Source organism: Helicoverpa armigera, chromosome 12, assembly GCF_030705265.1.
Source record: "Helicoverpa armigera isolate CAAS_96S chromosome 12, ASM3070526v1, whole genome shotgun sequence".
NCBI classification, from domain to species: domain Eukaryota; kingdom Metazoa; phylum Arthropoda; class Insecta; order Lepidoptera; family Noctuidae; genus Helicoverpa; species Helicoverpa armigera.
Window position 1 is genome coordinate 11,057,489 of NC_087131.1, and position 55,821 is coordinate 11,113,309.

At 34.1% G+C, this 55,821-nt stretch overlaps 1 protein-coding gene across 1 annotated transcript; it reads left to right on the forward strand.

Moving 5' to 3' along the window:
• The first annotated feature begins 638 nt into the window (after positions 1 to 638).
• LOC110374334 (alkylglycerol monooxygenase) lies at positions 639 to 28,082 on the forward strand. The gene is made up of 10 exons (XM_021332005.3): positions 639 to 866; positions 10,022 to 10,197; positions 14,785 to 14,912; positions 16,022 to 16,173; positions 17,826 to 17,929; positions 19,762 to 19,924; positions 20,253 to 20,404; positions 21,981 to 22,115; positions 23,914 to 24,027; positions 26,666 to 28,082. Exons 2-10 carry the CDS (start codon positions 10,042 to 10,044, stop codon positions 26,930 to 26,932), a joined length of 1,371 nt encoding a protein of 456 aa, XP_021187680.2. The 5' UTR covers positions 639 to 866; positions 10,022 to 10,041; the 3' UTR covers positions 26,933 to 28,082.
• The last annotated feature ends 27,739 nt before the right edge of the window (positions 28,083 to 55,821 follow it).

The following is a 55,821-nucleotide window of genomic DNA, read 5'->3' on the forward strand; positions in this document are numbered from 1 at the left end:
ATCGGAAAGTAAACACGACGTGTGACATACCTACCGTCGATGTTATTAATACTTTACGCTTAACACTTCAATGGTGATGCCGGTACAAAATCCCCGGGGGGCGTGCTCGGTTATTTTTACCCAGTATTTGGGGTAAAATTTTAGTGGAGATATTTTTAACATGGCATTTTATTTAGTAATCGTTTATGAATTTGGTATTCGCAAACACATTTTATAAAATGATGATGATGTCCTGCCAGTCGATTATCGGCAACGGGTGCTGGTTTCATATAAGGAGATTAGCTAGCTGCGCAGGATAAAAAGAAAAGGTTATTAAGTATAAATAATATAACCTACTTTCAGTTGTAATTGTATTGCACAGCATTATAATAACTATTTTAAAATTTTCTTTTAAAACATTCATCAAACTTGATGTATCAAAAAATGATAAGCATTCCTATTATAGTTTTATAGTATTTTTTCAAGACATACCTTAATAAATATACACAAACAAATTAAATTGTTTCCATCTACATGTATAAGTAACAGAAAAAAACATCACTATAAATTAACGCAATAAAACACACAGGCTAAAAATACCAAAACACTGTCGCAGTGTTAAGTACTTAGCGTCGCGGTGGCTATTAATACAAATGCGACCTACTCAGTCCGACTGTTTGCATTCGATTCTTACCGCGAGTGCACGCTTGATCGATATAGATCGCAACACGTAACTCGTATTCGTTTTCGTTCTCGATATTTTTGATCCGGGGCCCGTATCGGACAGTGGCGTTTTAGGGTTGGAACTTAAAAGTAGTGTGGGACTGAGTGCCTCGTTTTATTGTGGTTTTATAATTTATTCAGTGAGGACGTCTTTTTATTTTTTTGTAAGTTCTTTTTTAATTTTTTTTACTTTTATTTGTTTCGAATTACTTTTTTGTTAGGTGTGTTATATGTAAAGAATGTTCCAATATTTTGTATTATTTTTATGTTAATTAATTATTTTTTTTACTAATCTACCTTCCATGTCGTATAAAATTGTGATTGGGGCTTAGATTGAAACAGCTATCCAATTCTAAAATTGGAAAAAAGAACTGTATGCAAATCTTTTTAAATGGAGTCGATGACTTTTAATTTGTTGTTTGCGTGACACAAATTGTTGATTGATATATACTAAATGTAATTTAAAATATAAAACGTAAGTTATTTTAGTTTCTGTAGGCACCTACTTATATTTTCGAACTATCATCAGTATACTACAAATAGCATTACCAATGGTGGTATTAATGATTGCTAAAAAAAACGTAACCGATAATTTTTCAAAATAACAGCTGTTCAAAAAGTCATCCCAGTCGCCCATTCACTCAATGTGGCAGATAAACGCCTAACCAATGAGGGACAAGCGTAGTGCCGGTAGAACTAACTAATTACTTAACACAAATAATTATAAACTTGTGACACATTCAAAACTTTATGTGCATATATTTTTCACTACAATGATAGTATTTATTTGTGCTACTATGCCATCAAATATGCAGATAGTGGAACCTATTTATGACTTCATAATTATTTGTCCTAGTATCATAATTTTTCGTAGTGAGGGTAGATTAAAAATAATAGTGATCGTTTTATGAACCAGTAACCACAAATCTTACCAGGGAGTACTGGGTTAACCGGCTAACTGGATTGAGGAGAATAGATAGGCAGTCGCTGCTTGTAAAACACTGGTACTCAGCTACATCCAGACTGGAAGCCGACCCCAACATTGTTGGGAAAACGATAGGCAGATGATGATGTTTTATAACGTAGTAAACTAGCGATTGAAAATTGATCAAATAATGCAAAGTGTGACTGTTTTTTCTTGAATCTAGATCAGTCCTAAAAATGCAACATATTGCTTGCTTATCATAAATGCACTGCATAAGCATTTATGATATTTTATATAGGTATCTACACAGTCGCCTATAAAAATTAATATTTTTTCTATTTTTATTAACTTATCTAAGAATTCTCTTCCTGTTTCCTCTTCTTTTTGGATTCAGTATATTTAGGTACCTACCTACATCTTGTTGCGTAATTTTGATTCGAAAGTCAAAATGAAATGTCAATACATTCACTTTTTGAAAGGAAAACACTTTCAGATTTTCGGTTTTGAGTCCGTAATGTTACCGGTTATTTCAAAAACCGACAAATATTTTGTTATTTTGACTTTAGAATAATACGAGAAAGACGAGATAAACCGGTCAGATAAGATAATAATCTTGTTTTGATACACGTGTTATACTTATTATACACACGTTTTATTGGAACTAATTCTTTGCGACGTTATTTTTATAATTACATTGCATTCTAAACTATATCCTATTCTGTTGTCATCAGACACACACATATTATTTATACTTAATATTAAAATATTGAACGCTGTCATCTCAGAAAATAATGGGCCTGGACTATAAAGTCTCAAATCACCAACCCGCATTGATCAAGCGTAGTGATTTAACGCTCAATCAGAAGGACCGTGTGAGAGGAGGCCTGTGCCCAGCAGTGGGACGATAAAACACTGATGACGATTAGGCCTATTTGAAAAACTATTTCAGTGTCAGATAGATTTTTAACAAAAACTAAATAAAAGTGTTAATCTTCTTGGTTATAGAGAATGGAAAGATCGAATCAATCTTTTGAAGAATAAAATAGAGTTCAATGACCTCTTACAGAACAGTGATAGTGATTGATAGATTGAGCATTTGTTTCATAATTATTTCGCCACAATTTCGTCAGAGTTCACTTATTTTGTGACACTCAAGTTATCTGACCACAAAATAATAATTAGTAGGATCTTTTTTATCACTAATATTTTTATTTTGTTAATTAGAATGATAATTGTATTTTGGATATTGAATTACAATTCACGTAGTTCATGAGCATAATTATGAATTAATAGGAAGAAATGTTTTGTTTGTACATTTCAAGTATTCTAAAATTCTAGCCGACTTTGGTGGCAACGCTTGACATGAACTGTACATTTAAGAATTGTGCTATTAAAGAGCTCTTAACTCAGAAACTAAGTAAATACTTACTTATGAAAGCTTTTCAAACATCAAAGATTAGATAAACAAATAAACAGTGCTATAACAATATAATTTTATTATACCTTACACAATCGTATCTAGAATCTGTACATAATTGAAATGATAATGAAAACAAGTAAAGTATATTGCGTTATGTCACAATGGATCACTATGTTGACATTATTATTATGAAGAAGGGAATTATGAACTACATAATTATTAATCAAATAGGTCTTATACCTTGTATGTCTCTACCAGACCTCGGGACTATAGAGTCCCGGATTTTTGGGAGGCGAACGTGGGGCCGAAGCCAACACGCTGAAGCCCTTTTGAGACAACTTTAATGAAATGGTGACACAAAACCGACGATTATCCCTGTATACACTATAGAAATGTACCAAGGACAATCCCCGGTTCTGTGCTAAACTATTGCTAACTATGGATGAAAACTACTTGGGCTATTGTGATGGGATGCTAATGGACTAGGAATGGGGAAGCTACGGGAACTATGGCACCTGCCGATAACAATGTAATAAATACACGTAAAAATGGCAGGTGGAGACTCGCCAGCTCACTTACTGGGCCCCCGGGAATCAGTCACTGAAAAGCAACAAGAGGGCAACAGGTACATGAGCGGCTGAGAAGGGTGAGGATACCTCGGCGGACTTTAAACGCAGATCACGCGCTCCCTGTGGGTCCAGCATCACCGGCCCACTCGCCACTTACCACGAGGCACCTACCCTCCGAGCATTGCTCTAGCGACTCCACTCTGACCGGCCGGTGAAGGCAAGCCAAGAGGCGGGAGACCTATCCCCCGTCATGCTTCACTCCGGCAAGCCGGAGATGGGGGACAGTATACTCTCCCTGGAGCACTCGGATATATAGCCCCGCGGGGTCGCTACTCCCCGTCATCCGCCTCAGATGCCCTGCGGGGCTCTTATACCTATTATTATGAAATCTGAAATTACCAATATTCCTTGAACAACTTAAATTGCTTCTCTGTTTCCTTGAGAAGGATTAATGTTAAGCCATGCAAAGGAACCTTAAAAAAGCTTAATTTAAAAGATCACTTAACCATACTTGTCAAGCACAGTGTTAAATGTACATATATGAACTTTCTCAGTGTATAAATAGCCTAACCCCAGAAGTGGCATGATAAAATATGTACCTCTATAGTAGAGAGATTCATTTTCGCCTTACCTTGGGTCTTGCATGCCTAAGTATTCGGGATGGTCAAAGGCATTATGCTTGTAACAGGTGTTCTCAAACGACATTGACCACATACTGTCAAATAGGCAATATTCATGTTGCCATCCGATTTGCCTGCATAAAGGTATCTTACAAAATTGTCTACCAAGACAAATACTAGATATACGAAACGTGTTCACCTATCATACAAGATTTTTTACTGAATCATATTTTTTAACCTTACCCAACGTCAGCGAAATTATTTTTATTTGCCCTACTTATAACATTTTGTTTAGTTTTCATTTATTCTATATTCAAATTCAGCATTTGTTTTATAAATCTTTTTTTGTCTGTACTTAAAGCAGTTTTTATTCAGGTCACAATATTGTCTATACTCTAGGAAGAGTATTATGTATTATGGTATTCTTTAATCAAAATCAATTGTTTCGTTCTATTTATGTCGGCTGTATCAAGAGCAGTGAACTTTTACTGTCTGTACCACAGAGGATACAAAGATGCAGAGATGCCGTACGGCAGGTAGGTCAGGTACCTTTTTTTAGGTCAAGTAACGTACCGATTCCTTGTCAATCGAGATCGATCCAATCTGCCAAAGATTAGTGTCGATTGTTTTTTTTTTTTTTATTGCTACCAACCTAAGAATGTGTATGAGTAGTACTCGTATCCCGAACACCCTTATTCTTGCTGGCTACTTTCTCAAGAGATTTTGCGTTATGTCATATTCGCTAGTAATTTTGTTCTCCGTGGTAGGTACTGCTACGCATAAATATACTGTATGTACTTAAGTACTACGATGTTTGTATGAAACCTTAGTAAGTGTGAAAGGTTTATTAATACCATTTAATTAATTAATATTATGTTGTGCAATCATTTGATAACAGTCAATGATATTATGCGAACAATTATTGTTATTAATTTGCCTTGATTATATGTCTGTAGGTATATTTTTAACCGACTTTCCATAAATTATCCGGTATATTGTATGTTTTTAACTACTTTTCTATGATGCGTAGGAATATTATACTTCAACTGATAAAGGCTAGCAAATATAAAGACTTTCAACAATTGGTTTCATAAAACCAAACCGTTATCTCACCTTCACTTCTCCTATCATTCCTTTGGCAATTGATAACTTTCTTTTTGTTTACATTTCCTTGTGTATTGAAGTAAATAAATTCAGTTTATCTTTGAAGTACCTTCACGTATGTATAGTCGACAGCAAGTCGACCTACAGGAATCTGTCAAATTATACCAAGCGAACATTAACCGTGCACTGTTGTGATTAGGTTGAAAATCTATTGAAGAAATCTGTACGTTTGTGTATTGACAGCTCACTTCATAGTATTTGCGAATGTTTGATGTTTATGTTGCTGAAAAGTATTTATTTTTGGGTGTTTGGCGTTATTTCTGTGTTTATAGTTTAGTGTATAAAGTACTCTTAAGTCCACGAATTTTAAGTTTTGCGACCACGCACTGAATGAATACAATTTACTTCCGGCCCATGGTTAAGCCCATATAATGTTATTCTGACATACATATAAGTGTAATGTTCTTTCTCTGAAGTAATAAATAAAATTCAATATTATGAATGAATGAATGCTTCTAGACTAATTTTAAACAATAACTATGTTAACCTTTAAAACATTAGCCATAAAATAAATAATGGATACTAGCCCTTTTTAGTACACTATTTAGGCTTCCTACTGTCTGCAACATGTGTGTTTGTGTACTAAATATAAACCACTGAACACGACTTGGCATAGGATCAATGGAATTACATATGGCCGTGCGTTGTACTGACGAATATGTTCTGACGAAAATTCCGTATATAGGAATACAATGTAGTATGTTGCTTGTATGTGCTTTGCATAGAATACAAATGAGAATTCGATTCTTTGGCGTATTTTCTTATTTATCAGACTTCAGTTATTTATCGTCCCTCTGCTTGGTATACCTAGGCCTCCTATCACATAAAAGGATTGAGCGTGAATCACCAATGCAGGTTGGTGATTTTAGACTTTAGAGTCCAGGGTTTTCTCGAGATGTTTTCCTTAACCTTTTAATCAGCCAATGTCACCATTGATACCAATAGATACTTAGAAAGTACATACGAACTTAGAAAAGTTGTATGGGTACTTGCCTGACCTAAAATCAAGCCCATACTTGAGACGTTGTTGGTGCTTTTACACACTAGGCCACCACAACGGTTACTTAGGTACAATACTTTGTGCAGAGGTCTCATTGATGAATGTTACACTTAAAAACAAATGAAATGGTACCTTTTTAAATATTATTGAGCTTGAATTGAAAACCCCTAAAAGTTTTTTGTAAATCAGCAGCTGCTTATAACACTCTCGCGCCCAAACACACAAAATGTAATCAGCCCGGACAACAACGAAGATAAAATAATTTTGAAACAACTGATAAATCATTGAATATTGAGGGTCATTGTTTGTTTATCACGTCACAAAACCGTGTTACGTACCCAGGAACACTCTGAGCATATGTTTGTTTATACAAACTCGAAGATAATATAACTTTTTTAATGCTTCTTCGACAAATAACCTTTGTGACCTACTTCATGTAAGATAAACAATATTTGATAAAAAGCATTTTTTAACAAGACGGCTTTACAATATAAATAAATCTTAGTATTTGTGATAGATCAATTCAGTACAGTTGGACTATTGGAAGTGGGAAAGTAGGGGTAATTATTAGCATAGGTACTAATTTTAATAACCTAAAAATACTAATGAAACTACGGTTACCAGTTATAGTGCATAAGAGAAATAAAAATACAAATATATAACGCCATAACAGAAATAACAGAAAATTGTTATGTACTCTTAAACATCTACTTTCTGGTGAAATTTCATTCGTTAATAATTTTTAAATATTTGCGGGTAGGTAGGTAAATATTGTTATTGTTTTTAACCACGTTCAATTTACGAAATATCATAGAAGTACCCGTATCCATTTTGATTCATTACTAGTACAAAGCATTACGTATTCTACATGGTATTATGTTCGATTCACACACATGAAGGCTAGATAAATCAAAAGTTGAACCTCTTTTATATTTCTGTGCAATAGATTAAAAAGTGTTTTCAAGATAAAAGGTACTCGACCAAAACAATAGGTGAGTCCATCATAGGTATTTAAAATCATCCCGACTTGATAATGATGGTCTGGTTCAATTCCTTCTCATTTTTTGGGAAGATGGTTAAATTGTAAAATTGAAGGTTAATATTATTTTTAATGAGCAACAAACTATTTTAAGTAATATCTACGTGTCCTTTTATCTATGTAGAAAGATCTAGAGAATATATTTTCCTAAAATAGAAGTCGGAACTACTAGAATGTTTTCTCACAGGCTGTCAGGTCATTAGATATCCTTGAACCAGTTGAATAGCATCGTAAATAAGAATAATATATCGAACATAAAAAACATGTTTATACTAATAAGCATCGAAAACTAAAATCAAGGCTGTTTTAATATAAATTAGAGAAATATCTGGATTTTTCTGACCAATTCTACATTTGTTGTAAAGAGTTCATTGACAAAATAAGGCTATGATTTTGCATGTTTATTACCTACGCATTATATTAATTTTAGATACAGCCGTTACCTATTTTAGAATTTGAAAGATTTTGAGGTAGGTATCAAAAATAATATCAATATGTGACTCCCAGCAAGATACTTAATTTACTAGTTACAAAGATTATACCGCACATAAAATATAATTATACTTTCATTTGACAAAAGTGAGCCTATGTTTTCGTTCAGCTTCCTTTTGTATAGGAAATACTGGACCTATTTGAAAATTCTTACAGTGTTAGATAGCCCAATTAATTTCATCGTGGAAGGCTATAGGCTACTTTTTTATCCAGATACGCGATGTTATTTCCACAAGTTGCTATTCAGAAGCTAGTGCTCATATACATCTACGTCAAATATATTTCTAGGCTTATAGTCTATCCTCAAAGAGATGTCAGCAACCCCAGAGGGGCCCAGCAGGGCCAATGCCTGCCGGGGCTGCGGGTTGTTCGAAAGAGGTACCGCGGCCCTAGCACATAAGGCCTACGACGGAACACGACGGCTTTTAGTCAGTAAGAGTCTGACACTCCCTCACCGCTGCTAACCCACAGCGGGAGGGGTCATTTGATGATTTTTTACGTCGTTAAAAAAAAAAAGGCTTATAGTCTATATTGTTTACACCTTCATATGCGGATATAGAGCTAATAATATCTTCATTGTCATCCGAACTTCCGTATTAGCAATAAATATGTTTACTGAAGCAAAAGTATGGCGTAGCGTATCCTTTTTCATATAGGTAATAATGGAATATGTGTATCGCCTGATCTGAGCTATATTCTGTTAGGAAGCAATGGAGGTAAAAATGTTTGTGAAAACTTGATACGAGAAAGGAATGCAGGACCAAATACTACTCAAAAATGGCGTTTATGTAGTAATTAATGTATGCTGTGATAATGAAGCCAAAGTCAATGCAAAAAGTATTTATTATTTGTAAAACATAGGTAAAAGTAAAATGAAGCGTAAGAGTGCATTCCTATATTTCATTTTAAATGATTAAGTAAGCTAAGATATCGTGGATAAGTTGGAAACAGATTCATATTAAAATAGTATTTTAGTAAACGGTCATGAAAAAAAGTAGCATCATCATCTGCCTTTCCCAACTACGACATATTTTCACAAAACATACAGCGAAGTTTTTCCAATAATTGTACGAGGTCACTGAACTCTGAAAATAAACCTTTTACTATTATCGTTTATAGTCAAAACATTATAGTATCGAAGAAAACTTGGAAAAGGTTGTTATCGGTCATAAAACGCAGGTTAAAGAACCCGTGGAAAGTTTCTATGTGTCGGCTGAAATCTAATAAAATACTACTAAACTACTTATTTGGTAAGTTTTTTAGTACCGAATCCGTTGTAACCCGATTTATTGGTAGTAGACTTAGCTTAGAAATATGGTATGGTAGAATCAATAGGTTGGTTCGCTAATCTTAGGGACCTATCGATCCGATTTGACATATTATATCAGTGTTAGATAGACAATTCATTACGTATAGGTAAAGGAAAAGAGTGCTGCATATGCCTTCTGAAATATATGGGAAAGTACTCTGGTCATCTGATTTATTTTCTACTACAAAAAAGACAGGAACCAGTCCACTCACTTTTATAAAGGCAGATAAAATACAATTATCGATTTTAATACAATTTCCTGAAGGAAGTAGTCAATCAAAAAATGATTAAAACAATTCATTCAATTATAACTAATCAGCTCGGTTCACAGTTCAGCGTCTATCAAAGCCGTGGAATTTTTCGTCTTGAAGTGTATCTAACTGTTTGATAATGTATAAATAAACAATGTTATTTAATTTCATAACTTTAGGCCGTTTTGCGTTTATATGTCACTTAGGTACATTGAGTAACTTGTACCTACAAAGTGTTACATGTGGTTGTTATAAAATAATTGTAATTTGAACTTGAATTAAAAGTGTAAGTTGACTCGTTGAAATCCAAAAACAGTAAAGGCTGTAATATATGTAATGTGTATATTCAATCGCAAAATAGGCCTCATATTTTTTACCCCTACCGTTTAAGGCAATTTATGTAAAACGAATAAAAACTGTATTATTTTGCAAACTGCAATTAAGTTTAGCATAATAAATACTTGCAAAATTATCAAAACTATTCTACACATTACAAGAAAAAAATCTAACGCGCATTTCTTTATTTCCAGATCCCTAGTTTAAGAGCAAAATGGCGGACTTTTCCTTCGCCAACGCGACGGAGGAGAATGGCTTCTCGGAGCTGGTGAGCGACCACCTGAAGGGCATCGGCAGGATGTTCTACCTCCACTCACCCAAAGAAACCATGTTCGAAAGAAAGGAGGATGTACCTAATTTTTTTAGACAGGTAATTTGATTTTTATATGACCATACAAGGCGCTTTTATCTGCGTCCTGAAGACTTGAGAAGTTTTTTCTGGCATCAAGTTAAAAAAGTTAAAAATTGGTCCAGCGGTTTGCATGTGAAGAAGTAAGAACCATTATGTATTCACAAACTTCCGTCATCATAAAGAGTGAACAGGGTATATTAGCACTATTCAATTGCTTATGATATTTAAGTAGGTACATTTTAAAGCAGGAATAAGTGTTAAGAAGGTTTATTAGCCAAGCTCACGGATGACCGCCAATTTTTTTCTCTAGTTAGGCAGACACGAAAAAAATAAAAAAAAGCTCATGAATAACTGATAAGTCCCAGGTTATTGACCAATACATTTTAATAATAGCCTAAAACACCTTGACTTCTTTATCGCCATACAAAAATAACCTTTAAATCAATGCACGTATGGTCCACAAAATCTAATTAGGATTGCAACATTTTCTTCCCAAGTATTTTCTTTCGCAATGTCATCAAGGCAGTATTTGTTAATATTTGAATTGTTAGTTTAGTTGATTTTATTATCAATTTTGTTCTTGACATGTTAACACTAATTTGTCGACTTTACTTTCGCTTGCGAGGTTATATCTGTACTTCTAAACAGACCTTCGTACGTACATGCGTCTGTACTTTTATGTCTATTTCTTATATTTTATGAGCTAGGCTCGTAATAAATTTTGCTTGGTCTAGCTATTTTTATATTCGTAAAGTAGCACATTTCCTTTTAATAAATAAAATACAGGCAACATTATTTTCGTTTACTAGGTCGTATATTTTTTTAAAGAAGTAACTAAAAATAAATAATCATAGTTATTGTCAAAAAGTAACTTTAATATGTGCTAACATTAACGTTGAGCCACTAAATAAGCATATTAGTCTTATTAATTTACAAGATCTTTGGATTGTAATTACATAAGCTAAAGATGTAAAATTCATTCTTTTATATCACTAACCGTCCACTATCATACCATATCTTACAAATACATGTGAGGTTTTCTCACTTTTTTATTAAAACACATTGCTTGCCATATTTACGACTTAGACGTGATATAACTGAATACAATTTCTTTTTATCTCCTTTTAAAATCGAAATCCTTGCCTTTTATTGAGGAACAATTACTGAGACGCGATCAGAATATATTTAATCTCATTATAATGTGTTTCTGGTTCATCAATCAGTATTTCGTTGCAAGATTTCCTTAAAAAGTTTTTAAAGGAAGACGCTTGCTGCATATAAATTGCGATTATTTATTTGACAGAATATGACAATAATTAACAATACCTTACATACAGGAAAATAACAATGCAACGTTATATGACAAGGATTCAAATAAAGATACATTTGAACGAAAAGAAGTAATAAATGTCAAAACACTAAGTAATCATAAATCTGCAATCATAGCTAATGCATCTAAAGAAACTAATATTACATATACCAGCACTAAGGGCCGCCGTACACGGACTGCTCGAGCAGTTAGCGGCTGAGTGAAATACACGGACCGCTCGAGCGGTCGGCGTCGAGTGCTTGAGCTGTCGGTTGTTGACTGCTCGAGCTACGACCCAACTGCTCGAGCAGTTGATTTTCAAAAAACAGTCGGCAAATGAGAAAACAGACGCCGCGAGGCCGCAAAGGGCGGGGGGGAGAGGGAAGTCGGAGAGCTGTCGACTACTCTAGCGCAGTCAACGGCTCGAGCAGTCGGTGTATGCCTCGCAACCGCTCGCGAGCGGTCGACGGCACGATGGAATTTCATCATGCAGTTGACGGCTTGAAGCGGTCGCGACTGCTCGAGCAGTCGTGTGTACGGCAGCGAATGAATGACTATAGTTCACTGCGCGGTCGCGGCTTTAAGCAGTCGGTCTCAACTGCTTGAAGCAGTCCGTGTACGGCGGCTCTAAAGTATCATTAAAGCCAGCTACAAACCAAGTAAATACTAAAGCTATAATAGAAAAAGATAATTTCAATACTCAAACATTGCCTAATACAGTTGTTGCAATAAGACCAACGGAACTCGATACATCAACATTCACTCCATGTCAGACTATTCTTGAGTATGAAATAGGTAAAGTGATACATGGGCAAACACAGGTGTGTTTTACGATATTGTGTTACCTACCTATTGATTTTTGTGCGGTTATTACCTAAGCTTAGTATAGAAAGGTATACACCTACTCCTATGTGTAGTACAACCTTCTAAGTTTGGTTCAATCAATGCTTAATGGTTTTCGTCTGATCGTTTCTGCACTTTGCTTAACGTTGAACATTATCTGTTAAAGAAATTGCTTCGTATGTTTTGCATTTTATAGTATTGTGATCAGCATGTCGATTCTATAAAATATCACAACTCACTTCGACATCACTCTCACTTCGACTTCGATCTAAAGGTAGAATTCCGTGGACGCGACAATAGTCAACCTATGAAAATGTATGGCACCGTTGCCGAGGCCCGTGACAGTCGCGCGCGGCCGACGAATTTCGTAAGCTGCTCGCGGCATTGTCAAAAATTTAATTCTGGTTTTACTAAAATTCTATAGATGTTATTAAGCGCTAGACCATGTTGAGAAGCGTACGGCCGCGAGCGGCTCACGAAATTCGTCGTCCGCGCGCGACTGTCGCGGCCCTCGGCAGCGGTGCCATACATTTTCATAGGTTGACTTTTGTCGCGCGCGGCTGCGACAATCGCGACCCACGGAATTCTACCTTAAAGTTTCGTGATTGACATTGTCAAACTACACTAGCGCTACACAATCGAGCGTGTTGACAAGTTGAACTAAATCAAAGTCGAGATTTTGACAGATCTGCCAAAATCTGTCTATCTATAGGGGAGGTAGGGGAGAGATGGGCAGTTGGGAGACATGATCAAATCAGAATAAAAGGGATGTCCTTTTATTCTGATTTCTGATCATAGTTTTGTTTTTTTTTTATTGGGTAGTTTACGTTACCGACTGGTAACGGTGTTCATCCATAGACTATGTGTCATTTCTGTGAGTTGTCAAGAACAAACACTCGTAAAAGTACTTAAATATTTTGTTGCGGTTTCGGATCGTTATAAAGAGAAAACTAATGAAAGGTGTGTGTATTTTCTATTATTAATTATTGATTGTCAAAATCTCCAGTTACGATTATAGTAAGTCGATGCAATCCACACCTATTATACCTTTAGAAGAGAGTACTACAGCAACAGTTTTATAATTTTTTATATTATTGGCCCCACGTTTTTATTTTAGTCTAATATGACCGGGACCACCTACGTAGGTTGACAGGTAAGTAACTATTTTTTATTTTCTAGTTTTCAGTGCACGTAAGATAAAACCGTTTAACTTAAAAGTTTTTTTACCGATTTTTTCATAAACTAAGTCAAAAGTGTCCAATGCTCCCTATGGTAGGGAGGCTTGGACATACCATGTAATGTATAATTTGTAAATTTTTGCTCTTCTTCGTCAGTGAAAATTTGTGAGGTTATAAATCTGCGCGAAAAATCCTTTATAGAATCTTGTTTCAGGTACCGTTGCCAACTTGATCTAGAGACTATTATATTTAAAATAGTGTTTAAATAAAGTTCTAAGTGTTTTAAAGTGTTTTTCTGTTTATTTTATACTTAAAAGCTGCCTCAAATTCCTTACAATAACAAATTATAACTAAAACATCATATTTAGCTAAAATTCTGTGTCAAAACTGATAAAATTAAAAACTGATTAATCTCGGTTGACATTTTGTCGAGTGGGGAAGTCACTAGCACAGCATTGGTCGATGTCGAGCTCACTTCACTTCGCAAGTGATTAGGTGATGTTTACAGAATGCAAAATCAAGGTCGTTCTGAATCGAATGCGAAGTGAGAGTGAATAGCGAAGTGAAATGCGAGTTGTTGTTCGAATTTTATAGAATCGACGTGCAGGCAGGCCTTGGCCCTGTTGCGCCCCGCTGGGGTTGCTGACAGTATTCTACTTGTGTAGCCCTTTCATTTGATACCCATATTTAGGGGGCTGTGCCATTTTGTGCCGGCGGCCATATTGGATTTAATTAAAGGTGTATACAAAATTTCAGACCAATCGGTTGACAGGAAGAGGGTGAAATTTGAATTACTAAATTTGATCCAAGAATAAATAATAAAACAAACTGGGTGAGCTAAATAAAACCGTTTAAATATCTCGTAATGTTGAAACTGATTGTAATTTTTAGGAAAGCTCTTTCATTATATCTAGCCGAATATAAGAAATGGCAATAAAAGTTGATAATGATCTGTAAAATCTGATTTTTTATGCAATAAATTGTGAAAAAGTGCCCATCCCTCCCCTACCTCCCCTAAAGTATGAAATGACATTTCGAATCGAAGTGAAATGCGAGTTGTTGATCGAGTTTTATAGAATCCCAGTACAGAACAAAAGATGTTTGCATATTTAGAAGTCTGAGTATGATTAAAATTTGAATCTTCTTCATAATATTTGGTAGTGATATCTACTGCAGTTTTGAATCCAATCTTATCAAGTTGAATAATTTTAGGTTGTTCATTTTATAAATGATCATTATCTTTCTTTATCTAACCCTAAATTCTTTTGTTTCCAGTCATGGCCATACTTCTTCCTCTTCATGATCCTGGAACACATAGTCCTGAGGCTAAAGGGCATGCCAGGCATCAGATTAAACGATGGTATCACCAGTATATCACATGGAATTCTCCAGGAATGTGGAAGGTAAAACAATTTTCAGATCAATAATAACTTTTTGTATTTTTTTTTTATGTGACTAGGACTCAATGTCATGTGTAATTTAGAACCAAAACTAGAAGGGTTATTTAAAGAAATAAATAAGTATAAATAAAAATGCAGACTTTGAGTTACCACAGATCTAATTTGGATGACAAGATCATAAAGCAAAGGTCAAAAATCCAAAGTCCACACAACGATATGACTTTATCTCCTAAAAAAATAACATTGGTAAAAAATTTCGTTGATATTTCTTAAAAAAATATTCTACAAGATCTAACCAATATGTCTGAACATAGTAAATCTGCAAATCCTTTTGGATTTAGGTGAAACCGCAAGTTAGCATCTTTGGCTGGCAGTCTGCCATAGTATTGTTGCACGCTTCGATATTTTCTTTATTGTTCAAATTAGACTTATATGCAAAGTATCAGTGTTCTAAGAAATACTATATCTGTATTACCACGCAAAAAGATACATTCATTTCTTTAGATGTATTATTTTTATCTTCAATAGCACTATCATCAATTTCTGCAGTATCATCCTTTGTTGTGTCTGATAGTAAAAGTCTGTATAAAAGATAGAAAAAAATCAAGATAAAGTTGGGTTAGTTAATAATTTATCTTCTTCATCAAGGTCGTTTCATTATCAACCGCTTTTAGCGCGACAAGTTATATTTATCAAAGCTAATAAATGAAACCTGTAATTTCCCCAGAGGTCTACCTATTACATTTTATTTTCTTTAATCTGAATCTCATCTTTTATGCATTATTATTAACTGGCATTTATATTCTCCCGTGTGGAATGGTGTTCCGATCATGGTCCGTCTTTGTGACGGGTTCATCAAAACCGGCTTATCAGTTTTTGTATACTGCAACTTAGTCTGCATTAATAACTTTGGTATTAATAGACTTGAATTGTTGTTATTAATGGATAATCCTTACACAGACTATGTTACACAGGTTATGTCTCTCTGTTGTAAAAGTAATATGGTTTATCTTTGTACTTAGTTCCACTTATCTCCTTTTAAAGTGTTTTCGTCTACCAGATACTTATCTAACTCTCAGGTTTATTAATGAAGGCTTTATCATAACTTTCAGGCTAGTATGGCGTGGAGCAGAATCCTTCGTTTACACATGGATATACGCGAACTTCAGACTGGTAGACTTACCCTGGGACAGTGCGGTCACGTGGTACGCGGCAGCTCTGGGCGTGGATTTCTGTTACTATTGGATGCACAGAGCTTGTCATGGTAAGTGTATTTACAAGTATAAGATTTTTTTCTTTCTTCTCAATTTTGCTTTTCTTAAGCAGTTATTTAAAGGACCTAATGAGAAAAAGTGTCATAAGATTCCCATTTGGGACAATATTGTAATTAATTTATTACAAAAGTGGGGATCAAGTCTGGCCTTATGAATTTCTGACTTCTAAATCCCCATTTGTGTCAATTTATACTAAACTAGCTTTTGCCCGCGGCTTCGCTCGCGTTAAGAAGTATTATTATTAATTAGGTATGGTTTTTGCGGCTTTACTTTTGTTTAGCGTGTAAAAAATGAGGGCCTACAAAACTTCTTTGTACACAATATTCTTTACTAATCTGTCGTTAGGCGCTAAAACTATTAAGTTATTGGGTGAACTTACTCGTGAGCAAGCAACATAAAACTGTCCATGAGAGAAGCAATGTTCTCTCAAGTCAATACCCGCAAATTTGAGAGTTTGCCCCTGAGACTTATTTATTGTCATGGCAAAGCAGACTTTTAGGGGAAACTGTAATCGTTTAAATTCGAACGGGATATCGTTAGGTATTAATGGGATTCGTGGTATAAATACAGTTTCCCCTGTTGCACACCCAGTTAATATAGTGGCTTCCACTATATTGCGATGTAACGCTTTCACTTACCAACAATAGGGACGACAGTACATTCTTCAACTTCTCCATTAACGTTTAGATTTTCTTTAGCCATTAAAAAAAAAGTCTAACCAACAAAACCTAAACTTAAACCAAACGAAAACAAAACAAATGCCAAATACAACGCAGTCTATGACCAAAACGACTAACCAAAACAAAATGCCAAGAAAAGAACCGTCAAATATAATCCGCTAGAAATATTTATGTTTAATATGTCAGTGAGGAAGGCAATCCGCAGCAACCAAACAAACAGATTACCTACAGTTCAGTTCGAAGGTAATTAACTGGCGGAAAATCTTAACACCGCGATTCAGAAATGAGACGAAAATGCACAGCGGTAGGCAGAACTTCTCAACATTTAGAACTAAACATTATTTTGTTCGTTCCATTACGTACTGATAGGTTCAAACTAATACATTTTACATCCTTCATCATCCCTTATTTTATCACCCGTGGGGGTTGAATGGGGGTTGAATTAATCAAAATCGTATTTAAGCGAACGTCATCATAAAATTCTGATTCGTCATCAGGACTTCTTCATAAAATCTAAGAAGATGTATACAAACTTTCATCCCCTATTTTATCCTCTTAGGGATGGAATTTATCAAAATCCTTTCTTAAGGGTTGCCTACGCCATAGTAGCTTTATGCATGCAAAGTCTCAGTCCGATCGGTTTAAAATTGACAAAGTTTCATACAAACTTTCATCCCCTATTTTATCCCCTTGGGGGTAGAATTGATCAAAATCCTTTCTTAGCGGATGCCTACGTCATAACATCTACCTGCATGCAAAATTTCAGCCCGATCCGTCCAGTGGTTTCAGCTGTGCGTTGATAGATCACTATGTCAGTCAGTCAGTCAGTCAGTCACCTTTGAGTTTTATATATTTAGACAAACATTCTCTAGGTATATGAAAATTCAGACTCAGTTCACCAAAATCTGACAAGCTTTATACAATTTACCAAAATATATTCATGAAATTCTGTGTCTTCACAGAGGTCCACATTCTATGGGCACAGCATCAAGTCCATCACACGTCTGAGGACTTCAACATGGGCGTCGGCATCAGACAGTCTATGCTGCAAGGATGGTGTGGATTTGTAAGTATTGAGTTTATATTATATTTCTACTATTGAAGTTCTTGATGTTTCCCTAGTATCGGACGCATTTTTATGAAATCTTAATATTAAAAGTATGAGGTACTTTTTTGTGAAAAAAAGTCTTCAATCAGCTTTATATCTAACTCCATTCATCTAAATTGGATTAACGGTATTACCGTTAAGAACGAAAAAGTTCCTGCATTGGCTAAATCAAATATTTATCCGCGAATCTGTTGCTTACCTACAAAAATATTCCACTTTGATAATAATCAGCCGTAATGGATCGAATAATAATTAGAAGCTAAACAAAGAAACTGCTAAGTCACTAATGAAAGAATCATGACCATTGCTAATCCATCGACTACTTTCACCTTTGAGATTAACTCGAAGATTATTGTATCCGAATTATTAGTAGTAACATTTGAACTGTAGTGCAAATAGTAATCAGAAAAGAAATCCTAAATAACATTTAAGTATTTAATATTTTACTAGTATCGTTTACTGAAATTCATGGAGCCAAATTATTCAGACGAAGTTACGTGATTGTTCAAACAAAATAATGTTATAATGCAGTTGGTATTCTTAATCAAATGTATTACAAAATACTGGGAAAAAAAGTCTATACAAAATTTTCATTCAATATAAGTATAGTCCAACTTGATGATTCTTAAATCTAAAACAGCCTTTTTGAATGAAATGATAACATGAAATTATATAACTGTTTTGAGAAACACTAAAATACAAACACCTTAAATATTCCATAGGATTCCATACTGTTCAGGAAGCCATTTTGTTTCCTTTCTCTATAGATTTTCTTCTGTCTTCCATTACGAAGTTATAAATAATACATAAGGAAAGTCGATAGCACTAAAAGTTTTGGTGTAAGATCGTGACTCCGAATATATTGGCGAGATGTTACCACTATGTGGGCTTTGTGGCTTTTAAAACGTTTTTATGGGTAGGGATGTTTTTTTATGAGTGTAATATTAGTAAAAGAAATAACCTACTAATGTGCCTACCTAAACCTAGGAAAGACGTGGCGGAGGCGTATGATATAAAACGTATAAGACTATACTCTCTAAAAGTATTCAATAATATTGTACTAAACTCATAAAAAGAACATTATTAAAAAATAAACACAGCTTTATTTTTCTGCAACATCGTCATTCATAAAATTCTTTTAACATTTGTGTACAAATGTATAAAAAAATACAACACAAAATGCACATACCTATGATTTAATAAAAGATTCCACTAAAACAATAAGAGTATTCTTCTCATACTTCAACTGCATAGATCACAAAGTAACGTACAAAAACATTCAGAAAGGGAATGAACTCAGAATAATTTAAGCAAGACAGAGCAACTGACGTGATGGAGTAGGTACTGCAAAAGGGTTAATAAAATATTAATATATAAAGTTCAGGATAAAGATAAACTTATGTATATTTTTGGATCCATCGATCAAGGAATACTACGCCTTCGGGCGATACACGATACCCACAAAAAGTTTATCATAAAATCAAATGCTAAATAACACAGGGAAAGACGAAAAAATATCTTAAGCTACAAAAAGGCTTCTTCCAAAAATAAGTATTTAAGGCATGGAAAAAAAAACATTTAAACTACTCCTACCTTCCTACCTACTTACGTTCTTTACAAAGGATAATCTCACGTCTCATCTTTTCGCAAATCATCATTTTTTTTTATTAAGCAAACATGGTGATTAACGTTCAATCCTTCTCCTTGTGAGAAGAGGCCTGTGCCCCACCAGTGGGACGATAAAAAGACTGTAACTGTCTTTATTTTTTTATCCTTATATTTGTTTTCAGGTCTTCTACCTCCCACTGGCGCTGGTGATTCCTCCAGCTCAATTCGTGATGCACCACCAGTTCAGTTACCTGTACATGTTCTGGATCCACACTGAGGCTATCAAGAGTCTGGGACCTCTGGAGTACATCCTGAACACTCCTAGCCATCATAGAGTGCACCATGGTAAGTTTTTCATACCTTTACTCATATGACCGAACTAGGACCAAATTCATGATAGCGAGATAAGAGCAAATAATATGATTGTAAATAAATAAATGACTATACTGATGCCATTAATATTTTGCAATTTTGAAACTCTAAATAGTTTTCATATTTTTACACTCACCATTGATTAGGTATCAAAGAGTTGACTATTCCGTAAAAATCTGTAGCTCACTAATAATGACATTACTTAAATTTAGAATGTCCTTATTCTTACACCTCTTTTCCCAGCTTATCTAGAAGAAATATTCAGTGCTACCGATATTCATTCCCTTAATTTCTTTTATAGGCAGCAACAAGTACTGCTTAGACGTAAACTACGGCGGCGTGCTCATCATCTGGGATCGTCTCTTCGGCACCTTCAGACCTGAGACCGATAAGGTTGAGATCGTATACGGCCTCATTTACAACCAGCCTTCCTTCAACCCTCTTTACTTGCAGGTAATTGTTTGAAATTTTTATCAAAACGCAAATTCATTTGGGACTGTGCAAACAGAAATTTTGAAGGCTCAATTTTAAGCCTCGTTTTTCTGCTTAAAATTCCGTTATTTGGTCCAAAATATTAATATGTAGTAGGTACATATTCATAACCCTTTGTCACACAAGAATGTGGGACATCTAGCATGTGTATCAATCTGTTTGCAAACAAAAGAAGTCGTCATTAACAAAGACCTATTTCACAAAAGGAATGGGTTTAATCCAGTTCAAAATTAACGCAGAAATTGGAACACTCAGTTCGAATAATCCTTTAATTAGTACACGAACACATGTCCTAGAAAATCGCACTCGAAAACAAAAGATACGACACCGTCATACGACCTTATTATGTAAAACAGATAATGTTTACCAAATTTCAGAGAAAACGGATCATCAAATATTTAATCTCATATTTCAGGACACGTTCGCTTACTAACGTAAATATAATAAATAGCATATTAAATCCAGATACGAACATCTCGTAGGGTAAACATAATATAGCAATTAACCTCAGAAAATGGAGGAACGCAGCAAAAAGTGGTACTTTACAAGGGATTATAAGGGCGGGGTTAGACATACGGCGTGGGATTTTCAGCCGCTTACAACTAAGAAGTCGTGAAGCGACATAAGTCTGACTGAAAAATTTTAGGGCCTTGAGAAGATTATTCGCAATCCTTTCTTTTACATCAAATAGTATATTTACATGACTGAGAATGAAGAGCTTATACCCACATATTTTCGGAATACATTATGTATGCTGTATGTCTTACCCTATTCTCAACAAAGTATAAGCATCGAAAAGCTAGGTGACCACAGCTTTTGTTTTACTTGAATATAAGCCCTAGACCAACTAAACAACATTTGAAAATTACCTTTGAGATAATAAATTATACGCCTGTCTTAATAACCAAACACTTAATTTCACTCAGTACTGCGCATTGCTCACTAATCTTTATCAGGCGCTTGAACATACACCACAAAGTATGTATAAGCCTTTATACCTTTGTACGTTACCCGTTAATATAAGGTTTTGTGGCCTGTCACGACGATGATTACCGACAAAAAATAAGCATAAAGAGAAACCCGTATAATGAGGGAACGAGCTCGTTTGTTATAATGTATATTACGGTTTGTGTAGTACGGTATTACGGTTAACCGACAACAATATACAGTGTCTTTTACTTTGTGCTTATTAGATTAAAAGATTGTGGGTGTGTGTGTTTTCTTTCTCTGTGAATATGGGAGGTTTTTGTCGCGTTTTGTTTTAGTTATAATGTGGAGAGTTTGTCCTACATTTCGACACTAATATTCCTGATACAAAATGAGTTTTAACTCTTCGTAATACCATCAAAAAAGGATCATTATTATCCTCAGTACAAACATCAGCCTTTAGTAAGGTACAATGCCATCATTGCAAATACTGCCCAGTCTTCAAATAGGTGTAGTAGATATCAAAAACCTGCAGAATTTTGCAGTACACCAGTCATTATCTTGATTTTTCTAAATAATTATTGACCACATAATTTTCTTTCTTCCACAGGCGTTCTACAACAACTACGTAGTTGAGAAGTTCCGTTCATTCGACACATGGGAGAACAAGCTGAAGGCAGTCTTCTGGGGTCCCAGCTGGGAGCCAGGCACGGCCAGATTGGGTGACGAGGATATGAAAGTTGATGTAAGTAGTATACATTATAGTTATCTTATCTTAAACTGGATTAATAAGTGGCTAATTTATGTGTTGTGTAAATATACACCAGGGGTCTACACACCAAAGCCGCTGACCCGGCGGCACAGCCCGGCGGCACGACAGCCGCGGCATGTGGTGTTCTAGTAATTGTCAAATACTCTATGAAAGCCGGCGGCATGATTGTACAAAATACGGCCGGCGGGTTGGGCCGCCGGGCTGTGCCGCCGGCATCAGCGGCTTTGGTGTGTAGACACCTACATTTAACTCAGGACATTCATCGTCTTCCGAGCATTTTCCCAGGACTTTGACACTAAAATAATATTATTCGTTTTTTTATGAAGTTTTAGGGTTTTTACATAGGTACATAGTTTCTAGACGGCGCAATGTTTGCAAGTACCTATATAATAAAAATAAAAACTACGATTTTGAAATTATGTTACCTCTAACGAAACACTGTACACTGTGTGTTAAGCCTTCTATTAAATTAATCGGGTTTCCAAATATTTTAGGTACACAATTTAATTTAAAGCAGACAAAGCCTTATTTTAATAAGAAGATAAGTACTATTACGACCGCATCTCAAAAGCCTGACAGAGTAATTATTGAACCGCTGAGATCGTCGATAAGTACCTAAAGATTTAAAATTTAAATTCAGCCTTCGAGGGAATTTAAATTTAAATCGAATTATTTAAATTCACTTGATTTGCATGCGGTAATACTAGTGGCAATGTTTACCACATTGACAAAAGATAAATTATTTAAAGCATAATTTTTGAAAATGAAAAACTGTATGAGGCATATCTTGATATGGGGTAAAAATATTAAGACTTAACTAAAAATAACTCAAACTAAAAATAAAGGTCAAAAGATACAGTAATATCTAATAACATAATGGTAGAAAATAACTCAACCTTTACAAACAATATAATTTGATATGCCGGTTCTAAGTTAAATATCGCTGGTCATCTTTATTTCCTTAGTTACGTGGGAGTAAAATGATAAAATAGATTATACGTATAAATATATAATTTGCTATAATGTCGTTCGTATTATTTTGACAGTCGTATTCAAAGTATTCTTTAATAACATCTTATAAATAGGCCTACGACCAACCTACGACCGATGGACTAACTAAATATTTTAAGTACTAACAGTCTTCTAGGGCTGAAAGTTTAGAAAAAAAATCACATGTTCTACTTCAAAAATGGACCTTAAAGATAAACTACTAAGGACTTTTTTCCAGCTCCGATCTATTTCTTTAGTAAGAAAACTAAAACCTTTTTGGCCCTAAATATAGAACTTATACCGACCCACCGCATATTATTTCGGGTATGCCCTACCAATTTCCTTCAGAATGGAGCCCTTGATCTATTTTATTAGCTCCATAAGCGACAAGGTCGCTAAATTAATGTTTCATGTACCCTAATATTAGTTCTAGTTTCATAACGTTAGTATCACGCCTGTTTTCCTGAATGGCTAGGCAGAATTCTATCTATTTCTCTGTAGTTGCCTACATACAAGAATTAATTTCATAATGTAGAAGAAAACTTACTGATACTGGTCGTGAATTATTGAAAATGACACATTATGCAAATTCCAATCTAGTATTTGCCCAGTATCCATTTATAATAACTATAGCCACAATTTTTTTTATCATTGATAACATTCACTATGGAGTGTCTTGCCTACGGATGCCTCATTTATCGGACATTCGTTAACATTTCGAAATTGATTTACTTTTTTTTCTATTACTTTTACTTATGTAGGTATATTTTATTGTTATCAGGTTGAAAACAGAGATAAGTACGACGTGCAGCTACCCGCCTGGTGCAACTGCTACCTCGTGGCTCATTACACTATTGTGCTCTATGGGTTCTTCGAGCTGGCTTCCAGATATATGGTGAGTTACCTTCTTTTCATATACTAAACAAATATAAACAGAGCTATTTACAAGTTCATTAACATTATAATTAAAACGCGTAAATCCTCACCGCTGTCTTCGGGAGCATGTCCAAAAGGCTGGCAGCATTGTCACGCTGGATGGCAATGTTTGTTAAAGTTATTAAAAAAAAATGTACGCGGTCGAATAGAGAGTCTCTTTCTTATGGAGAAGTAAACAGTGTGGGTATCAGGATACAGTCAACAGTTAGACAGATAAAAGATGAGATTATTTTTTTAGAATGAAATAATAGTAAAATGTAGCGAAAAAAAATAACAGCATTTTTGTTCATGTCGGTTAAAATAAATAAAACTTCTTATACGGAGACTTAGCAACCCTCAAAGGTTAAGTATTTTTGCTCAGACTATTTCGCCCACATAGTCTGAACAAATATGATACATAATACGTCTGTATCGCTTAATCAGGATCCAAATATAATATTCAGATTAATAAGCTCACCTTGGGGTAAAAATAATGACTATCACGTTTCAGTCAACCTTTGTCACTACCCTGTGAAATTGGAGCGAAGGCGTCCACAAATATTGTTACATACCCTATTTATTGTGACGATGTATATTAAATATAAATATACAAGTTTACCGACATAAATACAAGTAATAACTGATGTGGTCTTCTTTTTCTTATTGAATGAGCTGCAGATTTAATCACCTAACGAGCTCTGGTGTCAGATTATTTTCAAATCCGAATGAGGTGGTATAGACCGATGCAAAAAAGTCCTTACTAATGTTATAAATTCGAAAGATTTTATTACAGAGATAGGTAGTACTCTTGAGGCTTTTTTTATTTATATGATTAGAATTCCACCAAGACCTAAGTGAAACTGAGGTCGAAAGCCTGACTACTGCATTTCACTTCACGTTATCATTATAATCCTGATTTTAAGAAACTTTCGTCTCGGCATTAAAGCTGAAACAATTTTTTCAGTTGACGTCGCTTCTAATAATAAAACTCTTGTAACAAGCGAAGTCTAACAAAATTGTTTGAAAGAAAACTTGATGTTATATTTTAAGTCGCATTTCGCATGTCATATTAAGGTTTCCAAGTTCCTTGAATATTCTAAAATTAGCGCAAACTTTATGAAGGAAATGTTGCTTATTTATTATTTTAGCCCGACCTGTGAGGTTTTGCTATCCCTTTTACATTTAGTAGTTTTTCAAAATTTGAAACGAAAATAGCGCGTAATGATACATGTGTTAGGTACTTGAGCAGAAAATAACTTCGAAAGCTTGATAAATCAATTAACTATTATTACTACTGTATGATACATATCAAACCTTTCTTTAGAAGTAAATTAATTAATCAGATAATAGTAGCTAGGTAAGAAGCTTACATCGGATCGGGAGCAAAGAATCATTGGGAAAGTTTTAATGAAAGTCACCTTTTTCATTTCGATTTATTTTATTCATTATCCGAGACGTTGAGTAGATTGGATTAAAATCAATTAATTTTCTCTCTATAGAACTAATTGTAGGCTAGACTTTTGTACCTAGATAATCAGGGCTCATTGAGTCTTTTAATATTTTATCCAAGTTTTTAGAAGGTGATACCAGAGATATCAAGCCAAAAAACATAGTAAGATACGGTCCAATTGCAAAAAAAAAATGTCTAAATAAGTAAAATTATTTACTTAATACTTATAAAACTGTAACTATTTTTGATTGGCTTTCAAAGTTTGAACTACAAGTCAAAAGTTGTTGAAATCTCAATGTTGAACTCCCACGGAGATGAATTAGCAATTTGACGTTCCTAGGCAATAAAGTTTTAGCAGGATACTTATCAACTGACTGGAAAAGTTATTTTGAAGTTCTTGTAGTTCAATAATAATAATTCATCATGAAAATCAAAAACAGCTCTGTCATTTTAAAGAGGTCTTTCTTCTTAAAAAGTAAAAAAATGCCCTCCCTTCACGGATTCTAAAATGAGCCATTAAAAATCCAACATACAAATCTATAAACAAACGAACACCTCAGAAAAGAACAGACGTTATAAATATTCAATAGCAGAAGTTACTGAAACTCATGTAACTCTCAAAAGCATTACAGCTATAAAACGTAATGTTCCCAAACTCCTAACTTTGAAAACCGACAATCTTACTTTACGTTCCCTGTATATGTCATATGTCGTAAAATTTTAGATGTGGGGACCCTCTCTGTGAATTTCTATTCAAATTGCCGTGAAGCTGTATCTTATCTTTCGAAACATTAAGCTAAATCTGCAGACATTTAGGTTTAGGTTTATACAGAGGATTGTAACAACGGTTGAACCGACAGAAACAATTATAGTTATTTGTTATAAATTTATTTCAATCTTTGTATCCGACATTTTGTTTCTAAAATTAATTTCTAATTTACTTTTGTAGCTAAATGTTAGTTCTGAAGGTCATTATCTGGGAATAAACTTGCCATATTTGGAAACTATTGGAGGGTCAAAGAAAATAGTTTTGTCAGAACCCTATCATGTTGATTGTTTCAATTTGTATATCCCGATGATTTTAGATCTCCTCACTCGTCTTTTAAGGTTAAGATATTTTTGAACTGTTTATAACATATATTCTTAACACTTGTTTTCTTTGTTACAGGGCATGACACCAATCTCAGTGCTAATCTTCGTCCTGTACGTGATTGCTTCTCTCACCATCATCGGAATGTTGTTCGACAACTCCAAGCACGCCCCTCTCTTGGAGGTCATCCGCTGTTCAGCCCTCGCCTTCCTCACCAGGAGTGTGACCATCACCAGCCCCGGCTTCGCCACAGCACTCCAAACCTTCTACGTAGCATCAGCTATGTTCTGGTGCCTTAACATCCTCAAATTCTTAGAAATCAAGAAGACGAAGAAGGTCGAATAAGTTTTCACGACTGATTTTTTTTTTCGTGTTTGATTGCCGGAATGACGTTTGCTATGAAATGGTAGATGATGTGTGCAGGAATTGAACTAGTGTAATTTTTTTTAAGTCCAAGTCCTATTTTTTCTTTGGGTTTAAATGATTCCTGTTTCGTCGTCTTGTAGAATGCTTGACTTAGGAAATGTTAGATAAGTGCCTAAGAATGTACAAAAATGAACAGATTAAGCCAAGTTTTGCCTTAGTAGTGATAATTCAAGGGTTTATATGAACATTGTATAGTATATTGTTGTAAATTGCTTCAGCGGAATTCTCATTTCGCGTATGCATGTTAAAGGAATTCCTGAAATTAGTTAAGCAAAATAATGGCCAGAAATTGATGTTTTATGCTATGGAATTATTTCTTAGTTATTTCAATTAAAATAGCTACAATTTTATTATTCTATTAAACTTTAAAATTTCGTGAGATGAAGTTTACTGCCATTGTTTTAATTGTTATTTATTTGGCATAGTAAGGCATACCCGATATAATTATATCTTTATGTCTATACTAAAAACCTACCGCTATTTTTGTTTTAGTATGAAAGCATAATACTGTTTGGGTAGGCTGTATCTTTTCTCTTGTACTTTTAATTTTTTTATCAGTGTCACTCTGAAGTATAAAAAAACACCATACGGTATTAACACAATAGAAGGTTTTTAAATGAAATATATTATCTGATTACGTCTTTAGCCTAAACGAAATGTAGACACATTTTCATAAACTAAACAACGAAATTATGATAAACCATAATTAGTTAATGCAATAATTATTATAAAATGTAAATTAAATACTTGACCTGTAGTCATATTTGTACAATAAAATACATAATAAGTTTACGTAAAGTTAATTATAAAAAACACACTTTATATTTTTACGAAAATACACCAAATAAATAGAATTTTTAAGGTAATTATAGCTTAATTAAGATAAATAATATTATAATTATTCTTTGAGTGTACAGCTGGATTGTATGAGAATAATTTATAATTGAATGAATTATTTCAAGTCGCCCTAGCATTTGTATAGCTTATAAATTATTAATAATTATGTTGATCAAAGTAAATATTGATAACTTATTTGTTACGATTTTATTGAATACAACTTTTTTAGCAATTTGCTCGTTTTTATTTGATCCTTATTATTTCACGAATTTCGTTACCGCAAAGTTATGAACAAAAATTAGTTTTACATATAATGAAACTTTATTTTTATAAGCTGGAAATGCGCATATAACACATACACAATATATGTATAAGTATTATTCACCATCATCATGCTTCTTATTGTCCCGGTGCAGAGCAAAAACATCTTTTCATACAGATTCCCTAAAACAAAATAGAATCCTATTGACAATGTCTGCTCATCTTGGCTACCACTTTGACTGTTCTTCAGAAGTGGTACTTAAGATAATACGGGGATATTATCACAAGAACTAGCGTTGCAGTTGGCTGCGATGCTCGTAATTAGAAGGCTGTTAAGATAATCTAGGCTTACAGACTGAAACGGCTGTAGGCTACACTTTAATGATAATTGCATACTAACAGTAAAACTAACAGATAAAGCATTGTAATGTGTAAAGAAACTTAATAAAATTAATAGGCGCAGTACTGCACGTATACTGTGAGAATTATTTCCGGCATTCGGACAAAAAATGACCTATATGGGTACCTAATAAATCATCTGCGTAGCCTTTTCACAACTATGTTGGGGTCTGTTTTCAGTCTAACCATCGTCATTCAGTCGTCAGTCTAATTTACATTATATACTTATAGTAAGTTTGATGTGATTAATCCAACGATTTTCTACATTTCTCTTTTATCAAAATCGCTTCAGCTTTTATGTACAAAAGCGAACACTTATTAACATTAGCACATCAGTATAACTTAATATCATTAAGCACTTACTTACTTCAGTATTTCCACTCTTTGAAGGAACCTTTGAAAGAACCTTTATATGCAAATCCAAAGCGAATGTCATTGTTCTCACAGAATAAATACATTCGGAATAAAAGCTTCGTCCATTTAACTCGAAATCTTACACATCGGTGCGCTGCACAAACAGACAGACAGCTTGCTTTTTATATACCAGGAAAACATTGAAATGTTAATATGTATTTTGTTCGTTTGAAAAAATATCGTATGTATATTTTTAATGTATGGGAATAATGGAAAATTTTTAATGTATTACGCGCAGAACAAAATTTTGTGATCAAAATAAGGCGTGAAAGCCATATGGTGAGTAGGTAAGGCGCCTTTCTGAGTTCCAGGATTCCAAAATAGGTTTATGAGTTCCTCATCCTTTCTTAAGAGATTTTCCGTTACCTATGATATCTAAGCTCGTCGTTTTGTTTTCTATGGTAGGTACTTGAGAAACCCCTTTTCTTGCAAAGCACGTAGGTCCAACCTACGGTGCTGCGGGTTGTTCGAAAGAGGTACCGCGGCCCTAGCACATAAGAAGGCTTATGACGGAACACGACGGCTTTTAGTCAGTAAGAGTCTGACACTCCCTCACCGCTGCTAACCCACAGCGGGAGGGGTCATTTGATGATTTTTTACGTCGTTAAAAAAAAAAAAAGGTCCAACCTCCGGTGCAGCACAACAATTGGTTCCCATATGCATATCTATGGCTGTGGCAACCCAGATACCTAGCTTGTCGGACTCTGATATTTACTAGGCTATATGTATGTCAAATCAAAAGTAGGTAGCTAAGCTTTAAGCTTTGCTGCATCCTGCAAGATGTTGCAGCGATTTGTAGTCCCAAGTAAAATGTTCCTAAAAAGCACACTAACAGTAGAAGAAAGTTCTATTTCAACCTTAATCGACCACCAACAAAAATTATCTTGTAATAAAAATAATTTCGGCCATTGTGATTTCAATATTCGGTAGTAATAGCATTTCCAGATTTATGGCTCTGGCTCTGGCAACACAATACCATAATCAAATTAAAATCTGAATCAAATATTTTGAACCAATTTTAGTTATTGGTAAATTGAAATCGGTAGGCTGGAGTTTCATGATAGGATCTGAATGAATCGTTCTATGGTTCAATGCACAATATTATTGTATCTATATGATTCTACAATTTGTATTGAAAATCATATAAAGGAACAATAGGTACATATTGATTTATGTATTAAAAACTAGCCGCTTTCCCGCGGTTTCACTTGCATCCCGTGGGAACTACTGAATGCACCGGCATATAATAGGTATATCCTATGTTACTCAGGAGGAGAGTAGCTTTCCGACAATGAAAGAATTTTTCAAATTGATTCAGCAATTTCAGAGCCTTTAGAAATACAAAAAAAAACTAAAAAGTTTCCTCTTCATTATTTTTTAGTATACATTACTTTTTAAAGGGAATATGGGTTTATGTGCCAGTTTTGTTTTACTTATTACTCTCTGTTTACTTTCTAAAGCATTTGCATTGCATTACATACAAATACAATACAAAATGCATTGCTCTTATATTAAAACATGCTACGTGGTCTAAGGTACTGTAACAATAAGTTTTCTACAAGTGGAAACTCCTTTGTACAGTTAACGTACAGGAACATACGATTAATCGTTCCTACAAGCAACCTCTTTGTTAAACCTTCATACAATTCTTACTTTTCTAATTTAAAACCAAGTTCACATTTTCTTTGAGAGTTGTAAATACGTGTGTGTAGATTTCTTTTGTATAATTACTTACGTAAGTTAAGTATGTGAATTTATAGAACAACTTGTACTTGAAGCTTTGTTAATAGGACTATATTGTTTAGACTTCAAAGGATTTTCAGTGTTACTGCTTTCTTAGGTATCTAACACTTATTTGTCATGTACTTACGTGACTATTCTATCATTTCAGAGTATAAAATATAAGGTCTTATAAAAGCCGACTGTAAAGTAGTGCTTGAGACTAATTAAATTAAATAATTGAGATACATTCTAAGGAGACGATTCTACTTCATTTACATTTACAGCTGCTCAGAAAAAAACACTCGGCTCGCTTGAAATTATGAGTAATAAATCCACGTGAAACCTGCATTGGTCTTGGAGTTCAATGCATACGACTTTTGTACCTTCGACAAAGGGAAAGCCGCTGCCAATAACGTCTCCAGTTAGTTACATGCTCTGAGCATATCAACAGTGCTTCAACAGTAAATTCGCTACTAGCCCTGTGTAACAATTGACAGTCACTATAAACACTGAAACTAAAGGATACGTCGCGTCGTGGTGGCCTATAGTGGGTAAAGAACCAACCTCTCAAGTACCAGGGTGTGGGTTCAATTCCAGTTCAGGCAAGTGCCAATGCAACTTTTCTAAGTTTGTATGTACTTTCTAAGTATATCTTGGTCACCAATGGCTGATAAAAATGTCAAGGAAAACATCTTGAGGAAACCTGGACTATATAGTCTGGATTCACCAACCCGCATTGAGCAAGCGTGGTTATTAATGCTGAATCCTTCTCTGTGTGAGAGGAGGCCTGTGCCTAGCAGTGGGACGATAAAAAGGCTGTAACAGTAACAAAGACATTTGTGTCAGTATAAATCTAGCTTCAGAATAACATGAAGCAACTGAAAATATGTACATTCAGACGAAGTCAGACCAGACGCTATTGTAAACAGAAATAAACAAAGTTAACTTTAAAGTTGTTAATAGTACTCGCACTTAATACGAATAGAAATTCAAAAGGTTTTCAAGTGTCTGTCTGAAATAATTTGAGAACTAACTTTTAATTGAGCTAGTTTTTGTTATGAATTTAGTGTTTTTTGAGTGTTTAGTAAAATGCAATCTGAAGGCTTAAGCGGTCTAGAGAAGATCATAGGATGTACCTAGGTGCGCAAGAGCTGGTTCAAACTCTACTCCATTGTGTGACATTATAATTATGAAACAAAAAACTTATATACTCGTAGCAAGCCGTTTATGTAAAGTATGTTCTATATATTGTTATATTTAAAGTGGAACATAATATACTCCAAAAACATTATCCTCCTTCTGGCATAGTCGGGAAGAGATGCATGTACCAAACCTACATGTGTTTTCCTCTTACTTTCTCGATATTTCAACCTATGACCTTTATATTTGTGCTTTATCAAGAAAGTTATTCGCTGATAATATACCATTACATTACGACATAATATTGTTCAATAAAGTTGTAGATACTTGTTCCTTCAGCGTTTCATACCCATGTTCATGAAACACAAACAACTACGGAGACGTACTGTTTCCTTCTGCTTACACTTGAGGACAGTTAAATCGGGTCAGTTCCATTAATATTAAAGTAATTACTCGGTAAAAAACTATTCAAACTTTCCAAAAACGCAGTAACTGTTCTGAAATCAATGATGTGTTTAGGGTGGTCATGAAACCAAAATTAGTTACTTTCTAAAGTTATATGAATCTATTGATATAATCACATGAGAGTAAGTAAGTAAGGAATAAAGGCTGCACCTGTGTCTGCGTAAATGCTCGTGCACTATAATACTTACGTCTTGCGCAGCTGGCTGATATCCTTAAAATATGAAAACAGCTTTTAGATATACTTTTTTATATTCTCTTTGTAATTATAGTTGTCTTAGTGATCCTTTGTGACTACCCCAGTTTCTTGTCACCTAAGTGTACCCAACAGTGTACACTCAGCAACATTATGAAACGCAAATACAATTTACTCTGCGTACACTCGCGTACAAATCTCGGTAAGTAAATAAACAATCATAGTTTCAGGCAACGTTGTTGGCGAATGTACGCAATAATTTATTAAAATGAGAGTACTTCGGGGTTTTGAGGTTTGCCCTCTGACTGAAGGATAATATGGCAAATGAATGTTTCGTACAAATATAGATAATGTTTTATTTCAATATGAAAATGAACTTTATTAGTCATGTTACGGTCTATTTGTGTCGGGACCCAATCTCATTTTTTTTGCAAAAAAATTATAACGTAAGTCGTTATCTCATGCCCCTTAGGGCCGAAGTCTCCTAGATCTGTTGTTTGAAAGAGTTACCGCTGCATTGGTAGGTATATGAAGAGCTCCAAAAGAAACATGATGGGTTTAATTTCCCACCAAAAAAATAGCGTTTTCTACCAAGATACTAGAAGAAAGTAGTGTATGGTGTAGAGGGGGTATTTTCTTATCTAAATTAAAATTCCTGTAATATTCATATCATATCATATAAGTCCCAAAAATTAATTTATTAATTCACAAATATTTACATTAATTGAAAATAAAATAAATAAACTTATATATATATGTATACAACTTAAAACTCATATCATATTATGTTTGCATGTGAGTATAATTAAGAAACAATACATTAATATTTTCACCTATTCAAAACGATTTCACTAAGTTAACTTTTAAGTTCAAAGTCATCATTAGTCTTATTTTAAAACAAGGGTTTGTGGCCTAGAATATAATCTAAGATAGTGGATTGACCTAGGCTTAAGACGATAAACAATTAGTAGACTAAGTAGACAAAGCCAAAAGCTATAAATTTTGTTCTAAACTGAATTATCTCGAGCAAAATAATTAATTAGTAGAGAAAAGCTTTATTTTTAGACTAAAACACAGCTGTTATATGAAATACGAAATATGCGTGAAACAGATTGTGCCAACCTGTATTATTTTGTAAAATGTTTTTGAGTTTTTATGTTTTAAAATGTATTTAAACATATTCATAACGTTACATAAAACGTCAAAAGATAATATTTAGTTTTACAAACCATAATTACACAAAAGCCACTGGGTGCACCGTTTTTTCCAAAGTTCACAAAGAATATTATAATATTCAAGTTGTTTAATCTCCTCAAATTTAACGAAAAATCAAATTAAAGCTACCACATAATAAAAAATATAAGTTAATTTCAAAAAATCATTGAAATGAAATGAAATCGTTTATTTTGCAAGTTGGACATTACATCACTTTTACACGTCATTGTCATAAGTAAATATAATCTTAATAAAAAAACAGTCAGCCTACACTTGTGTTTTATCGTACTTCGTAAATATAAATAATTGCTTTACTTTCACAGATTATATACCTCCTTTGTTAATAAAAAACCCAGAAATCTGACCCTATAAATTACACGCTTCATTACAAACGAAATAAACCTATCACATTAAAAGTAAACAGGAAAAAAATAAACAATAATGGCCAACAGAAAAAAGAAGATTATTTAAAAAAGCGAATTACGAGTATTTTCACAAAAAAGTATTTAAAACAAAAACATAGATATATAGATACTTTCAGGCTTTTACCGCCAGTTGCTTTTGAGCCTTCGATCAAACCCTACGTGGCTGTCGGTCGTCATCGCATCTCGTCGGGCGAACTCGGAACATTGTATTTGAAATTCAAAATAAGAATGTGGTTTTAAATAAATTGTTCTTTATCCTAAAATGTTCGGTTGTCTTTTGAATTGAATTAAGAACTGTGTGTTGTTTGTGAATGTGTGTTTTGGAATCTAAATTTAATTTTTGAGGTAAGTTTGCGTTATTTTATTGAGCGCCGATTGTTTAACTTTCTGAGGTATTATACTATAGCCGTTTTGATATATTTTCTATACATAAGCTGTCAAACAGGTATTTTAGTTAAAAGTTATCCGGCAGTTGAAAAATCGGCCATAAGTTAACTGCATCTTTATATTCCAGTTCAGTAAGTTCTAAATCAATTAATATCTTATTTTGATAAAGATCTCTTTGGTAAACTACAATACATATCAAAAAGGAGATCCTCGATAATATTTTGTGCGTCAACACAAAATAAAATAGTTTTTAATTACCTACGTTAGGTATTTTAAAAGTCCTTTTACTTATAGACTTTTATTTTGAATGTAAATGAATTTCCTTGTTACATAAAACTTGGTTCCTACTTTAAAAGGCTATAATCAACGTTAAAATAAAGAAATTTCCTACGATTTTTTAAATAGCTTGAGGCTCTTTCTTATCGTTGGAGATTTATTACCATCCGCTTTACGATGTTTCCTTGACAACAGATGCGATTTTATTAAACAATCCTTTTGTAATCTTTGTGTTTACTCCACAATCTGCTGGATTTCAAAGTCAAAGTCAAATCATTTATTCCATTAAGGCCTTTACAAGCACATGAACGGGAAAAATATAACTAAGTTTGAGTCTAGTTGCCCATTCCAAAAGTAGCTTCCTTTGGAGAAGAAGGGGTAAGAAACTCTATAGTTACTCTTTTTTTAAATATTGTGGTATTACAGTTAGTATGAATTTATAACAGCATGGGAAGATCACGTAGAATCGCAAAGAAAACATAATAATATGAGGATAAAATGACAGTTGAAATTTATTTATTTATTCACAAACACAGCTATCATTACAGTAATGCTACATGGTATTCACATTTACAAATTAGTGATTATGAATTTGGCGCAAAAGAAGAATAACAATTTTCTAGCTGGTGTAATTTTAATTTGGTAATTAATTAGATATTGTCAGTATGTCCTACGGAGCAGGACCAGCATGTTTCCAAGTATTTCATGGATTTTAATTACCTATTAAATAAAGGTACCTATCTACGCCTGTCAGTCTGTCTGTGGTTTATAATCCCAACAACTACTGAAGGGATAAATAAAAATGGAACGGAAATAAGAACAGAATAGAATAGATTTACTGAAGAAAAGTTCAAAAAGTAGTGTACAAATAATATTGTTGTCTGTTTAATTAGATACTGCTGAAATGCTATATTTTGAAAACAATGGTTCCAGTAGATAAAAGTTTCGGTACCTATTCTTTTTGTAAATTAACAAATCTAGTAAGTACATATTACACTTATTTTAGCGAGTAATGAATACCTGCTATGTTGAACTATGCAACTGGTTTGACGTTTCGAAAGAGCTTTTATAGGCCTATTTGAAATAAAAAAAAATACTTTGACTTTGACTATGTCATTTGATCTAGGTACAGTAACTATGACTTAAACAATATATCAATAGTTACCTAACATATCCTGAACCAATAAAATTAACGAACCAATAAACCATCAATGGTTTACCTGTATTTACTAACTTAACTCTATATCATATAATGTGTTATATAAACATAATCAACGCAGTTATACTAATTAAATGTTGAAAACACTTACTTGCAAGTAAATAGACAAGCTTAATTTTGCCACTTAACTTTTGAGTGATTTTTGAAAATTCTGTGATAATTCAGAAGGCCGTGCTGAAGTCAGTTTTGATTGGACAAGGAAAAATAACAAGGCCTGAAATTGTAATGTTTTCTTTTACACAAGGGTTCGACTTTCAATAAAAATAATCCACCCAAAATCTGACCTCATATACTCACCATTAACATTCATCATTACTTATTCAATCAAAATCACGTATAAAATTTTACATTAGAAAGTACCACCAAGGAATTCTCAACAAACTGTAATTACCTACTATGTTTTGCAAATAAGGCTTATAAAGCTTTAAACAAGACAACGGCAAAAAATGCTAACATTAAATTAAATCAACCCACACAAATTGTGTAACCTTCATTTGAAGTAGACAATTATTTCCCATCGATATTAATCATTATCAATTTCAAACAAACAAAAGAAAAACGTGAGCATTTCCAAATTTAATTGCTGTGCCAAAAATATCGCCAAGTCTTCTCCAATAAATAGGAATATAAAAATAAAGCCCAATAAGCACATCTTATGTCTTCACAATATTTATTCCGTAAAATGAAGAGATCAAATACTAATCAAAATGAGAGAAAAAGCTTTTTTCTTTTGCTGTTTATTTTTATCGTATAAAAATAACTGTAATTGGTTGTTATGTTTGCTTCGGAAAATGGAATTTGTGTCATGAAACAATGATGTCTATTATTTATCAGTGACCGATTGCCTCGTTGGTCTAGCTGTCGCGTAGTGCGACTGCTATGCAGTTACTAATGGGTTTCTTTCCCGGGACGTGTTGAAATCGCTGTGTAGGTTTTGTAACATTTCAAAAAGCAGCCCGGAGTCTGGAAGTTGGCGGTGTCTTACTCCCGTGTCTGGGAGGGCACGTAAAGCTGGCGTCCCTAAATGCTACTCAGTTGCAGTTGTTACAATTTCACGTCAGAGGCCGTCAGGCGGATTTGAGAAACTGATTTGAGTAAACCTGCAGCTCTATCGACAGGAAGAAAAAAAGTGACCAAGTTTTTCTGTAACAAAGTTGATATAGTCAATACGAAACTTTTTTTTTACTTTTTGAAGTTACTACACATTGAATCCATAGAAATCAGTCTCCTTTCAAAAAGTTTTGAGGTCACCCGCCATGATTTGGAAATGGTCTCCGTTAAAGCCGGGGCTTCAAAATTGGGAAAATGCTCTTCTTGCTTGGTAATAGCAACCACCGGTTTATTTTCTTCATTCGAGGAAGGCCGATTTAGTCTCCTGAAATCCCTACTATTATTTAAGATTTTAATTATATGTAATGCAAATATTGAATTGCGTGGAAGTGACATGTCTTGAAAGAACATCTGAGATGACGATGGACAAAAGAGTATCGAAGAAGAAAACGTACTGTACAGAGCCGAAATAAAAAGTTGGGGTAAGGGGCAGGAACATGGATGGATGGATGTAAAGACTTACTTTTTCTTGACGGACTCTGTTTCTCCAATAACTTAAAAATTACAACTGCAGAATAGGACACATTCACCTTACATTTATTTTCTCAACGCCAGTATAAAAACAAAAGGTAGTTATTTGAAAGAACCCCTAACACCGCAAGTAAGCTCATAACCTTTAATAGCTACACACACCCGTCCCAACTATTGTCACGTTTATAAAGAGAACTGTATGCATACGTCGTGATGTCATGAATGCAGACAGACACTTAGAGTATTTAACAACTGGAACCGCCATGACCACAAGCCCGTATGCGAAAATATCTGGCAAGTATGCACGCGAAGGGCAACAAAAGTAGAAGCACATGCAAGCAATTTCTGAAAGTTGTTAAGCACAAGTATACATGCATACACATGATGACGCACACATGTAGATTTAAGTTGTTGTGGTTGCAACGAAGGAAACATCTCGACGAAACCTGGCCTATAAATCTAAAATCACCAAGCCGCATTGAGCAAGTGTGATGATTAACACTCAATCCTACTCTGTATGAGAGAAGGGCTGTGACCAGTAACGGGACGGGCTCATGTACATACATAAGAGTATATGCGAACTTTTAGCAGAGGGGAAAAACAGCAACGGCGTCTCCAGTAGGTTTAATTCTCTAAAACCAACCACGATTCGAATGCAGCGCAGTTGTAGTGCTTTTATGCGCTAAACTCCGCTTTTGCACCTTCAAATTAATTAAGTAAACAGCGTTTTAGAACCTAGGTGGAGTTTTGTTCGTAATTTGAATTTTATTTGTTTAGTGCTTTTAGCCATTCTGTTTATTTTTGTTGATTTTGTTAGTTGGGGTTGCCTGGGTAACTGGTTAGAGGTGGTCAGATAGGCAGTTACAAAATGTACAATACAGGTGGTTGCATCCGGTCAGATTGGAAGCTGACCACAACATATGTAGATGGGAACAGGCAAGGCAAATGATGAGTCGTATTGTGGTGACCTTATGATTAAGGCCTCTCAAGTACTTGCGAGTTTGCACCTAACATGTACCAAATGTAACGTCATTTTAATATAGAGTTTTTTGTGTAGCGTGGACTAAAAAGTATTGTAAGAAAACATGGCTGCATGGAGCAAGATGATCTTTCAAGCTTATAGCATTCAGTGTGAAATGGCCCATGCCCAGTCGTGAGACGAAAGACATCGAGTGATGATGATGATTGCAAGGTAAAGGAACACCTTTTGTTCAATACAAATTGCTAAACTAAACACAAAGCAACTTGCAACCATATACCCATATACATATGATACATCTCAAATTCCTTTGTCAAACAACCACAGAAATCCTACATCGTCTATTTGCCTGTAAATTCCAGTTTGCTTTCAGATTCTATGAAACACAAATGCGGGTAGAATGCACTAGTGCAGGGATCCGTTCCGTTTCACAAGAGTTGGATTGAGATAACTTGATCAATCGTAGCGTGGTTGGTGGAGTGTGAACTGCTATTGGTGTTTAAAATGTCTGGTAGAATAACGTGCGTGAATAGAACTTTAAATATTTTTTGTTGACAAAGAAATCAGTAAAGTTTTGTCAGATCTTTTAAGTAACTAGCCATTAGCCAAAGAACTATTTACCACATTTAGATTAAAAGTTATTTGCCTTTGACAGTCCCATCAAAATCAGCGTAACAATTTCAGAGATTAGCCGGAATACGACAGATAGACAGATTATTTTGTTACAATATATACCTTGTTATATACTTTTATACCTATGCAATCTATTTTGGAAATTATTAAATGCTTAATTATGTATGCATGTTTCACATCATCCCATGCAGAATCTAGTCAAAGTCTAGCCTAGGCAGTGTCTAGTGTAAAAATAATAAGCCTAGCTCACAAACAACATAAAAAAAGAACTTTAGTACATTTGAAACTAAAACAAACAACTCCTAAGGGGATGATAAAGTTTGTATTGGAAAGTCCAACACGCTTGCACGCCGAAGTGGATGAAATCGCTCTTTGTTCGCCACACATACTTGTATTAAGAGACATGATAACTAGGTTTAGTAGGTTGTAGATGAATTGAAACTTATTATTTTAAATAGTTGTTCATGGACCGACGTAACTACTTCCTGGAGCCAGATAAAAGTCTTTTTTACTATCTTTTACTATCTTCCGCCAGTGGTTTCACCCGTGTCCTATGGGAACTGTATCGTGAAATCGATTAGAAACTACCACTGTACCTGAAGAAGTGAATAGTTTTTTTTGCTGCTTGTGGCTACTAGGAGTTCATAGACTGATTTAAAGAAAATCATTGCTATCGTATGCTATTTATCCAGACAAGCTGTAAGGACCTTTATAACTGGGTATGAAGTAGTTCCCACGGATCGCGGGTGACACCGCTGGCGGTAGGTAGTGAATACATAATGATTACCTAGATAATCAAAGTGATACCTACGTGATACCATTGTTTATCCAAAATAACATCATGCATCATTAAAATCAGCATTCATTCGCAATTAATTTAAAAATGTCAAATTAATTAGGTCAGTTAATTAAAAATGGCTTATTAAATAAAACAAGCTGCTCCACTATTTCTTTTTGTTCTTTTTTATTTTATTATTACGCACAAAAGAAAGGTCTCATTAAAGGATTTTAATGGAACTACGGTTCGCTTGACTAAGACATAATTAGAGCTAATTATGTCTGTCTGTGAAAAGGACTCGTGTATCTCAATCTTTTATTACTCATTTTTCTGTCAACATCGACAATAAGAAAGGTATTGAACATAAATATTATTCCGTCAGCAGTATTTATTTGCATAAAAGTAGCGCCAGTTACAGAAAAGATGAGAAGTAGAAGGTTGTCATGGTATGGGCATGTAATGAGGAGGGATGATAGGCATTCAACAAAGTGTGTGCTAATTATATGAATGTAGGTGGATGAAGAGGAAGAGGAAGACCTAAGAAAAGATGGATGGATTGCCTGAAAGATGACATGAATAGGAAGGGAGTGAGTGTCAGTATGACGAGAAAAAATGGAAGAGGACGACATATTGCGCCGACCCCAGATAAAATTGGGAACAGGGCAGGAGGAAGAAGAAGAGTATTTATTTGTATGAATAAGGAACATTGTGTGTGCTGTGTCTTAATGTTTCTATTTGGAGCCAGCTTTCAACTGTTTCTGCCAACATTGCCGCGACTATCGTTTTCAACAAACACCTATGATGTTAATTAATTTACTAAAAAAAGCTTTAGTGTCTATTTTACATGGTTTCGCTGTGGGTTCAAGTGCATGTGACTCTTACTGACTAAAATCCACCATATTTCTTCTGAAGACCATCGTGTTCTTGGCGGGAACAAATATAATGACCACCATAAAATGCTTTGATACCCTAAGTTTTGCAACCAGAAATATCTACTGAACACCAGAAAAATAAAGTCTAAAAATGTAATAGTACCAGCTATTTTAGTCACGACTTCACTTTAAATTGTATTCGACCACCAAATTTAGTAAATGATCACCAACTCTTGACGACCAAATTAATGTATTATTTTTGCCTAAATAAGTCACTGTGATTGCCATAAAATGTAGGCTTATTACCAAATAAAGTATTATGATGCCATATTAAGTTATGTGTCCGGCTTGCAATGCATGCGTGAGTGTCAGTATGACGAGTGACAGGGGAAAATGGAAGAAAATGACATATTGCGCCGACCCCAAGTAAAATTGGGAACAGGGCAGGAGAAAGAAGAAGAAGAATTTGTTTCTCAATACACTCTTATCGCACTGTTTAGAGGCATGCAATAGACAATTTTCCACGCTAGTGCAGGAAAAGGGTCCCCATAATGTTATTACATTTATTTTATCAGGCCGAACTTATTTTTTTGGAGTCAGTTTACTTAAACAGGATAGCAAGATGTAAAACTTTTTGATGATCATTTACTACTTTTGGTGATCATTTACTACTTTGGGATAACAATGATTTTTTTGGACTCATTTTGCTTAAATAGGATAGCAGAATTTAAAAACTTTGGTTATAATCTTACTTTAAAATGGTGGTTTAATTTTGGTGATCATTTACTATTTTTGGCTTACGCATGATTTATTTTGGAGTAATTTCACTTAAATAGGATAGCAAAGTGTTAAAACTTTGGTGATAGTTTTACATTAAAATGCGAGTTTCATTTTGGTGATCATTTACTATTTTTGTCTGCTGTTTGTTACTATATCTGGTGATCAGTTAAACATAAGCCGTTCTTGGCCGCGGTATTATTTCGAAGTTGCTCTCATAGCCTGAAAAGCATTTTCTATTCGTAATAGCGCTACCCATAGACCCTGTTTCTATAGCTCAATTACTATCACGAAAAAAGACACAATATTGTCATAACACGGAAATTTCCCAAGAAATATGGGCCCGTCATGAGTGGCTCTTAAGACATCTTCATAAGATATAAGATAGATATATAAAATATTAAGGGTCCGTGCAGAGTTTATGAGATATCAGCGGTAAGTAAATGCTTCGGCCGGCTTTTTGATGGTTTCAGGGCATTGTGGGCGAGTTATAAAATTCAGTATTCCGTGTAATAACATGTCAGTGAAGTATCCTTTGTGAGTGTTTGTAATAGGTTTATCTACATAATTTTGTTCTTTTGTTAATACCTAAGTTAGTATGCTGCCCGCATCTGTAGTATGTAGTTTTTTTTTTTGTTAGTTTTCATATCTGTAGCATGTTAGTTTTTAAACTTGGTACTGACTTTTGATAACAAGAAATAGATTAATGTAACTTGTTATTTGCAGTTGTTGATAATTGAGTACTTACGAACGATTCATTTTATACTCATAAGTAATAAGAAGAAGCTCAAACACCATTTAGAAAATTATTTCAGTGTTAGATAGCCTATTTACCAAAGAAGGCTACTTTTATCCAAACACTTGTGTGATACAGGCTCTCATAATATACAAAGGCTCGAAAAACATGACACTCCTTCGGGACTCGGATGTTTCAGTTAATCGAAGTCGATAAGGTACCATAATAACTAGCTGAAGAGGTGACTCATTTATTTTAATGAAAGTCGAAAATGTTTTTTTCCTCTTGACAATCTCATTTTCCTGTTTTCTCAGTCACCTGAGACTTATTAGGTGTCTCGATACATATCCTGATGGCAAAATATACATAATGTGTGTATAGTATGTAGGTATAATGTTGGCGCCAAACATGGCATATTTGTTCAAATATTGGCTTTGTTTAGGCAACATTGGATCTGTATATTTTGTTAGTGTAATATCGTGAATATTTATTGTAAAAATTATGTTAACGTTATGATAATCGGTGCGTTTAGAATTGTTAGGGTATTTTTTAAAATAAGGTGTGTTATACATAGTTTAGTACACTTTACTTGACTTTTTTTTTAGTACCTAAAACAAAGCATTCACTTGCACATTATTAAAAATGCCCCTGTCATAACTTTTTACAAATGCAGTAGCCATATAACTTTACAAACAAAAAAAACATAAAAAAAGCAAAACAAAAAAAGAAGAAAAAACTTCCATTAAGAAAAAACAGCAATTTTGTTAGAACTCTCGTTAAGTAAATGAATAATATGTTTACGCCGTAGAAAACGGTAGTCAGGTAAAACAGGTAATTTACTGAGAAAAAGTTTCTATTTGTGCCATGGAGTAAAGAAAAATGAGTGGAGATGCCATAACACAGGTAGGCCACGCTCAACATCTAGGTCAAATACGTACTATGGGCATGACCGAAACGAGTGAAACTTAACTAGGAGTTCTGGTTCTTTGAAACATCTGTCAACGATTTTTGGTATTACAGTAAATGGGTGGATCCAAAGAAGGAGTGTTAGGGCGGAGACAGTAAAGTTCCTCGTCACCCGCATTTTGGCGCGCTTCTTTCTTGGGAGATTTTCCGTTATGGCATCTCCGCTAGTCATTATGTTCTCCATGATTTGTTCCTATTTCGTGTTTTCCTCAAGGAAGTAGTGGAGATTCAATTTCCTCTGCTTGTTAAGGTGATAACTTTATGTAGTATTATTTGTCTGTAGTTTCCACGTAAAAGAAATGGAACTTGTAATATTTTTCATTGATTAGCAATAATTTATAGATGGCATTTTGTATGAATTTAGAGGACATGCTATGCAATACATTGGGATTTATAAGAGCAAGGCAATGATAGAATAATGATGACGATCATTTAAAAAGCAAATTCACTATAGTGCCATTTTTTTTTTAATCATGTAAACTCTACGATTTTTTTTTCGGTCGGTTACAATGAATAGGTAACTAACTACTGGGCATCATTTTATGTATCTTTATTTATTAGAAGTTATATCAGACATAATATGACGTATATTTATCAATTATATGTACACCCTAAACTACCCTTTTTCTAACTATTCTGCAGATAAACTCCATCCAAAGGTTGTCTGGAAGAAATTGCTGATTAGCGATAAGACCGCCATTTGTACTCTTCTTTGTGTATTGTGATGTCCTGTGTTGTAAATTTTCTTTTTTCTTGGTGTACAATAAAGCATAATCTATCTATCTATCTATCTATGGATATTATTACTCAGTACCATTATGCCTATTACCTGTAACAGTCTATATTTAGACCTGAACTAATTCACTCAGCAAATTCACCTTCAGTTCACCTGAACTTTGAACTAACAATACTGGGAATAGCTGTAACAATAAGTACAGCATCCGCATCAAAATAGAGTAGTTGCTAAACACAGTTAGTTCAAACATTGTTACCCATTGTTATTTGCTTTAAGTTCCGATGGCCCATAGCTTTGTATGTGAGTTTCATGGAGTAAGGTGAGCAGAGATGTTATAATGCAGGTAGGTCTGGCGCCTTCTTCTAGGTCCAATTCGTACGGTAAGCATGACCAAAACGATCAGTTACTAGAGAAGTAACGATGCGTTCGGGTTCTTTGAGACATCTGTCAACGATTTTTGGTATAACAAAAAATGATCGAGTCCAAATAAGGCGTATAGGGGTGAACAGAAATGTTCCTCGTCCCACATTGACCCACATTTTAGTGCGTTAATTTCTTAGGCGGCAAAATATGTAAGTAGCGGAGGTCCGCAACAAATTTTGTTTACCACGGTGAGTTCTATTTTGTACATGTGTGCGTGTGTATTGGCTAATTGAATACGTGGTACACATTAGAGCGCTTTCACACTGGGGGTAGATTGTCGCGTGTACCTATACCTATACGCTCCGTTTGGCATATTTGGCCATCAACGTTCGAATCGGTAGTTGTCAATTGTTTTCGATTGCGGTTGACGCGAGTACCTGAATATGAAAATCGAGCGGAAAATCGGCTAGTTTGAAAGCGCATTTCTGTCCAGTGGAGCTTTATTTCGCCGATAAAGAAAATTAAGCCCTACTTACAGATCTTCTGAAAATAAAAAAAATTATACATTTTCACAGCAAAAACACAAAGGCAGTGGGCATTTGGGGGCTCTCTTTTGGAAATTTTGACCATTAAAAACACGCTGTTTTGCAGCTAAGATTGAATAAATGATTTTGAGTCTAGTGTTTTTGACTGACAGTGCCTAGTGATATAAATATCATCTGCTGAGTTAATATTTATCCCATGAGAAGGCAGGTAGCTTGTGGGTTGAATATACTCGTATTTATAAAATAAACTCTGGAATCAGGCGTTACTTGGCGGAAGTCCATAATATCAAAATACTAAGAAAGATATTAAGTGCTTATTTTAATTTCATACTCATTTATAAAGCAGTTTATGTAAACGATAACCAAAAGTAGAATCTAAATTGTTTCGTCAAAGGTTTATTAATAAATTCATTATTTTTTCTCACTGTTTCTTATTAAGTCCTTTTCCAGGAAACCATTATCAAAGTAGATCTCAGCGTGAATTTCTTGGAAACCGCAAGCTTATAATTTTGAACATCTTTAACGAAAATAACTTTTTATCAAAGGCAAAGAAAGGATGTTTATGTCCGTAATGTCCTTTTCTGTTTTTTTATGTAACCTTTGTATTGGTATTATTTTATGATCACAGTTCAAAACATTTTATTTCCTCCTTTCAGTTCTTTCAGGAGGTTTAACACATAATATAGTTTTGATTCTTCTGTCACATGAAACCCGTTTAACTTTCAGAAGGCTCAAAACCTCTTGATTTTAGTGTGAATTCACTCATTGAAAATTCTATGTCTATCTTGGAAAACTAAAGAAAGGTGAAGAATAGTGTCTCGAGGGAACCTGGACTTCACAAGTCTGGAATTACCAATCCACCTCACTTATCGCCAATAATAATTTAAAGTTTCATAAAAAACTCTTTCACTATAGTACAAGACATTTTAACATACGATATCAGAAAAGTCTCTCGCTGCAATTAATCACAGTTACCTTACAAGAAGGACTCAATTTTCTCAGAACCCCTTCATTAACGCGGCGCTTAACAAATTTGTCACGCCTATGACGTCACTGTCTGCAGGTATTTTAGGTTAAACACATTATTAGCTAGCAGCCACCGAAAATTTGTACTCTGGACTGTGTAATGTATTGCCATAAAATTCGATAAATCAGAAGTGATAAAGTGAATAGAATTTAGCACATTTCATATGATATATAACTGCTTCCTAAAACTGCGTTACATTTTGTATTGATAATATACGCCTAAACTATGCTATTACATAGATTTTTTAATTGCTTCATGACTCATGAATAGAGAAGAGATATAATAACCTGAAAGTTATATCTAAAGCCTACATTTATTTATTTATCACATCACAAAGTATCTTGCCCTTACAGATAACTTAATCCCTAACTATATTTCCTTAAAAACTACACATTAAACTACATATTATCTTGCCTTAAATAAGTTTTTTTTCCCAGAACCCGTTCATTAATGACGTTCTTAACAAATTATCGCCGCGTTCGCAGGTGCCTTAGAAGATAAATGGTTGAACACACTAGATGTACCCGAGCTTCCACTGAAGTTTAGTATTCTGGGCGAGTGTAGATGTGGTCATAAAATTCGATAGAATTCGATAAATTGACGTAATTATGTTTTAACGAAACGTAGTGTTTAAAAAGACCTTTTCTATTATGTGTGACTAGTAATAACTAGAGGAGAGATATAAAAACTTTAAAACATTTTATGTACCTATTTACATGAAATGTTTGCTTAACACTATAAACTTCTTAAGTGCTCAGAGTTGTCTTTTGATTCTGAATGACTCATGAATAGAGAAGATGAAAGTTGTATCCAAAGCCTATATATGACGATCTTAACAAATTATCACCGCGTTCGCAGGTGCCTTAGAAGATAAATGGTTGAACACATTAGATGTACCCGAGGATCCACTGAAGTTTAGTATTCTGGGCTGGTGTAGATGTAGCCATAAAATTCGATGAGGATGTTTTATTGCATCCTATGAGTTGTTACGGTTAGTTCGGTAAGCTGAGAAGTTATTGGTTCATTTGTTTTTTTATTAAATACTATTCTGCTATTTATATTTAGAATTTGGTGATGGTTTTCGTGAATTGCGGTGCCTTATTAAATACAAAAATAAACAATTGTAGCGACAACAATTATAATCTCTAATCAGACCTCTGAAAGGCATACCTATCAATATTAACCCAGTCTCCCTTACTTGATTAAGTGGATGAGTAAAAATAAAAATTACATCGTTATATCGAAAAACAATACAGTTGCAATAACCTACAAACATAAAAACTGCACTGAAAACTGTACTAAGTACAAACTTTTAATTAAACAAAACAATTTTATCTTTCAACAAAATGTTAGCAAAAATAGGCTGCAATTAGAAACTTTCCAAGTAGAAACTCTTTCGTTGAACAATCTAAGTTTTGTAAGGAGTTTGTGCCAAAAAGTTTATCAAGCACGTTTCATCTGCACTATTGGTAACACAATCACAATTTTTTTGGCATTCTTTGCACGATTGCACAAGAATTGAGTTGTGTTATTGGGTTTGCAGTTGGGCATGTAATAAGTAAATTAAACAATATGAAAAAAAAATGAGAATTTTAGACCTGCAACTTTTATAAAGTATCTTAAAATATTGCTCTGTAAATCATGAAGTTTCTTGCCCGTTCTTCTCCGTAGGAAGCTACTTTTGGAATGGGAAACTAGAATTAATATAAGAGAATATAGAATATTTTTTGACGTTTATAAGTGCTTGTAATGACCTAAGTAAATAAGACAAAATGACTTGATTTGTATACCTATAGTAGCATGCTTAACGTATATCCCCACCAATTGCTTAAAAGCCCAATAATAAAATGAAAGTATTTACTTAACTAAATCATACCTAAACCTAAATAATTCAAATGTTTCACATCAAAAATAATTTTGATCCTAAATAATCTTGCTGTACTTACTCCAAAATTATTAATCCCATTAGAACATTTACTGAACCATTAATGCTAAATATCAAAACGGTTTACTGTTTGAGCTCCAGATCCCAAACGTTATAATTAGATAGCTGTCGCATCGGATTTGCAGACATGATACTACCCTCATTTGCATTAAAACGTCTAGACCAAGACTTAGTTTAAGCCGTCCAATCGATTTTGAACCTCCCCAAACGCTACTTATAATTCAGGTTGAGTATTTCTTCTTTATGAAGGTATATCGATGAATTTTTAGCATTACTCTTTTGAAAAATATGACTTGATATTAAACTTCTAGAAAAAGGTCTGGGCCACGTCTATCTGTTCGCAATAAAGTCTGAAACGTGATGATTTAAAATCCGTTTTAAAGAGGAATCCAGTTATGTCGGATTGCCGTCCCATTGGACTATGAAAGTGAATAAAGAGTGTCCATGTGTTAGTGCGTTATGCTTGTGCACTATAAAAATGTAATGTCCCGCGCAGATGGCTAATCACCTTGGTGAACAGTTGTCGGTCTGAGAGTAATTATAATAAAGGAATCCATTAATATTATCGTCTGCAGTTCATCTTAAGTGAATAGTCTTTACTCAGGCTATAGACTGTTTGTTTATCTATGATAAATAAGTTCAGAAGTTTTGACGTGAAAGCACAACAGACGTACATACTTATTTTGGAATTTAGGCAAGCTTCTTTGGCAAGACAATGCAATATCTAGTTTACGTTTTTGTGAGACACTACGTTGTCCTTCAATATTATGGTATTGGTTTTTTCTTTCATGAATATCATAGTAGCAGCTGAATGATGATTTGTAGCTTTTCCGTTGTTACATAAGGTATGTTTGTATACACATTTGACATATACATTGTATATAACAGACTGGTAAAATGTGTGTAGATTACAAATTGGTTTTTACCAGATCTGGGGGAAGGTGCCTTGTTCTATTTCGTATGTTTTTCTTTTATATATTGCTTACCTAGGATTAGTTATGAATAACTGTACCACTGTGACAACTTTCAAGCAAAGGAAGAAAGAAATACATAAATATAGGTACAGTTTCGTGAGTCTAAATGAACTTGAAAATGCTGTTGTATTCGTAAGATCCTCTCGTAGTCGTGTCAATTGAAGAACATAAAATAATATAAAAATATTTTGGAACGCTTTCAACCACTAATGCGATGTTCAAAGTTGTACTTAGGTACTTATAAGTTTTCGTACACTTTAAAGTGCTTTTTTATAAGAGAATTCGAGTGTACCTACTTAGTGAAAACTTTTAATTATTTCTATTAGAATTATGCATTATGTTTTAGCTTCTAAAATCTTAGAAATCAAAATGGCTTCCTATCCTATGCTAAACATATCTACAATATTCTGTTTTTTTTTTTTTTTTTATTACAAGTTAAAACAACATAAAATGATAATAGTGCCTCTTTTTTACAGAAGAAGATCTGCAAATAAAATTGTTATTTCCATGGAATTTTTACATAAAACTGTAGCCTGCATTTAGCCCCATTTATGGAATTTAGATAAACAACAAAGTGCTCTTGACATACTTCGAAAAAAGCTGTAGCGCTTTCATACCAGCGAGCTTTACGCATAGTTTTTTTATTTACAAATAAGCCGAGTGGTTTCACTTTTGAACCAGTATTTTTCAATTGTTTGCTTTCACGTACTTATAACTAAAAAAAATTGTTGCAGAATTTTTGTCTTTGAGCACTTATAACGAGTGTCATAAATAACATACATATGTAAATAAATATAGAAGTAAAAGTGAGGTCCTACAATTTAACAGCGTTTTCAGACTAGCCGATTTTCCGATCGAATCGTACGGGTTATATCGCACGTATATAAGCGATAGCCAACAATTGACAAGTACCGGTACAAAAGATACCGCCACGACAGACTTTTTCCGTTTGAAATATGTAATGAGAAAATACTCCTCGGATTTTTTACGCGCGACAAAAACATTCTACCGTGAAGACACACGCTACTCTGCAGTGTACTTACTGGGCGCTAAGACAAAATAATACCTACTTATTAATAATATTCTAACCCTTCAATATAACGTCGAATGACGATGAATAATGACGATGAATACTTCAAAGACTTTAATGAGTTATTGAATTCGTGTCGACGTCATTATGAAGTAAACAAAGATAGATCCCATCGGCTTTCGATTTCCGGATGCTCGAAAATCTTCAAATATTTGTGGGGAAGATGAAAATTCTTTTGTTTGGAGAAATATGGTATTCATTTTAATATTAATTAAAGTATTAAAGTATTGGAGTTGTATGTTTTTAAAATAGTTAAACTACTAAACGCAAAAGTACTTTTTATACTTTCAGTGAATGCGTTCCCTGTAAAACAATAGGTGCTTTACTGCATCCTCATTATTTTTGATAAAATATATAAAACCAAATTAAGCATTGAGGAAAAACTATAGTCATTCATGGACCAAAAATCCCATCGGCAATGATGGAAAAATAAAATATCCCTACATATATGTTAATTTATACTTAAAATGGAGCACAAAGTTTTATCCCAAGTACAAGATAAGTGGAAAATATTTTTAAAACTTCACATTGAGGGTCGCAACATCAATCTACCAACCGTATTCGAGACTCATTACTCAAAATAATCTGACCCTCCAATCTCTAGAGGCCCAATTATAACAAAAACCGTATGAAAGAGCCCAAACTGAAAGGAATCTTTATTCAGTAAAATCTTTTATGTTCATTCATTTCCCTTCGGTGTTACAAAACATGCTGGGTATCCTTGTCAAGAGGGAATGACATTTTATTTTCAATGGTTTTTATTTAATTTACACCAAGTGTATTTCGGACTCACGCACGAGGGGTTCAGTAGACAAGAATTCAAACTGCCTCAATCTGTCATATTTCTTCAATTTCAACCTTACCACAATAGTGGAAGGTTATTGTTCGATTGGTAAATTTTACAGATTCGTGTAGGTTGACCTGCTGCTGTATGTACCATTACATGAAACGGCCAATAAATATTGTATGGGAGCCCCTTAAAAAATTATATTGTTTTCTACTTTTCAGTATTGGTTGTCATGGTGGCAGCAATAATATGTTATCAGTGACATCCACTGTCTTACAAACACGGTTCATGAGATACAGCCTGGTGACAGACGGAGAGTGACATCTTAGTAATCGGGTCCCGTTTTTCCCTTTCTGTACAGAACCCTAAAAACTACCTACTTAGCTGTTTCTCGCGGCTTCACACATGTCTAAAGGGGGCTTTACATGTTGGATAAAAAGTTGGCCCATAAAATGTGTCCAGGGTCACATTTTCATACAAAATTATATTTCAACGTAGGTACTTAGCATTTTTCCGCTGCATCGAAGTCAGCACAGTTTTTTTTAAAGAAAGGGAGCTTTTTTTATATTATTCTTACTAACTCTCTTATCTGAGTAAAGCAATACGAATGTACCTACTTCTACTATTTATTGTAGTGCCAATAGTAGCTATCTATACTTTTTTGATAAAACTAAAGATTAAGTTAGTTTGAATGCGCAAATCTCAGGAACTTATGGTCCGATAAGAAAAAATATTATTTCAGTATTAGACGAACTATTTATATAGACGTAGGCTATGGACTACTTTTTGTTCGGGTGCCTGAAATAGTTTCCACGGGGCACGGAAGCCGTTAGTGCTAGCTGGTACTATATTGACTACCACCAAAGGACAAGGTATTTAGAAAGCATAAGAGACAAATTGAAACATTTATCTAGATCAAACCAGCAATTAGGTCATTCCGGTTGAACAAGCAATCGATCCATGCGTTCCGACACGAAGCATCGCTTTGTGGGATTTAATTTGTATTTTATTGGTTTTGTGGTACACGTTAGATGTATCGCTAAATTAAACATATGCAAAAAATAAATAAATTAAAAACATTAATCTTTGAAACGAATTCTTCCGCCGCATCTGTTTAAGTCTGTTAACGATTACCTTAAAAAATTATCGATTTTTCATGCGGGTTTCATCAATGTTTAATGATACATCATCATAAGGTTTAAACATACATATAATTTTGATGGTAGTTATGCAGTATTTAGCAAAGACTAATATTTGCGAAGGTGAGTTTTTACAGATCACTTTTTATGCGGGTGTTCTAAATAGCGGCATAATTTCTTTGAAACTGAGATTTATCCGCTAAATGCTTGGTTAGCACGATGCCGATTCATTCCATTATTGGAATTCGTTACAATTAATTGAAATCATTATTTAGTTAATTATAATTTGACAGATCAGAGAACAAACAATATAATAATTAGTGATATGCCCTGTGGCAATTCAGGTGCGTTTGCTATCTAATTTCTAGAAAATTGACAGTTCAATAGAAAATGTGTAATAATAGTTTTGAGCTATAATTCTGGCTAGTTCTAAGTAACGGGTTTCTCTTAGAATTAGTCTCGTTAAATACCGACAACAATTCTGGGATGTAACTGGTGTCCATGGTCGGCTGTAATTGATTACTAACAGGCAATCTATCTTCTCGTTTGCCCCCATATCTCGTAAAAAAATACGAGAAGCTTTTTCCAGACTTTCCCGATAATTATAGATATAGTTTTTCAATAAATATATCACTTCATATCCTTAAAAGGCGTCCATAAAACATATATAAGATTTTGACAAAAATTCATTGCGAAAAAAAAGTCAAGTACAATAATTATTTACTTCCCAGAATTTTCCGAGGTATTTAATTAAAATTGATTAATTCCCGTCAAAATTTGAGACACCAGGTTAAAAAGAGTTTTAATTGAAAAAAGCTTCGACTTTTAGAAAGTCGACTAATTGGATAAGATTATTCGAAGAAACCTTGTTAATTTTTTCGCCAAGTAATCAAACTTGATTAGATTTTTGGCAAAATCATTCTAGTCACATGCCTGAAACGATGGCTTTTTCTTTCTCTGAATTGAAAGTAGGCAATTTGTCGATCAGTTTTATGTATAGATTTCAATGAAATTAGTCGAGGAATATATTAAAATTATATATTGATAAAATTAGAGTCGGAACTCCCATGTTAGTTACAAGATGGGGCATCATCATGATGATGAAGGGCAGTCACTCCTTGTACTCAGCTACGTCCGGTTAGACTGGAAGCCGACCCCAAAATAGTTGAGAAACAGGCTCGGAGGATGATGATGGGAAATCGAGATGAATGTCTATAATAGGAAAAGTTAAGGAATACATAATATCTTGGCCGAATTAGTTATTTTCCTGAGATGATTTTACTCAGATACTTTTAAAGTTCAACCGAGAAGCGTCCAGCTATTTGACCTATAATACTGCAACAGCCAGACATACATATAGATTTTCTTTCACTTTAATATTAATACTTCCCCATACAATAACACCTAGTTTACCACCTAGTGCCTTCATGAGCACTAATTACTATTTATAAACACTGAAACTTCATACAACATTGTAGGCACTACCCAGTATAATATTTGCCGACATAATTATACCTCCGTTATTGCTTAGCTAAGAAAATTAGCCCTTATTTACCGAGAAATGTTACCGAGTAGATATTATCGTGAATAACTTGTAATAAAGTGAGTTTAAGGAGAACTTATTGCCTGGGCAATTAGTTGAAGATAAGTGAAAGATTTGCAGATTTTTTATGAGTTTCATTAAGGTACCTTTATATTTGTGGGCTCTATAAGATCATTTTTCTATCTACCATAATACTTAAATGGGTTTATTTTATCATTTACGTTGTGTCCAATTTTCTTAAAGTTTAAGTTTGTAGCTTGGAAGCTTTTTACCCAACTGCCAATAGAGTTTATATTTTTTTCTATCACCTACTTGATCAGTGTGGAGTTTTTATTTCATTACATAATCGACTTCTACATAATCTGTTATATCCATAGAACTAGCCAAGGATAAACGGAAAGTTTCCAAAGAGCAAATATCTATATTACACTATCCGGCAAAAAAACCTAATTACTATCAGTAACACCCCCGAGGTAATTCCTCCATCCAATTTAGAGAGATTTTCTCTAACATCGGGTAGCAACTACATAACCAGTAATAAATCATTTACTCGGAAACAGGGAAAACTGTTCGCTAAATTGCCAAGAAAATCTCTGGAACCATTATTACGGACCTCAAACGGACCTCTTGCCAAAAATGAAGCAGAAGAGAAATATTTTCGACAAAAACCTGTCACATTCCATTAGCCTCCATTTCAGTCCATTAGTGTATTGACAAACTATTATATCGAGTGGATAGAAGCCTTAATGGAAGTCAATTAATATGGGTGAAAAGTTCATACGTTGTCAGTATAAATACTAGGCTACAGCAAGCAAATAACTGGCCATAACGAAGGCAATTTGTCCAATGGATTTGGTCGAAATATATTTGTTTTAGCGGAACATTTATTGGACAAGCCTACAAAATCTATTACTGGCTGCAGGTGGATTTATTAGTAGGCAGTTAGTTTTTATGCTGTAATTTATTTTTTTATACGTGCTCAATTTTTTTGCAACCAATTTCATATTAGGTTGGAGTCAAAATGTTGGAATGAGTATTTGCATAATGTGACTGCCTAAGTGCCTTCTGTCCTCGTTGACCCAATTATTGGGTAATACGATCTTTTTGTGGTAGACAAATTTTCGGGTTCAACTTATTCTTCAATAAAAGCAACACACAGCTCAAACAAGGAAAGCGTAAAAACTTTACAATTAGAAAATGCAATTTTAATTAATGAGTTGGGATGGTCACTTTTGAGATGGACGACCAGACTTGTTTAACAACTTATCGCTTGATTGCTTTCAAATCAAGTATACTTACCCATTACTGCCAATAAACAAGGTTATCTATGTATGTAATTACATTATTGCTTAACATTTTATCTAAATGGTTTCAATAAATTCACACATAGCTTGGCATGTTTATAAGAATTGCTAATGCTTTTGTTTCTAATACGGTAATGGAAGTGTATTTAAAACAGGGTGTAACTTTGCCCCACCTAGATAGGTATTTATTAACACCATATTTCTATTTTTGTATCTGCATAAAAATGCTAAACGGTAATTTTACAACACCAACATATTTGGGAAAAGGCTCAGTAAATGATCACTAAGCTACATGAATCGGGCTTGTTGCTCAATCGAAAGTTATATTATATGGGTCACTGGCCTAAGATTTTAATATTTTACTAAATCCAGTATGAATAGAATAGAGTATCTATTAAACAATAGTGTTAATTAAATTGTTAGCAACCTCAAACCGCAAAGTTAGTAAGTTGCCAACTTATGTCTAGTAGGCGAAAATTTATTCATTTTGAATTGTAATGGCAATATGTGGCCAAGTTAGTTCGTTACGCTGTGGGGGCAAAAGTCAGAAACTTGCGCGCCTCAGGAATTAATTTGAACTTTACTTATGATGATTGTTACCAGACCGTGACTTTGAGGTTAAGACTTTTAATTAAAAACCTAAATCTTTGTTTCGGAAAGGAATTATATTTTTGAAGACTGAGTTTTCAAGTTTGTTTTTTAGCTATAAATGTAATTGTTTCCAAGAGAACCATATTTCTTAGAAGGGAATTAAATTTTGACTTGTTGTTGTTTTATTTACTTTTCAGTTTCTTTCGTAGTTAAACGGGACGATCTGATATTGTATAATTTAGAAATTATAATATTTTCACTGAAGTCACTTATGGTATCTTTATGAGAGTGTTTTTACAATCATCCCCACTATATTGAGGACACTAAAAGGGTTAATTGCCAACTCCAATCAATCAGGGTTCACTTGGGTTCATTGTACATCCTGACACCATACAGTAAGTAATTAAGCAAATTAGTGTAGCACTAGTGTAGCACTATCGTACGTTTATAGACTGTGACAGAATTATATGCCACTTTGTCCTATTACTT

Coding starts and splice junctions, on each gene's coding strand:
- LOC110374334 (XM_021332005.3), top strand. CDS start 10,042: ATGGCGGACTTTTCCTTCGCCAACGCGACGGAGGAGAATGGCTTCTCG. Junction 10,198..14,784: donor TACCTAATTTTTTTAGACAG/GTAATTTGATTT, acceptor TTTTGTTTCCAG/TCATGGCCATACTTCTTCCT. Junction 17,930..19,761: donor TGCAAGGATGGTGTGGATTT/GTAAGTATTGAG, acceptor ATTTGTTTTCAG/GTCTTCTACCTCCCACTGGC.